This window comes from Lissotriton vulgaris, chromosome 9, assembly GCF_964263255.1.
Source record: "Lissotriton vulgaris chromosome 9, aLisVul1.2, whole genome shotgun sequence".
NCBI lineage: Eukaryota > Metazoa > Chordata > Amphibia > Caudata > Salamandridae > Lissotriton > Lissotriton vulgaris.
This window is the reverse complement of record NC_141697.1, coordinates 638,687,709-638,759,797: the sequence shown is the minus strand read 5'-3', so window position 1 is coordinate 638,759,797 and position 72,089 is coordinate 638,687,709. Positions and strand designations below refer to the sequence as shown.

The 72,089-nt window shown below is 44.9% G+C and overlaps 1 pseudogene across 1 annotated transcript; it reads right to left on the bottom strand.

The window, feature by feature from the left end:
- Positions 1 to 33,078: 33,078 nt before the first annotated feature.
- Positions 33,079 to 44,903, bottom strand: LOC147692013 (transmembrane protein 272-like; annotated as a pseudogene). Its single transcript, XR_015299803.1, has 6 exons — positions 44,864 to 44,903; positions 42,831 to 42,960; positions 42,344 to 42,389; positions 39,421 to 39,483; positions 36,648 to 36,826; positions 33,079 to 33,950 (listed from the first exon to the last, which is right to left on the bottom strand). The product of XR_015299803.1 is annotated as a transmembrane protein 272-like (transcript).
- Between the last annotated feature and the right edge of the window lie 27,186 nt (positions 44,904 to 72,089).

The following is a 72,089-nucleotide window of genomic DNA, read 5'->3' as shown; positions in this document are numbered from 1 at the left end:
ACTTTTGAACCTGGTAAGTAGTTTCAGTTTTGCTAAGATCGTATTTCTGCAATTTAGCGCTTATTCGCGGGGCGCGAGGTTGAACTGGGAAGCCGCGAACTCACGCGAACAGTGCGAGCAAGCCATAAAATCTGCTGCTCGCGGATTTGAGGATTTCGCGGGAAATTCGCGAATCTCGCGGATTGCGAATTTACCGAAAATTCGCAAAATCCACGAGCGAAACGGATTTTACGCCCATGCTCAATAAAAGGCGGAATGCTGGACAGCCATTTTGTCTGTCAGTGAGGAACAGCTAGAGTGAAGGCTGAGGTCTGGTAGGGGTAGGGTCCTGAAGGGTGGCCTACTCTACAAGGGTTGCCCTCTGTCTAGGTACTTTCCCTCCAGTCCTGTTGTCCTAGCCAAGTTAGTTTTGTCCTGCTGACCCTGGACAGTAAGGAGCCTCCAGTCATGTGAAGGGGATAAATCCAGTGGGCTGAGGAGCTGCAAGAATCCCTGCTCTGAGAAGTGATCTGGGTGCCCTCCCCTTTAATTTGTCCCTGTCCAGTACAGAGCGCTAGCAGATCTGTGAGGAATACAAAGAACTGGGAGCTTTATACTTGGTAAACCAGCTCTACTCCCCATCTGTAGTGTTGAAAGCAGGTTCTTGTCCTGCATGTAGCTGAGACCCTTGTCCCTCCCCCTTACCGGTGACTGGACCTGCTGAGCGAGGCTGAGTGGGGTGAGAGGGTTAATTGAAGTACCCTTGCTGCCCTGATCCTTTCGTGAGCCGGCTCCTCTGGGGTGTCGATCGCGCTACTGAGACAGCGCTGATCGAGGAAGTGAGAGGGGAGACTCTGGGTTCTGTGGCCAGCGCTACTGCGCATTCTCCCGCTTGATCCGCTAATCTCCTCAGGAGGGGCCTAGGACCGAGCAGGCCCGTGTGAGAAGCGTCCTTCCCTGGGTGCTCGCGCAGTAGGAGGCGGCGCCAGCGTGGGCGTACCGCGCATTCCAGCTGGAGAAGTGTCTTCGCCGGACCGGCGCTGAAGAGGAGCGCCGGGAGCCACGACCGCTTGCAAGTGTGTTCTGTCTTATCTTCCTGCTCGAGCGCCACACGGAGGAGCTGGCCCGAGCAGGGAGGGAGAGCTGAGAGGCCCGGTAGTGGCCTGGGGGCATCTTTGTATCTGCCTTTTTCCTTCCGCTCGAGCGCCACACAGAGGAGCTGGCCCGAGCGGGGGAGGGAGCGCTGAGGAGCCTTCTGAGGCGAGAGAGCCTTTCCAGCTCTCGGTTCCTTGGCCTTATCAGCTGTTAATCCCCCTTACTTCTGGCGCAGGAAGGTTCCAGCATCGACTTAAACACAAGTAAGGAGATATTCACGAGGGGGAAGTGACTTCCACAACAAGAGTAAAACTAGTGCCAGAGATTGAGATCTAACGAGTAAATGAACAGAGAATCTGTCCCCAGGAGTGCAGTGCCCTTAAGGAATCCCTGACGGGGCTTCATTGAATGCTGGTTTAATTGGTTATAACCAGTTCTTCTTTGGTCAATAGTAAAGGGGAAAGAAATGTGTAACCTTCTCTAGGGAAGTACAAGCTTTTCCACAGGTAAACTATTGTTCTTTGACGGGAAGGTGACAAGCTAAGAAGGGGAATTGTAAGGTTACTAATGTAATGGTTATTGCATACCTGACTAAATTTAAGTGCTGACATTGCCTCTTCTAAAGTAATGTTGTGATGAAAGTTTTAGAGAGCCAAACTAGCAGAGTTTAATGAGATGTACTGTGAAGACTGAGTAATGTGATAAGTTGATACTTCTGAAAGTGCTGTTACTACTTTTATATGACATCTGTATGTACTGAGTTATGATTTTCAGAGGTATAAAGCAGAGTATATTATTTTTATAAACAAGCACGTATTTTTCTAACATTGGTGTAGTGTCATTTTTATGTGTTATTGCGTGGAATTACTGCTGGGTGGTTTGCAACCTTCACACTTGTGCCTCTAGTATTGTGTCTTACCCTAGGCCAGGCTACCCTAGGTGACCTGTCATCCCAGGTTCCAACAATGTGTTTTTGAAGTTAATTTTCATAAAAACCACTGGAGCAATTTTCACCAAACATAGCAAAGGCAGATCTGCGTACCAGTCCCTACATTTTTGCAAAGTTTGGCGTTATTCCGTTCAGCGGTTCGGGCTGTAGATTTGTCAGACCGTCCTATGGAAATTGACATAGGGAAAACACGTTTTGGGACCCCCCTTTTTTCTCAGCCCCCACTTGACGAATCCCCCCGAAACTTTCAGGGAAGGAGGGGAGAGGAGCTGGCCAAAAGTTTGGAAAATTACACGCAAATTCCTCAGCCAGCGCCAAAGTTATTCCCAATAGAATGTTGCGGATTTCCTATGGTAGCTAATCCTAACTATATATACCTAGTGGCTATCGCCAGTAGGTAAAATATATATATATATATATATATATTACCTACTGGCGATAGCCAGTAGGTAGATATAGTTAGGATTTTTTTCCTATGGGACTTTTGAAAATTCTATGTCTAATAACTTTGGCGCTTGTGGACAGAATCGGCTGAAATTTTCAGGAAAATGGCACATTTTGTTTCTGAGCAGCCCTTGAAAATTTAGGGGGGTTTCGTCAAGGGGGGGCCGAGAAAAAAGGGGGGTCCCAAAACACATTTTTCCCATGTTAATTTCCATAGGGCGTTTGGCCTCACTTTTAGCTCGAACAGCTGAATGGATTTGAACGAAACTTGGCAAAATTGTAGGGACTGTTAGCCCGATGTGCCTTTGCTGGGTCTCAATATATGTGCTCCAGTGGATTTTGAGAAATTAACGTTTTAAAAAATGTATATATCTGTGACAGCGTCCTGGATAGCGCACCAGTTCGCGTACTTTTCGCGTAACGGAGCTTTACGAAGCGAAGCTGATTGGCTCTCCGGTGTCTGTCAACATTCTAAACAGTCCGTAGCGGCCGCCATTTAGTCTCTCGGTAGGATCGAGAGACAAGAGGAGGCCAAAACGAAGGGGGAAATAAAGGAAAGGGGGCAAGGTAGACCCCTTCTGACCCCCTAGGATTGATGAGGGGGATATTAAAGTGTCCCGCGGGGTCAAAAAAAAAAAAAGATTTTTCGTCGTAGAGGCATCGTAAACAGTCCGGAGCAGCCGCCATCTTGTCTCTCGGTAGGATCGAGAGACAAGAGGTAGAGAAAAACGAAGGGGGAAATGAAGGAAAGGGGGCAAGGTAGACCCCTCCTGACCCCCTAGGATTGATGAGGGGGATATTAAAGTGCCCCACGGGGCAAAAAAAAAAAAAACCAACAAAAAAAAATTGCTATTTTTCCCCGTAGAGGCGCGTCCCGGTACGCGAACTGGGCAGCTAACTGGGCAGCTAACCAGCAGCGTAACAGGAGTCTGAGGAGAAGCTGATTGGCTGTCAACTTTGTAAACAGTCCGGAGCGGCCGCCATCTTGTCTCTCAGTAGGATCGAGAGACAAGAGGTGGTGAAAAACGAAGGGGGAAATGAAGGAAAGGGGGCAAGGTAGACCCCTCCTGACCCCCTAGGATTGATGAGGGGGATATTAAAGTGCAACGCAGGGCAAAAGGAAAAAAGAAAAAAAAAATTGAGATTTTTCGAGGTAGAGGCGCTTCCCGGTACGCCAACCGGGCAGCTAAACGGTAGCGTAACGGGAGTCCGACATCTTGTGTTTTGAAGCGTTTGCGTACCGGGTAGCGTTCCGATAAGCAGAACAAGGGGAAAACCAAAAGAAACAGTAAAAAAGTAAAATAAAATTTAAAGGAATTGATTTCCACCAAACTTGGCAAAATTGTAGGGCCTTTGCAAGGCCTCAAGATATGTGCACGTGTGGATTTTGTCTAATTAAGGTTAAAAACAATATATATATATCTGTAAGCGTGCTCTGGCGCGCTTACGTTACGGGTTTTGTTTGCGCTGCAGAGACGATACGTCACGTTTATGTGACGCGTCATGAGGCGTCTCACATGGCTACGTGATACGTCACGTAATAAAGAATATATTTTACAGCTATAGATATTAGCTTTTAAAAAACCAATGAAATTCACTGAAAAAACCATAGGTTATAGACCATATATAGTTAGGAATTTGCATTTACAAAACCTTGAAAATTCACTGAAAAAAACATTGGTTATAGACCATATATAGTTAGGGATTAGCATTTACAAAACCTTATTTTACTCGCATAAAACCATTGAAATTCGCATATATAGTTAGTTGCGCTAACTATATATCGCGCACCCGCAATCCACTGCTGATGATGTCACATATTACATCATTCATGACATGGTCAGTGACATCACTGATGACATCACTGATGACATCTCAAATGACATCACTGATGACATCACCCAGTGACTTTATGGTTCTGTAAAGTTAAAATATGTCTTACATATTGAAGAATGAGTGGATGTATAAGTGTCTGGATGAAGGATTTAGTAGGTGCATGACTGACTGTATGAGTGAGTGATTTAATGTGTCTCACTGAGTGCATGGGTTAGTGACTAAACTGTCTTAATTTGTGTATCATTATGTCTGTTGTTCTGTAAACTGCTGCATGTGTTGATCAGTAGCTATATGAGTAACTATATGGGTTATTGATTGGTTGCCCAAGTATTTGTATGGGAGACTGAGTGTGTGTGGGTGGCTGGGAGGTGTGTGACTCTGTGCATAGATGTGTGAGTAGTTGATTCACTATATGTATGGGTTCAAAAGTGCATGTGGAAACAGCTGTATGGGCGGTTGACTGTGCATGAGTGTATTGGTGAGTGAATGGATATCTCAGTGCTACATGTCAAAGTAAGTACATATGTAAAACACAGTACATGTGAGAGTTGACATATATAAATAAATGTGCATAAGAGCCAGTGAATGTGTGAGTGGCTGTATGGATCATTGTGAACATGTATCAGGGATTGTATAAGAGAGTAAATATGTGTTAGTATATGTTTGAATAAGTAAGGTGTGTATAACTGTATAGTTGAGAAAATGGAGGTGTGATTGATTCTTTGCATGACTGACTAGGTGTGTGAGTAACTCCATGGATAAGTGACAGTCTGTGAGTGTCTGTTTACACTGATTGTATCTAAGGTTATATTAAAGTCTGAAGATGTTCATTGTATTATCACATAAATGATATCATCAGTGATGTGATCAGTAATGTCAAATGAGATGTCATCAGTGATGTCATCAGTGATATCATTTGAGATGTCATCAGTGATGTCATTTGAGATGTCATCAGTGATGTCATCAGTGATGTCACTGACCATGTCATGAATGATGTAATATGTGACATCATCAGCAGTGGATTGCGGGTGCGCGATATATAGTTAGCGCAACTAACTATATATGCGAATTTCAATGGTTTTATGCGAGTAAAATAAGGTTTTGTAAATGCTAATCCCTAACTATATATGGTCTATAACCAATGGTTTTTTCAGTGAATTTTCAAGGTTTTGTAAATGCAAATTCCTAACTATATATGGTCTATAACCTATGTTTTTTTCAGTGAATATATATATATATATATATATATATATATATATATATATATATATATATATATATATATATATATATATATATATATCAAACAAAGCTCCACGAGCCCATCTAGCAAAAACGGAGAAACAGACACTTTCCTCAGCTTTCAGTTGTAGGTAATATTTCTTTTCTTTTCTCAAAAGTGCATTGCATGTGCAGAAAAACACCAGACGCGTTTCGGCGAACTCGGTCGCCTTGATCACCGGATAAAAGTACTGAATACCCCATTAACATTTTTAAAACACCATTGACCAATCATGTGCATAGACTGTCATCTGACCATTAAGCAAAATGGAAAGCAGACTATCTGCATCATTCTACATATTACGGGAAAAAGACTATCAGCAATTCGCAAAAAAGATGGCTATTTAATCTCTTCTCAAATACACTGTAAATTAAAGTACAAAGCACATTACTTGAATTGCACATTTCAATTAATAACATTTCCGTTGTTTATATATATATATATATATATATATATATATATATATATATATATATATATATATATATATATATAATGGCAAAATAATGAAGAAAATGTTTACATTTTTATAAACAATTATAAAATATTTCAAAAGTGTAAAATAAAATCTAATTCGTTAAATTTTTTTGCAATATTTATTTACACTATCTAATAGTTCTTTTAAACAAAAACATTATTGCTATACTTAGAAAAACTTTACATATGTATTACTTTTTAAATTCAATTCTTTTTTGCAACTTTTTGTGTAAAAGAGTTATTTACAATAAACTAAACAAACATGAAATGAAAACATAATAATTTTCAAAACATAATTAAAGAAGATGAAAATATTAAATTGAAAATAAAATACAACTTTTTTAAGCATTGTCAAGATTTCAAATCAATAATTGATGATAAATATATTTTTTAAATATGTAGTTAACATTTACTTCACATTTTGTTAAAAAAATAACTCTAACTAATAAACCCCCCAGAATGTGCCCCTATAAATCCTTTATCCTGCCCATCACTAAAAAACATAACTTTAAAATATTACCAAAACACAGTACAATAATACTTCAACAAAGTACAATTAATATAAAAAATTAATACCACTCACCCAATCCCACCACAAACCCAATAGTACATCTCTAAAACCTTTAAATCTTATATACGCTTATCTGTCTCTAAGAAACGTGGCTAGTAAATTGTGACATCTCGCTGGAGGGGTACTGAGCCTTTTATGTTCCGGCAACTAGAGGTACCAGTGGAAGAGCTAAGGGAGGTCTTGCCATTTTTGCATTGTTGGCTCTTCGATGCAATGTAAGGAATATTCCAACTGCCAATAGAAATATTCGGGCAATTTCCTTGGGACACAAGGCCGGTTCCCTCTTGGTGCTAAACTTCTATAATTCCATCAATAGAGAAGAAGGTAGTGGGATCACAGATTTGAACAGCTTTGTTAAACAGGAAGTGGGCTCTCACAAGAAAAACCTGCTCATATTAGGAGACTTTCATATCCACCTATGTGGCGACCCCATGTTACATATAATGAGGCTCTTGGGATGCCCAGTAACATCGGGCCTCCATTTTGACCACACCATTCAGGGGGAAGAATTAAATGACATGCTTGCTGAGCAGGAGTTAGCCCTGGCAATGAATTTTGCCTCCCCCCATTGTAAATTAAGGGATCCTACATTCAAGGGGAGAGGCAGTGGAACTTTCATAGACCATATATTACTATCTAGATCTATAGTACCTCACCTAAAGAGCTTTTCAATCATCCCAAGTTCACATAGTGATCATAACCCTGTCTGTGTGACTATAGGTGGGAGTACATTGAAGATAAAAGATAGAGTGATAGGTAGTAATAACCTTCAAACCACTGACGGAGGGCGTCGGATTAAATGGAAACAGATCATCCCGTCCATTTTTCATGAGTCACTTAAAGTCGAATGTGAGCCAGATTTTTCTTGCTGCCTCAACCAGGAATCAACTCCTCCGTGTATTCTAAAATCCTTTCAAGGAATCTCGTCTAAAATAGGTGATATGTTACTCGCAAAAGGGAGAAAGAGTTTGCCTGGTGGACCTAAGTGGTTTTGTCATATCTGTTCCAAAGCAGAGAGAGACCTTAAGGCTGGGCTAAAAAAGATTCCAAGGGATAGTGCTTTGATCTGCATCCTTAGGAAAAACTATAAAAATGCCCTAGCCAAGCGTAAGGCGAAAATAAAGGAAGCATTGTGGAGGGAACTCCTAAACCCCGCAACTCTGGCTAATAGTTCCAGATTTTGGAGCACAATAAACCGATCACCTTTTTTAGCAGAAGGGGTCAGTGAGGTGGGCTCCAATATCACTGAGGATGAATGGGTGTCCCATTTTGAAGGTATCTTCAAAAATACATCCTGTAAGTCTCTCACTCTGTCAGGGCAAACGGGAAAGGAATTAGTGGTTTTCTCAGAGCATGAATTCAGGGAGGGTATCGCATATTTGACCAATAAGAAAGCACCAGGCCCAGATGGTATCCCCCCGGACCTATTCAAATCAGAACCCACCTTTTGGGCGGGGATCTTGACTGCCGTGGGTAACGCGGCTGCTAGAGGAGGATGTCCAGATTCATGGGGTGTTTCCACGATTGTCCCTGTACATAAAAAAGGGGATCGTAATTGTACATAGAATTACAGGCCAATTTCGTTGATTGGTTTCTGGTTTCAAGGTCATTGGGGGGGTAATCCTTAAGTGATTGTGTACCTGAGCGGAGGAAAATAAGATTATCGTGGACATACAGTATGGGTTTCGCCCAGGACACTCCACCATGGCCCAGTGTTTAAATCTCTGTATGATCATAGGGAAGAACACCAAGGCTCGCTCGGGCTCTGTTTTTATGGCCTTCATGGACCTCTCATCCGCCTTTGATTGTGTAAATTGGGGGGGGGTTTGTGGGGGTCCATGGAGGCCATGGAGGTGGAGCGCAGCCTGGTGGACTTCCTGAGGGATCTCCACAGGGACACCAAGGCAAATATCAGGTACTCCAATGACCTAAAGGTATCACAAACCTTGATATTGAAAGGGGGTCAGGCAGGGGTGCATATTAGAACCCTTCCTTTTTAATTTATACATCAATGACCTGGAAGGTGCTTTGTTGGAAACAGGGGCAGATTACCCGTATGTGGGAAGGAGAGGTCTGCCCGTCCTCTTGTATGCGGACAACGCAGTCCTCCTGGCACGCACACCCCAAAGAGGCTTCAAACCCTGTTAGATGCATTTCATGATTTTATGGACAGGTGAGACCTGTCCATAAATAATACAAAATCTTATGTGATGCAGGTGGAGCCATACTTAAAAAAACAGTACCCTTTTGAGGTGAACGGTATAAGGGTGCCACACTGTAAAACATTTTCCTATTTGGGTGTCCTGTTAGACCATCGGCTCAATTGAGCGGCACTTCTGAGCAAAAAAAGGGGCGAGGTCATTAGGGCAAACGCAGCACTGTTTGGATTTGCAGCTAGAATGGGTAATCGTCCAGTTGCAGCCATGCTCAAAATCTATAGGGCCAAGAGTGTGTCAATAGCAAGTTATGGCAGTGACATGTGGGGATATTGTGGGCAACAGGGCCTTTAGGTGACAGAAAATAATTTCTTGAAGCAGCACTTGAGCGTCCCAAAGGGGACAGCAAATCTGTCAGTTCACGAAGAAACAGGTATGCCATATATAAGTGATACCTTGGCCCTACGCCCCTTAACTTTTTTGCTACAGTGTTGGCTCAATAAGAATCTAAGCCTCACACACAGTATACTAAGAGAGGCTTTGTGCCTTGACAACAAGATTAAGATCCCCTGGTTAAAATATTTAAAAACATGTTTTAAAGAGTTGGGACGTCCTGATCTGTTTTTAATCCAGATTGTATCACCGGGCAGGATGTCGTGTTTATAAAACACTCCTTTATACAATCAAAAAGATGTATAATGTGTTTTTATATCAAAAAGATACAATGAAAATAAGAATTTGAAAAAGAATATAAAAAGAAAAAACTATTTGATAAAATAAAACAATAATGAAAATAAATGTTTTGACAAAATAAAAGATTGATAAGATAATTATAGTTGTATAATTATATAAGTATAATTATAGTTGTCACTGTTGTATTTTGATGATTATTTAAATGCATATAAACAATGTTTAATGAGAAAGTATAACAGGCTGTGAGGGATTTATTCAGTATTGTGTTTTTCCTAACCCCTTTTTTCCCTGGCCTAGACTATTAAACAGAGAGGGGCCCTTCATTCTTGCATCAACGTCTTCCAGTGTGCCACGTCCCTTTTCAGGCGGTCTAGTTGCAGTGATAGATTCTGAACCATGAATTCTGCCTCAGTTCTGATTACCACAATGCCCAGGAATTTAAAGTGGTCATGCACCTAAAGTTGGATCCCTGCAGGGGGAGCAGGTGCTGGACAGCCCGAGAGCATCTATAGGAGGGATTTGTCCCAATTAATTTGATAACCCGAATACCCACCATACTAGGTGAAAAATGTTTAGGAGTCTCCTGATTGTGAAGCGGGGTCTGGTCGCATAGAGGAGAATATCGTCGGCGTATAGGGAGATCTTTTCTTCCCACAAACCATCCCCCTTGCTTCCCGAAGTCACTGGATCCGCTCGGACCCATGCCCCAAGTGGATCGAGTCTTATGGTCATTTTTTAATATCACAGATATGAGTCCATCCAGACCACCAGCACTAGAGGCATTCACATTACTGATGATGTCAGAAAGCATACCGCCGTCTGAGTACTTGTAATCACTTCTACTGCAGATCTAGCCTGGAACGCAAAATATTTTTCAAGTTCCCCCCTCAATATTGCACATATGTAAAAGTGTACCAATCATTCTCACATATCAGAGCCTCAAGAGAGGACTGCAATTAAAGGGTTACTGAGTTTACTAGCCGCCAAAAGCATTTACTATGTTTATCAACAATGGCAGATATCATTGACTCCCAATTTAACCTACAAAACTCCCTTCATTTTGTGGGCACATCATTTGTGATAGGTGATTTTTGCAGCCACCACAGCAGTTTTTTTAGCTAACGTCACTAGGATTTGAAGGGACAACTACTCCTACTTACAACTCTTCTACCCACCCTGCAATCATCATCAAACCAACGGTTTTCTTTACTTCTTATACAATTGGCTGAACGAGGGACCTCCTTTACCAGTTTGATCTGGGCTAAGAATATCTTTGTTTTTGTTTAAATCTTTTTATTAGGGTTTTGCATTTCAAAGCCCCAGGTGGGAGTATTACATCAATCATATATCAGTTGTTTCACACATAGAAGGGTTACATAAAATCCACAAACATAACTCATCTTCAACATATGGATTCCACTCCGCCCGATGGGATTGTACATACTTGCTCGTGGGCTTGCATGTAAGTAAACTGATTGTACAATAGTATTTCTCGTTGTGTCTTGTCCCTTGGGCTACGTACTGGCGGAGGCAGGTGTGAATGTCATCCCCGTGTGTGCCCATGTGATCCTTTACAAGATAGGCAGTTGCTAGCATTCAATGTGTATGTTGGTATCCAAACTGCTGACTGAAACTGAACTTGTAAATGTGGGGAAAACTTTTTCCTAGACCCTTAGGAGGGGGAGAGCATGGAGGGCTGACGAGGGCGAGTGGATGTGGCGGGCGGAGGGTGTACGGGCCATTGGTCCAAGGGGCGGGGAGCGCGAGGGCCCCAGGGAGAGAGGGAGCATTCTGTTGGGGGAGGCGGGCAATTTCCCCAGGAAGGGCTGGCGCTTGGCATGTCACGTCCAGTCTGTCAAGGATCTCAGTCTCCTAGCATCTGACTAAGTGGATTGGGGTGTTGTGAAGAACCGCGGAACTGAGGTGGGGATGGCCTTGGTGTATCATCTATTGTTGTCTCTCGTTTAAATTGTATGAGCAGCTGTGCCCATTCTAGGGAGGTGGGATGTTTGCTAACAATTGCTTTGTTAACCCAGAATATCAATCCAACGCATCTTGACCCTTTTGCAGGCCAAAATGCTCAAATTTCTTCATGGAAAAAGACTGCAATATATCTTCTGAAATCAGAACTCATATTCTCATATGGTAAACTACTTCAAGAGATGAGTTGATACTTGGACAGGGCGAAAAAACTCTTCTCTGTACTCCAGACTAAAGGCAATCTGATCGATAGGTCCCATGTCTAAAACTCAGAATTGTTTTACTCAATGGAGCTGGTGCACTGGAACCTGCACATATGGAAAGGGGCGACCAATCGGTCCCCCCGAACGTATGGTGGAGTACCACGATCCCCCCGGGAAGCCATCTTGGGCGGGAGGCGAGTCTCGGCTGGTATGCCCGAAGCGGCGTAGCCGGGGCGCGCCTTTTTCCCGCCCTAGAGTGGGCTGGCCTAGACACCAACGCGGCCGGCCACGCCCTCGGAGGCAGGCGGGGGCGGGTTCACGCCCACCCTGAAGACGGATAAAAGGAGCGGAAGCCAAGAAAGCATCCTCTTGTTCCTGTGCTCTGAAGCTGCACCTCCCCGCTGCACGTGAGCTCGAGACGGAACGAAGAGCAATTTTGAGCGTTGTAATCCCTCTTTTTGTCTTACAGATATCCCGTCTAAGAATGCCCAAGAAGGTCGGAAAGCGGGTCGGTACCGAGGAGATGCTCCGCATACTCATGAAGGAGATAGCCGATCTGAAGAGAAAGGTTGAGGCTAAGGACGGGGAGGGAGGACCGAAACGGCCTTTACAGGGAACAATTCCCGGTGGAAAAAGCAAGAGGCCCAGAAGGGGAGCACTTGGGGGGGAGACCCCGGTTCCCGAAGCCCCACGAGAGGAGCCAACCCCGGCGCCAAAGGAGGGGAATCCAATCCCGGTGGTGGTCACCCCTGCGAACAGGGAGGATATGCCCCCCGAGTTAGCGGCACAATTGGCAGCGTGGTTGGGAAACGATAGCGAGGGCGCCACGGCTGACGACGCCCGGGCAGTGATGAGGCAACTGCGGGAATCTAGGGAGGCTGCGAAGACGCCATCTTCGGTTCCCCCACAGGTCCCGGCGGTTGGAAGTACAGCAGGCCCAAGTTCGGCGACAAGCGTGGGGTCTACTTCAGGTAAGCGGCCATTGCCGATTGCGGGGGGGGAGTCTGCACCTTCTCGAAAGGAGAAGATTGCCCAGCACGTCCCACTAGAAGTCAAGGAATTGATTTGGGCGGATAAATATGTAAACATGTTTTCATTGCTTACCGACCATTATGAGATCGAGCATGTAAAGAGTCAAAAGGAGCTCATGCATCCGAGTGTTTGGCGCGCAAAAATGGCCGCCTTTAAGGTCGACGAGACCATTGGTACTTGGGGCAGAGCGTGGGGAATTTTTACTTCCATCATGGGGGAGCGCAGGCCTGAGTTGTTGACCGAGTTACCCATTTATCAGTCACGTATTATGGAGTATTCTGTGGCATATGGGGGCAATCAGTGGTTCTGCTATGATAATCTGTTTAGAAAAGCTAAAGAACACAACCCGTTGTTGTCTTGGGACTGTTACGACTCTGTGTCTTGGCAAAAAATGGAGAGTACAGGGATGTTGAAGGTGCCATTAGTGGGGAGTAGCGGGGGGGAATCCTCCCGCCAAATCTCTGGGACGCCCTTTCGGACGGGTGCAGGTAACGAGTTCCACACGAAGCCGAGTGGCAACACAGGTAAAAGGGGGATCTGTTGGAATTTTAACAGGGGCAAATGTACCAGGCCCCAGGGGTCATGCAAATTCAGACATGAGTGTGGGGGGTGCGGGCAGCCATCCCATCCTGAGTCCATGTGCAGAGCCAAAACGGGTGATAACGGTGGTAAGGGAGGCGCCAAACAGGTCTAATATAGTCCGAGGGGTGCCTTTACCGACCCCGATTGATACCATGGCAATGATCCCTTGGCTCAGCGAATACCCAGATCATGCTTCCGCTGGGGTGTTACGGAACGGGTTTTCATATGGTTTCCGCATCCCAGTGGGGGATTTTCAGGGGGTACCGGACTGTAAGAATCAAATGTCGGTCTTACAGCACACGGCAGTGGTGCAGGTAAAAATTGGGAAGGAGGTGACTCGAGGTCGTGTCGCCGGTCCATTCGATTTGCCACCAGTTGCTAATTTTGTGTGTTCTCCTCTAGGGGTGGTTCCCAAGAAGGACCCGGGTGAGTTTCGGCTGATACATAATTTGTCAGCCCCACGTGGTCTTTCCGTGAATGACGCGATAGACCCGGAAGTATGTTCGGTGCGGTACGCATCTTTCGATGAGGCCGTTGCCATGTTGAATCGCCTGGGGCCCGGGACGCTGATGGCCAAATCGGACATCGAGTCAGCGTTCCGGTTGCTCCCGGTACACCCAGACGATCAGCGTCTCCTTGGCTTTCGGTTTCAGGGTCGCTATTACATGGATAAATGTATGCCAATGGGATGCTCGATTTCATGTGCCTATTTCGAGAAATTCAGTTGTTTTCTGCAGTGGGTATTCACGAGGAAGACAGGTTTTCAACATGTTATGCATTATCTCGATGACTTTCTGTTTCTGGGGGCAGCCGGGGATTCTGAGTGTGGACAGGCCTTACATGAATTTTGTGTCCTAATGAATCAATTCGGTGTGCCATTGGCGCCAGGTAAGACGGTGGGTCCCTCGACCTCGATCGAGTTTCTGGGAATAGAGCTCGACTCGGTGGAAGGTTGTTTTCGATTACCTAAAGAAAAAGTGTTAAAATTCAGGTTATCCCTTGAGGCATGTATTCGTGCAACGAAAGTGAACCTGCATCAATTGCAACAGGTGGTGGGTCAGTTGAATTTTGAATCGGGGACTGCGTAATCATCCAGCGGATCCCCGGGTCTGCCATGTGCCCTGTTGGGTGCGTAGAGGAATATTTAGCGCAGAGGGTGGCAGCATGGGGGGGGACCTTGTTAAGACACGCTGACGCCACCCCACTGACGAGGTTTCAGTTTCAGCGGGTGCTTGCGATGTCGATTTCTGCCGCGGGCTTGAACCCCGGCGACTTTGGGACCCATTCCTTTCGGATAGGGGCTGCTACGGAAGCTACAGCCAGGGGTCTGAATGTTGAACAAGTAAAACGTGTGGGGCGTTGGTCCTCGAACTGTTATAAGAGGTATGTGCGGTTGCACATGTTGTGAAGCTGTAATGATGTACTCACGCTTCTTGTTTTTGTTTGGTTTTCAGTTGCGCAAGCCTACGAGGCGGGGCGGACTGTCCAGTCGACCCGACACCGGGGGGCCAGCGGTCAGACATTACCGGCTGTGAAAAAGGAGGTGTGGGTCGTGGGCCACTCATACGTGAGGCGTGCCGCGGACGTATTCAAAGCAGGTGACATGATTCACGTGGCTGGGGAATACGGGTACAGTGTGTCCTTCTACGGAAAGGGCGGGCTCTGTATTGACCAGTTTCGATCATTTTTCGAGGGTTTGTTAGGGCGGACAAGGTCACCGCCGTCTGTAGTCATAGTACATCTTGGGGGCAATGATTTGATGACCACTGGTAGACGACTTCTTCTTGAGGCGATGCTTTCCACGGTAAGTTGGTTGGCGAGAAGAGTTCCAGGGTGCACAATTGCATGGTCCCATATGATCCCACGGAAAGTGTGGCGGGGGGCTATTTCTGTTTCTGCTGTGAATCATTCAGTAAGGAAGATTAATAATAAAGTGAGTAGACTGTTCCGTTCAAGTACACTGCATTCTATTTCGCATGGTTGTATTAAAGGGGACAGTATGTATTCGGGGGATGGTGTTCATTTGTCCCGGATGGGGAACGAGTTACTCATAGGAGACCTGATAGCCTGGCTAAAGACTTTATGAAACGGCCTTTAGGCAGGAGTGTTGTGGGGGGTCCGGATAGCCGGTCAACTATCCGGCCTGTGGCGGTAAGGTCATGATCGGTGAGCAGTAATTCGAAGATCCCTATGAGGGGGCGTCACCCATTACGGATGGGAGCGCGCGGGGGAGGTGGCCAATTGGCCCCTCAACGGGGAGGCGGTCCTGTCTAAGGAGAGGCCGCCGGAAGGAAAGGAAAGGTGGTCAAGGCCCCTTCCTGGATAGGAGGGGCTACGGCCCCTCCTGGGGAATTTCCCGGGGCCAGGACATCTGCGACGGCAGATGGGTAAGTTGTGTGGGGTGCGGGAGGGGGTTTACGCTACCTTTTTAGACACCTCACACGAGTCCTCGAACGACCGTTAAATGGCGTCGAGTTTATTGGGGCCCCCGTCAAGTACAAAGGGAAATTGGTAGATGCACTTGAGGTACGCCTCTGTGCGGTCGCTCCTCTCACAAGTGAGGGGGGTATTTCTGGTTTAGGGATCTGACACCGGTTACGACCTTGCCGTTGGCCCTTAAACGTTAGGATGTACAATTTCAAGTCAAATGTTTTGTAGGATGTTAGTTCGGCTAGGAGAACCTTTGTATTAGAGATCTGTTAAGGTTAGCCAAACATCGTAATGTGGAAATGAAATTGTACATTATATGAAACTGTTATTTTAATGTTTTCTTTTTGTTTCATATTTTAATAAATACGGCCGGGAAGGGTGACTCCCTTCCCGCCTTCCAAAAGTTCAAGAACTGTTTCCGGTTTCCCAATTCTTGGGGATTGTGTTGAGAGGGGGTGGCGGGTATCTCGGCCATATGGAAAGGGGCGACCAATCGGTCCCCCCGAACGTATGGTGGAGTACCACGATCCCCCCGGGAAGCCATCTTGGGCGGGAGGCGAGTCTCGGCTGGTATGCCCGAAGCGGCGTAGCCGGGGCGCGCCTTTTTCCCGCCCTAGAGTGGGCTGGCCTAGACACCAACGCGGCCGGCCACGCCCTCGGAGGCAGGCGGGGGCGGGTTCACGCCCACCCTGAAGACGGATAAAAGGAGCGGAAGCCAAGAAAGCATCCTCTTGTTCCTGTGCTCTGAAGCTGCACCTCCCCGCTGCACGTGAGCTCGAGACGGAACGAAGAGCAATTTTGACCCACCCACCAGCCCCTGAGGACAGCAATTCGTTGTGAATACAGTTGATATAGTATCTGTTTGTTTTCTCTGTTTTCTTACAGGTTGTGTTGATTGTCGTGAAATTTCTTAAAGATGCAATAAAAATTGGTTATTTTCAGTATGTTTTCCAAATAAAGTAATTTCGAACAAGGTTGATCAGTATTTACGCTTGATAATAAATGTTGTTTTGGTTTGTAAATCTTAGTAACTTAGGTAGAACTGTCGTATTTATTTTGGTCGGGCGGTAAGGTCATGATCGGTGAGCAGTAATTCGAAGATCCCTATGAGGGGGCGTCACCCATTACGGATGGGAGCGCGCGGGGGAGGTGGCCAATTGGCCCCTCAACGGGGAGGCGGTCCTGTCTAAGGAGAGGCCGCCGGAAGGAAAGGAAAGGTGGTCAAGGCCCCTTCCTGGATAGGAGGGGCTACGGCCCCTCCTGGGGAATTTCCCGGGGCCAGGACATCTGCGACGGCAGATGGGTAAGTTGTGTGGGGTGCGGGAGGGGGTTTACGCTACCTTTTTAGACACCTCACACGAGTCCTCGAACGACCGTTAAATGGCGTCGAGTTTATTGGGGCCCCCGTCAAGTACAAAAGGGAAATTGGTAGATGCACTTGAGGTACGCCTCTGTGCGGTCGCTCCTCTCACAAGTGAGGGGGGTATTTCTGGTTTAGGGATCTGACACCGGTTACGACCTTGCCGTTGGCCCTTAAACGTTAGGATGTACAATTTCAAGTCAAATGTTTTGTAGGATGTTAGTTCGGCTAGGAGAACCTTTGTATTAGAGATCTGTTAGCCAAACATCGTAATGTGGAAATGAAATTGTACATTATATGAAACTGTTATTTTAATGTTTTCTTTTTGTTTCATATTTTAATAAATACGGCCGGGAAGGGTGACTCCCTTCCCGCCTTCCAAAAGTTCAAGAACTGTTTCCGGTTTCCCAATTCTTGGGGATTGTGTTGAGAGGGGGTGGCGGGTATCTCGGCCATATTCAATGACCAGATTACTAGTACCATGTTTGAAAGTTCTCATAGCAGGAGTATCATCATTACACTGACAATTAACAATTATCATGTTCAATTGGACTAAACGAGACAGAACCTCTGCATCTCCTTCTCTAGGAATTTCAGGAAAAGTGCTCTCAGAAATGTGTAATGCTAATCATACCCACATCAAGCTCTTTCAAAGTTGATCTTTCATTAAAATCTCCCCCTACCACCAACAAAGCATCTCAATGTTCCCACAGCATTAACCATACTCAAAAATTCACACTCTGGCAAGGGATGAATTGTAGGAACATACGCATCCAGACAAATCATTTGTTTGAAACCCTCATCATTGGTGAACAAATACATTAAACATGTGCGGGCCCATACGCAAGTAGTTTAGAGTTTCATTACCTTCTTCCCACAGCAGACAGATACCAATGTGAGCAGTCCCTCTTTTTGACCTAAGGCAACAAACCCCTCCTCTGCTTGGCACTCCAACAACCAGGTCTCCTGGAGGAGCAACATAGGGTAATTTGTTAAGACCTCTCTGTGCTTTCCCATTTCTATAAACAATTTAAACCCATGAATGTTCCAAATCAGGACACGACCCGGCAGCGGATGCCTTGACCCCTACCAGTCAATTTCATCATCCACCCCACTGCTCCAAGAAGAAAGTAAGTGATCCTTGATGTTTTTGAGGGGGTGCATTTCTGTTCTATGACGGATACACCCCTGGCCACACTGTCCTCTTTCTCTCCTAGAGAGTGATGAGGACGATGGGACCAACTTTGACGGCAGACATCGAGAGCTATATTATTATGGAACTTTATTGTAACTTCTCTTTCTTGCAAACTGTCTCGCTCCTACCAACTCCTTCTAGCACCTATTCTCTGGCCTGCACAGGGAAGGGGGGCAAGAAAAACCTGGTTACATGTTAGCACTCTATGTTCATTTAGAACTGTGGGAAGTTCAGTGTAAGAGCCCTCCACTGATTTCCCAGTGGGTGCACATATTGCCTCACTTCCATCACAGAGACTAATGCAATTTGTCACACAAACTGAGCCTGAGGACTCCACTATGTTCTGTGTCTCCACTGAAACAAACAGTACACTGGTTAGTTCTTACCCTGGAATCTTCCTTAAACCAACCAGGGTCAAATCCTTTTGAAGAAATCTTCCTAAATCTTTTAATATTGGCAAAAGCATCTTTGGGAATAACAATGGTGGTGTAAATTGCCGACAAGTACCTACTGCCTGAAATAGGGAGAAATTGTTTGAATCAACACAGGATTTTCTTTTGTCAGCCTCATTACTCCAACATAAGGGTAAGGCAAAGATCACCCCTTCAAAATTTTAATACTTTGAGTATTTTTGTGTGTATTTTCCTACGTTTGTCCCCATAAACCTTTTTTGCCGCCCTTGAACTTTCCTTGATTTCTTACATTTTCCCACTTTCTTTCTCTGGAAGTTTCCCTGACCTCTCTGTGCCTTTCTTGCCCAGCTTCCCCTTAGCGGTTAGCTGTTTACACATCTTAGTTGTAGCCCTTGAAGCTGGCAGCTTGGGAGGATCGAGGAGCCTGGCTCATGAACTCCATTCCATGTGGCCTTAAACAGCTCCTATGCTTTCTACCTACCCTCCCTTCCTGAGCTCTCCTTCTCACCCCAGGTCTCAACAACATTGTGAGGTGACAATTAGATAAGACCCTTTGTTGCCCAAATATACTACTCTTTTTTTAAATAAGGAAGGGACATCTAGAAACATATATCTCATCATTTATGGTGGTGCGAGTCGATAAAGGGACCAGCTCAATAGGAGAGAAGGAGAACTAGGATCAGTGATAACACCATTTTAATCTCCTTCTAAAATCGCCTCCCTAGAACCATCCTTTGGTGATTTACTAATACTTTCGAGTAGTTGGATAAGCTAAACATTTGAAGTACTGTTCAAAACCAGTGCCTTTAACATTCCCTGAAAGGTTGTTTGCATTAGGGAAATGAGATTCCATATTGACAATTCTTGGGTAAAATCAGAAGCATTTCCCAGGGAATCAGTCTTGTTTGTTAGTTCATGCTTAACATGCTTATCATCCTCAACGTCGCCGGTTCTTTTCCTGGGCCCAGCGGTCGAGTCTTGAACTCCTCGTACACGCAGAAGATATACAATCCGATTGACCATCATATGGCGGCTCAGACAAGGTTACACCAGACCCAACTCCTCTCTAAATTATTCGGGAGGAAGAAGTTCCTGGGAGTCTGGCTCCTAGGACTCCGCATTCTGATATTGGAGTTCCTCAATCAGGTCGGAGAGACTTGACGATTCATACCCCTCAGAATTTCACTGACTAAGCTATGCTCCTGATTGTACGTGGAAATCCTGTAAAATATCCTGCACATCGGGAGTTGGGGGGTTTAGCACTAGATGTTCACTGTTAATAAATGGCCACGCTGCCTATTTGTACAGCAATGTTCCACTTTTCCTATTTTGCTGAGTAAACTTGTGCAGACCTCACATAAGCATACAAGTGGTCCGACTAATCTCCGACACCATACAGTTGTCGATGTCATTCTGCGTATTAATTTGTGATCATATAAGGTCTGGCACATCCATCAGTACCAGGTATGGATTGTGTCCTGCAGTATTATTAAAATCAAAGGACACAGGCCTCCTGGCCTAACTCTTTTGCTGTTATCTGCAGAACTGTGGCAACATTTATTTGAATTTGAATTTGAATTTAAAAACATTTGTAAAGCGCACTTTTACCTAGCAGTTTCATGGCGCTGAGGATTTATTGAACCCAGATAACAACTGTAGGAGGACTAGGCTGAGAATGCTTGCAGGAAGAGATAGGTTTTTAAGGCCTTACGGAAGTCAGCATAGAGTGGAATAGATTGGATATTGGGAGGGAGGGAGTTCCAAAAGATGGGACCAAGAACTGCAAACTTCACCCCCCCCCCCCCCCATCCTCGTCTTCCTATAACGAGGGATGGAAAGGAGGGATTGGGAAGATGAGCGGGGCTCTCTGGCAGGAACCTAGCTAGAAATTGCTGCATTTATGAAGGCTGGGGCAGTTCCGGCTCGGGCCTGGTAGGCAGTACAGCCCAGTTTGAAAAGAGCCCTCTCCCTAATAGGCAACCAATGCAAGTTCTCTTCTCCCTCATGCAAGATGCAGTGTGGTGTTCCCCAAGGCTCTTCTCTTTATCCTCTCGTATTCAATCTTTATATTCTTCCTCTTATCTGTGCACTACAACGCCTGGGTACGGTCACTTAGGAAGGAGGTAAGCCAGGCCAGGGGAGACCCCCTGATGCCCGCTGCCCTGACACGGGTGAGAAGGATGGAGTGGTCAACCGTGTCAAAGGCAGCGGACAAATCAAGCAGGACCAGAGCCTGAGAATGGCCCCCGTCCATTCCCTCCCTAAGGCAATCCAGGACCGAGACCACGACCTTCTCGGTAGAGTGGCGAGGTCGAAACCCAGCCTGACAGGAGGCCAAGTAGCCGCTCTCCTCAATAAATAAGCCGAGGGCGGCGGCGACGTGATGCTCTAAGATCTTTACCAGGTAAGGGAGGAGGGAAATGGGTCGGTAGTTGGTCAAGGATGCCGGGTCAGATCCGGGTTTTTTTAACAGGGGAATGATTATTGCTGCTTTGTGAGTCTTAGGAACTGTTCCAGTCTCGAGAGAATCATTCAGAAAAGTTAAAGCGGGAACGGGGCAATCCCGGAAGATTTCTCTCAAGATGGGTGCTGGACAGACATCTATCGGGGAACCTGATTTAACTTTCGTACCTAGGGATGATAGAGTCTCTGCAGTCAGTTGGGGAATGTGGTCTAGGTGAAACCTATTGGGAGGGGGTTCATGGGCCGGAGGGAGTGGAGGGGGTGGGGGTATGTTAGCTTTGATAGTAGCGATTTTCTCCACGAAATAATTATTTAGGGAGTCGCAGAGGGCTTGGGAGGGGGACGGTTTTAAGGAGGTTCTGTCTGACAGGGCTAACTCATGAACAGTGGAGAAGATTTCTCTGGACTGGTTTCCCAATGAGAGTATTTTATCGGAAAAGTAGTCGGTCTTGGCTGAGAGAATTGCCTTTTTGTAAGCATTCAGCAGGAGTGAATAGCGAGCTTTTAGAATAGGGCAATAAGAGTGCCTCCAAGCGCGCTCCGCCTGACGGGCAGCTAGCTTCTTTCCCTTGAGTTCGTCAGTGAACCATTTGTTCACATTGTGAGCGCGTTTCACAGAGACTCGTTTCAAGGGGGCTACCTGGTTACAGGACCTGGAGGGCCAGTCATTTATAGTGGTAACCTGGGATGCCGGGGAAAGTTCCTCCAAGGTCGGGTAGAAGTTCTGAAGGCTAAGGCAGAGTGTAGGGATATCGGCCTTGTTCCAGTTACGGGCCCAGATGTTCTTAGGGAGGGCAGGGCGTTTGGGGCGACGAAGGTCGAAAGTGAACGCGATCAAGAAATGATCGGACCACAGTCAGGGTGTAATGATGGGGGCAGAGACTGGAACGTTCAAGGACCAAATTTGATCTAAAACGTGGCCCTTAGAGTGGGTAGGGTCGGATACGTGAGAAATAAAATGTAGACTGAGGAGGGAATCTGTAAAATACCTAGATGCTACATCTTCGGCTGGATCAGAGGGCCAGAAGTTAAAGTCTCCAAGGACCAACACGGAGGAGTTATTAACTGTTAATGTGGCCAGAAGCTCCTCAAACTCAGTTAGGAAGTTGGGGGCGGGACCAGGAGGGCGGTAAACAAGGACACAAGTGATAGGGCTTTGAAAAGACGCCGAACGCATCACCAAGCATTCAGTTCCCTTAATAGTCGGACAGGAAAGAATTTGAAAATGAAAGTCCGACCGAACAATCAAAGCAACTCCTCCACCTGCCCTACCCGGTGGTCGGTCTGCCCGTAGGGCGTAGTAAGCGGAGGGAAGAGATGCCAGAATGTTGGGAAAGGAATCAGGACAGAACCAAGTTTCCGTCAAGAATAATAGATCCGGTCTGTGGTGGTCAAGAAAGTCGAAGAGTTCTAATTGATGTTTCACGACAGATCTCGTATTTAACAGATAGGCCGAGATAGCGACTCCAGGACATAGAGGCTGGTCAGGTAGTGATGGGGAGAGGGGCGAGGGTATGGTGAGAGGAGGGGTAGGGGCGGTGAGGGGGACGGGCTGAGGCCGGGCAAGGCCAAGGGCGAGAATATTAGCCACTGCAACAGCGCTAAGGGAGCCAAAGTTTTGATAAAAGCGAAGTTCTTCAGAAGCATAGGATAAAATTTGGCCATAATGAGGTGCCCCTTGCCCCGGCCGGCCGCGGACGGGCGCAGACGGGCTTGCCTTTGGCGCGCCTTAGGCTGCGCGTGCGCATGGGTCGTCGCTTTTGAGGCCAGGGAGCGAGGAAGACTAGAGCGCTGCCCTAGACACTGGTCAGCCCTTCCAAAATGGTGGCCGCAACCCCGTCAGCCCTCCGGATCAAGCGGCACTCAGCCGTGCCGGACCGGGGCTTGGGGAGAGAAGATGGTGGTTGAGGAAGAGGCAGCCAGGTAAGAAAGTGCCAATATTAGCAGTATTTAAAATAAGGCGAAAATAAAATTCACAGCGAGCCCACGAGCACCGCAGCGTCCGCGAACCAGCTGCCACCAGGTTCAATGCGTCCGCTGCGCGTGCGCATGGGTCGTCGCTTTTGAGGCCAGGGAGCGAGGAAGACTAGAGCGCTGCCCTAGACACTGGTCAGCCCTTCCAAAATGGCGGGAGTGAGTGGTGGAATCCCCTAATGCAGCCGACATCACATCCGGTCTCCTGCAACAGCTCCTGGGGTTTTCCCTGCTCTGTTTAACCTGTAAAAAACATCCCTGCAATACCTATGCTCATTCAAACAAATGCACACACAAGTATATTTCCTTGCCATTGCAACCATGTCTTTCTTTATTTTTGAACTGGTCAAATCACTAAAGAAGGTTCAAATGAAAAACCAGCTACACTCAGGCTCACTTGAGACCAATAGACAAACTGTAACAATTATCCAGACCTACAAGTCGAGCATGATGCAACTCTGCAAGATCAACTATTCTTCCAACTCCAAATGTAAATGTAATGAGAGGCCACCCCCGCGGCTGGGGGAGGGGGGCCTTTAGTGGGCATTCCGTGCCTGCCTCTGTAGGTAAGTTTCGTTTCAGAGGTTGGACGTCATGGGGAGGGTCTCTCGGTAATGCGAGACGCTTGGTGGTCATCTGTGGACCCTCCTCCCAAGGCGATAAGGAGAGCAGCACCCCTTTCATCTCTCGCCTTGGTAACAAGAAGGCCAGCCGAAGAATAGTTGCTGCGGACTCGGGCCTGGTGGCCTTTCTGTTTTACACACAGGTGAGAGGCCATAGCGTTGTGAGGGCTTAATGCAGCAGTGTATGGTGCCGGGAGCCTCGGGTTTGGGCCCCGGTGATACCGTATGTTCATTCAGGATGGTTTACTTTTTTCCCTTTTGTTGCGCAAAGTTCAAATGGATGCGGGCGGTAGGAGGAATCTGGCCTGCCTGGTAGTCTTGGGGCGGGGGTAGCGAGCGGCGATATCACATTGAGCGAGTGCAGGGATATTAGATAGGCGGAGGAGGGGCTTTGCCTTTCAACCCGCGTGGCGTGCTGCGGTGCGCGTCGGCCTAGGGTTCCGGGGAGAGCAGGGTTCGAGTCTCTAGGGATATGTGGCAACATAGTTAAAGTAAAAAATAAATAAGTAAACAATAGAACAAGGAGAGAAGAGCGCAGCGTTATGCTGGGGCGCGATGCTTCAGAGAATGATTGTCTGGGGTTTTAGGAAGCGCATTTGCGTATGCGGCGGGGTAATGGGTTTCACCTTTTGCTTTTATGCCGATTAAGTATGGCACAATAAACATGCTCCTTGTAGGTGAGTGGAGCGCAGATCTTTTGCTGCGGGGTATTACGGCAGAGATGTGGAGGAAATGGGAGGGGGAGCCAGAGCGCGATGTCAAGGTGATTGATGGGCTAGGGGCTCCGTGATAGTGATTCAGGTTTAGGAGACACGTCCTGGAGGCACGGAGGGGCGCAGCCTGAGGGCGCTGTATATGCAGGGCTGTAGTTCACCATACGTTGCACATAGGATAATTCGACATGTGGAATGTATTTTTAAACAATATTCAGGATAAGGAAATTGGAAATTAGATCGCAGAAGCTGCTTCTTCATTCAATACGGATGCATTGTCTTTCGGTCTTGCACGCACAGGTGGTCTGGCCATTCACGGTGATCCCTGCACCGTTACTTACTTTAACAGCATCCTCTTTCGGTGCACCAGCATGCCCATTCGCAGACAGGGTCTAATTCATAGAATTGCAACAGCACAATTATGTAAAGGGCTTTCAAGTGATTGTGGCGCGCAGGCAATTGGAGGCGAGGGGGGCTGTTGTACGTCAGAGGAGGGTATGGTGCATGGGTCCAAAGGGACAGGGGCGGCGCATAGTAGGTGGCGCGCCAGTGCAATACCAGATGAAAGGGGCAGGCATGTTTGGACCAATTAATGATTGTGCTTTCTTTCTTAGTAGGCGGAATGCCGCCCAAGCGGGCACGGGGGGGCAAGGAGGCCCCGGCATCAACAGAGGAATTTCGTTAGTTGGCGGCATTGTGGGAGGTCGCAAAGAAAGGAGGTATCGATTGGGCTCTGAGGACCCTATCGCAAGATGGGGGTGCAAGTGGGCAGCAGGAGTCCAATTTGGCAAAACGGGTATGGCGGACGCCTATTCACTTTAAGGACGCGCAGCAAGAGAAGACCAAGCGAGTCTCAGGACAGCGAACGACCGTTCCAGGTGAGGCGCTGGCAGGGGGCCTGCCCCTGGTGGTCAAGGACACGATGCAGGTGGCGAGCGTAGGCGAGCCGGCTGAAGCAGCAGAAAGTGGGATGTCCCCTAGAGGGGGGGGGGGTCGGCACAGAATGCGGTGGTGGCCAGGGGGACAGCCCAGGATGGGGGGGGGCGTGCCTGGTACTGCAGCGCGGACCCTGGTGGAAACAGTTCAGGCCCCGGTGGTGGCGACACAAAATGGTGGGGTGGCTCAGGTATGGGTCCAGTCAGGGGGTGTAGTACAAGCACCAATGGTGATGGCTACCACAGCTCAAGGCCCAGTGAACAACGCAACGTCAGTGGGGGCGGGGCCAGTTACGGTGTCTCCAGCTCCATCCACTGCGGCGGTGGCATCGTCGCATGCTCCCCTTATGCATAGCCCAGTTTTATACGGCTCAGCATCATTGGCAATGACACCGTCGGCAAGTATAACTTGGCACGTGCCGGCAGATACAAGGGAGAAGATCTTTAAGGGGGAGTATGTGGATGTGTTTGATCTGATTAATGCAGGTGTGGTCCCGGGGAAGACCAGATCAGGTAAAGATGGGGAAATGAAACAAAAGAAGGTCTGGGTGGAATGGTCATTGAAGAACTGGGTGACTGGGTTTGCTATATGTGCAGCAATTATGGTGGAACGGTTCCCTGCATTGGCGGCACAGTTGATAAGTTACATGGCATTGATTCATGGTGCGGCTTCAGAATTTCAGGGAACGGCATGGTTGCAATATGACACGAAATTCAGGCAGATGAAGGCGGTGAAACCCAAAATAGCATGGGATCAGCGCAAGATTAATATTTGGCATGGGGAATTTTATTCAGCGGTACCAACTAGCAAACCCACACATTCGTTTCGAGGAGACAGGGGGGCCGGGGAAAAGAAACAAGCATGCTGGCAATTCAACAAGAATGAATGTAATAGAGGAACGGCATGTAAGCTCAGGCACATGTGTTCCTTCTGTGGGATGTTTGGCCACCCAGAGATTAAGTGTTTCAAGAAGGGTGGAAAGCCTAAGGAGTCCCGTCCTCCCCCTGCAGCTCCCTCTCAACCAAAACCTCGCCCCCCCCCCCCAGTGAAGCTCGGAACCTGACCACGCCCATAAACCTCCCAGTATTAACCTATCTGCTCGCAAGTTATGAGAAGGGGGCAGAAGCACAATTTTTGTATGAAGGTTTTAAATATGGTTTTCACATTCCCCCTGCTGCAGTGCCAACCGCAGTTCCTCCCCGCAACCAACGGTCAGTGCTACGGAATCCAGAAGTAACGTGGGAAAAAATTAGGAAGGAGTTGGCGCTGGGGAGGGTGGCCGGTCCTTTTGAGACAATGCCTAGGCGGGACCTGGTATGTTCTCCTCTGGGACTAGTTCCAAAAAAAGAAGTTGGAAAATACCGTCTCATTCACAACTTGTCGAGTCCTGCAGGTGGGTCAGTCAATGAGGGTTTGGATCCAGATTGTGTGCAGTTCGTTACACCACCTTTGACTCTGCTATTCTGAAATTGCAGCTGCTGTGGGGAGGGGCTCTGATGGCAAAGGCTGACATTGAGTCGGCCTTTTGCCTTTTGCCGGTCCACCCGGATGACACTAGGTTGCTAGGATTCACTTTTGAGGGCAATTTCTTTGTGGATCTATGTATGCCGATGGGTTGTTCCATTGCATGTGCAATGTTCGAAACATTCAGTTGCTTCTTGGAATGGACAGTGCGGGAGGTGATGGGCGCGCGAGAGGTCGTGCATTACTTGGATGATTTCCTGTTTATGGGGCCGGCAGGCGCGTCAGATTGTCAGGAGGCATTGATGGATTTTCAACGAATGGCGGGGGTCTTGGGGGTGCCGCTGGCGGTGGAGAAATCGGAAGGACCAACAACCCAGTTGATGTTCTTAGGTATTGAGATAGACACGGTTGAAGGAGTGTGCAGATTACCTCAGGAAAAAGTTAAGGCATTTCAGGGGTCCTTGGATCAATGCTTGAGGGCACGCAAGGTTACTTTGCATCAGCTACAGGTGTTAGTGGGTCAGTTGAATTTTGCACTGCGAGTGATACCTATGGGCAGGATCTTTTCCAGGAATATCGCCAGGGCAATGTCAGGTTTGAAGGAAAAGCACCACCACACTAGGCTGACAACAGAGATGAAGGATGATTTGGTCACATGGAGGGATTTCTTGGAGGGTTTCCATGGGTCGGTAATATGGCAACAACCGGCGCAGGACAATAGAGAATTGGAACTTTATACGGATGCAGCAGGTAGTGTTGGGTTCGGGGCAGTGTTAGGAGCAAGGTGGTGTATGCAGCACTGGCCAGCAGAATGGTTCGAGAGGGGGCTGGTCCGCAACATCACATTTCTGGAGTTATTCCCCATTATTGTGGCACTTCAGATATGGGGTACTTTTCTGGAAAACAAAAAAATTGTGTTTTGGTCCGACAGTATGTCAGTGGTTTTGGCGGTGAACAACCAAAGGGCTAAATGTCCGTGGGTGCTCCGTTTACTGAAAGTGCTGGTGCGGGAGTGTCTGCGGCGTAATGTGCATTTCATTGCCAAGCATGTGCCAGGGGTGGTTAACACAGTAGCTGATTCCCTGTCTCGTTTTAAGTTGACAGAATTCAGAGCGCGATGGCCACAAGCAGACGCTCAGATGACAGCCTTCCCGGAAAGCCTGTGGAAGCTTGGTGCCCCATTGCTCCCGATCTCATAGCGGCGTCGGTTGCTCCCAAGACTAAGAGTAGGTATGAGAGGGATTGGCAGGTTTACATGGCAGTCTTGCAGAGCAAAGGGGGTGTGGGGGAATTTACACCACAAGGGGTGCTCAGTTTCATAGTTAGCCAGAAAGAAGGGGGAAGGTCCCTGGCTCTGGTATGCAGACAATTATCAGCAATAGCCTTCTTTGCAGGGATAAAAGGGGTTACGGATCCCACTAAAGACCTTAGAGTTAGAAGGGCTATGAGAGGATGGGAACGATTGGTTCCAGGGGAAAAGGATACCAGGAGACCGATCGATTCCAAAAGGTTGGTGAATATCTTGGGGGTGTTACCACAGGTATGTTGGTCGCATTATGAGGTACAACTGCTGCAGCTAGCATATTCCTTAGCGTTCTTTGGGGCATTCCTGGTATCAGAGCTAGTGCCAAGCTCCAAGAGGGACAGACAGGGTGGAATCGCCGTTGATGATGTGGTGATTGCAGCAGGCTTGCTGCAGGTCAGGGTACGGAGGTCGAAGACAGACCCACTGGGAAAAGGAGTATGGGTGCAACTGAGAGCAAGTCAGGGGGCGGGCTACTGCCCGGTGATGTTGATGGAAAGGTTCATGCAGATGAGGCCGGGATGTGAGGACAATAGGCTGTTGGTGCATGAGGATGGTACACCGCTGACGAAATTCCAGTTCACGCGAATATACAAGCGGGCTCTGGAATTGTTAGGAGAAGACATAGCTCATTTTACGTCACATTCGTTCCGTATTGGGGCAGCTACTACAGCAGCGGAATTGGGATTGTCACCGGGTGCAATCAAGAGAGTGGGCAGGTGGAATTCAGCGAGTTTTGAGCCCTATGTGCGACCACAGCTGGTATAGGTGGGGTTGTATTTTCAACAGGTTGGTATTTACACACTTCTCTCTTTCTATTTTTTCTTTGGTCTCGCTTGCAGGGGTGGCAAGTCAGAGGATGCAAGTATGCTGGTGTGGCGATTCGGTCATATGCAAAGCGGGGAATTGGTTTGGAGAGTCTAGGGTGGACAAGACGCAAAGGGCCTTGGGAATGGCCCACAATTGGTTAGGGTTAGAGGGTCTGCGGGCTGAGGACGTTTCAGCTCATTTGCGGAGTGCGCTCAATAAAGGTTTGCCTATTCCAGACGTGCTGGTTATTCATGTCGGGCCGAAAATATGGTCCCAGGGGGCAGGCGGGCAGCCAAGGAGGCATTATACTCTCTTCTTACTTGGATCAGAAGGGCATTGCCGGACACAGCAATTATTTGGTCAGAGGTTCTCACTCGGAGAGAGTGGGGGGGCGATGTGCCGTCAGCAGCAATAAATACGTCAGTGAGAAAAATGAATAGAGAGGTGGAAAAGCTGTTGAGGGGTTCACAGATACTGGTTATTAGACATACCTTGCTGCAGACATTGACTCCAGATGAGTATCGGACAGGGGGGGTGCACCTGACCAGGGTAGGGTTGGAGGTGTTTGTGCAAACAATTCTGGGGGCCATTGTGTTACACCCTGGTAGAGTGGCAGGGCGTTAGCATGGGAGGAGGGCAAGAGCGCCAGTGAGGCTCCTTGCCCTGTGGCGGGGTCCCTGATAAGAGAAAAGGTTGAGGGACTCCTTTTGGACGGAAAACGGTTGACCCTGGAGCAGGGGAGGCAGTTATGGCGGCTCTAGGCTGGAGGGAGAGGGGGCCGTCCTGCTGGTGGTCCTGGACTCTCTGGCTCTACCCTAGTAGCTGGTGGCTTGGAAAGGGGGTGGTGTTGTGTCCTGCTGGTACAACACTGCTCTAGAGATGCCAATTTGTATATATATGATAAACTGTGGCGCATATGTATGGGCGCAGCATTTATGTGTGAATTTAATAAATGGTAAATGTGGGAAGTTTTACCCACAACTGAAATGGATTTTGGTATAATAATAAAGCTACGCAGAGGACATCAATCATTTGTAAGTGTTTTACTGGGAGAGGAGTGATCCTGGGGTAAAGAGCGAATGGCACGAGATATCCCCACTATAAATAATGCCTCTACCTTATTTACATGTGATTAACCATGGTTCTTAGGAAGCTGATCACATTTTGGGTAATTCCGCCACTTGAAGGCCAGTTGAGTCATGTATGAAATTGTGATATTATAAAGGGGAGAATACATTTATATGGTCTGTTTACCTAAAAAACTATGCTTTAATGGTTTGTAGAAATGATCTACTTGAAAAAATACAATGGCATATATGATACATTAACAAGCGTTCTGCTCGAGAAGTAAAACGCCCAAGAACACAAAAGAACATTCAAAAACAAAAATGCGACAGTGTCTGTAAAACGCAATCTTTTAATTGTATTTGTTCATCCAATTCAGATCTACGTGTGAATTATTTATAGGATGCCAGTTTTCCAAACAAATTAATTTATTGAAGCACAATAACAACGACAACAAATAATAATAATACCTTCATATATGATTTTAAATGTGTTAACTGTCACATTTTCTTTATTAGTATGAGGTAGTGGTGTACTGGAAACATCTATTTGTTATGCATTTTCCTACCTCTAAAGTTGTATGTCAATCATTACCCTGTCGCAAAGATGTTAGACACCTGTAATTCCATGACCCCCAAATGTTTTAATTTTGACTTGTCACATTATGATAATATACTAAAAGGAGAAGCAAGAAATAATCACTCATATAAAATAAATACTATTGTTTTGAATAGAGAAATGTATAACGTATAACATTCAGCAATTCACCCTAGAGGTACTTTATCACTTTTTAAAAAATTTTTTTTTTAGAGTTTTACATAGAGCAAACTTGACCCGAAGGAATCAGGTATCAAAGCGCTTTACAGGAGCACCAGTTACAGTACACAAGGACACATTCATTTCTAATTAGGTCTATTTTTATACCTTTCCTATTTGAAATACACATTCAGGCCCAGATGTACAAATTTTTCACCCAGCGCAGCATAGCACCCACATTATTTTCTAATTGACCAAGCATTGGCCTTAACCCCTTAACTGCTGATGACGGAACAGCTCCGTCATCAGTTGCGGTGGCGCTGTGCTGATGAGGGAGCGGTTCTGTCATGGCCCGCCCGCCCCTCATGCGCGGCGCGAATTCTGCGCCTGCGCTGAGCGTTCTATTGAGCGGGCGGGGCCATGACGGAACAGCTCCGTCATAAGCACAGCGCAACCGAGGCTGGTGACGGAGCGGTTCCTGGTGGGTTGACTGGAGAGACGCCGCAGCAAGCACTGTAATAACGTGCCGCCGACACCCTTTTGGAAACTGAAGGAAGACTGTGAGATTTGAACCACTTCTGATATACTTTGTCTCTATTTGGGCGGACACAGTGAAGATATAAGAGCTCTCGAGATTAGAGCCGAGACAGTGGTTCCTACCCCACCCTCTTGGGTGGTTGTGGGGTTGGCGGGCGACTCCTGCCCTAGGTTTTGCCAGGGCCGTGAAGATTAGACTACCCATGTCCGGATGAAGCCTATATCATCTGGCTGAAACGAGACCGCGACTGTATTGACACCTTTTGCTTTGAACGGAGTCCCCTGTTAAAATTCAAGGAAGATTTGATTTATTCCTATGTGCACCAACACAAATGTAGGCTGGGTTGATGTGTTAACCCCCTGGTGCTTTGTTTTTGGGACTACCATTTTGTTGTATACTCCACCCCAATTTAAGAGGAGGTACATATGTAAATTGGTGTGTATATATATTTCTATATATTTTTTGTCTTGAGGGTACAGAGAAGTGTTTTTGATATTGTAAATGTTTTGTATATTTGTATATAATGTACATGTGATGTGTTGTATATAGATTGTTATTTGTTGTGCCTCTCTGGCTGTCCGCTCATATATGTGTATATGAATTAATATATACTCATCTTGTGTATAATTTGTAAATCACAAGATAATTAATTGTTTCTTGTTTGAAAATTAAAAGTGGATTGATCCCTTCAGTACCATTTGTTTCTACCTTTTCATCCTTGGATGTCTCCTGCTCAGGTACGGGAGGGTGAGGTGAGCAGAACCCCTAACCATTTTTTTCTAGCCATCACCAGCATGCGCCCGTCGCTCTTCCGCCCCGCCCCCTTAGCACTGCGGCGGAATAGCCGCCGCAGTGAAGGGGTTAAACTGTTGTTGCTCAATCTGATGAATCTCAAAGGGCTGGCTGCCTTGCATGACGCACAGTGTCACTTCATGGTACATCTGTGAGTGTTCACTGTCTAGCTTAGGGTTAATACTGGAGACATACCATTCCAGAACTGATTCCTCGAGTAAACAAACTCAGAAGGCTCCAGTGCATGGTATATGTGTTGTGCACTGCATTCCATATGGAATGGAATGATTTTTTGAAGAAAAAAAACCTAATGGTTACCTTGCTTGAGCCTTCTTCTACTAGACAAAGCCTGGTCTTCAGCTTCATAGCGCCTGCTTGGCATCAGAACCTGTGCATGCTTGTATTGATCCACCTAGTAATGCCACCTTCAAGCCACAGTTTGTGTGATCTGTAACATTCACCTTTCTATTGGAACATACTTTTTGCTCTGAATAGTAAATAGCATGCGCCACTTTGTGGATGCTTGCACAGGCATAAAGCCCTAGTAAACCTCAGCCTTCTTCTCTTTCCAACAAACACTTCCATTTTACACTATTTCAACAGTGTGGCACCATTTCTTTCAATTTCCTGAAATGTTGGCTTTCTAGGATCATCATAATGATCTGAAAAAAACCTTTGTTGTGAGACGTAGCTGGTAATCTTTTATTATTTACCATGGTAGTTTTCTGGTGCTCCAACTTATGCTCATTGTTGTGTGCTGTACCGGCAATTAACAAAACTCCTCTAGAAAAAATTATTTCCTGTACAAATCTTGGTGAAGAGTTTACTGACTTTGTAGTCAGTAAAATATCTTGAATCGCAACACCTGTTACTTTTTTTTGTGACAGGGAGCAAACTTATATAAATCAGTATTAATCCTCCTTCAATAGGAAGAATGCAGTACGAACTGCTGGAATACATACCCTCTAAATGGAACAACAGCAAACCCAGTAAATCTATTAGTTCTGGGTCTCTAGGATGTTCAAACACAGGTAAATTAAGAAGTGGAAAAACAATTCATGCAGCCGCAGCCCGTGCAGGTATGTATGGTGGGGCGGTGGGGCCGGGTTGGGTGGGATTAGACAGGTGACCACGAGGGAAAATGAAATAAATAAATAATTTTCCCTTGTCTTCATCTGTCGAAATACCCCTCCTCCCCCACCCGGCCCCAGCACTCTTACCTGCACGGGCCGCAGCTGAGTTCATGCCATGTTTTCTGTTGGAGCTATACACACTTGTCAGTGACACTCTCTCAGAGCCACGTTTTACCTTTGACCCCTACATGTATCCTGCTTTTGTGCAAAATCAGGATTCACTACACCTTTGGTTATCATGTGGTGCTTATTGTTACACAATATGCCTAATAATAATAGGGTTGGGCCATCATCCTGGTGTCTAGATGATGTGTCAGTCAGAAGGAAAGGTGGTCCGTATTGGTCAGTGCAACAAAAATCATCATTTAGCAATTGTGAATTTACAAAATAAACAATTTCATTCTTGAGCCAATGTTGTGCAAATAGTCCAAGGAAATGTAAGTTTTCTAATAAAATGTAAGGATTTTGGGGCCTTAGGTTCATCATTTAGTAACACAGGAAACACAAGCGGAGCACTGAGAACAAAGACAGCAAGAGGAACAAGAAGAACAAGCGAGGAAAGAGGAGAAAAGTTTGACAATGATTGCGGGGAGGGACAGCGCCAGGACGATCCACTGGATGATCAAGATGGAGAACGCAAATAGGTAAATGGTTCTGTTGCAGTTTGTGTAGTTGGGGTACAGCGGGAAAGTCCAGATGCTCCCTGTTGGGTGAAAAAACAGACATTTATCATATCCCCAACACTGATCTCAGATCCTTGCCGACCCATCTTTAAAATAATTCTGCATTTTGACTAACCCACATTTCCACAAAACCCATGAGTGCAATAGCCAGCATGTGTCACTTAAAACTCTACTTATGTGTATAAATCTCTTTTCCTGGCATAAGATGTACTATCCAGAAGGTACATTGATACCAATGATTAAACTATGAATCTTTCAGTTAAACAGTTATATGATATAAGCTTGAAGATACAGTATATTCGATTTACATGAAACTATTTCACCAAAGACCTCTAACGCATGAGGGGGGAATTGAGGACTATGGGTCAGATGTAGGTGGCCAAATAGTGAGCTCTTGCATTTAAGGAATCGGAAAATTGTGATTCCTTAAATGCAATGTAAGTAGTACAAAAGAAAGTGCACTTTAGCCTTAAGGAATCGCTAATTACCACCTACTTCAAGTTGGTAGTAATTAGTAGAAATTAGCGATTTCTTTTAAAAAATCACCTTTTTACTTTTTTTAAAGTGCCCTGTGGCACACATTCATGCCCTTAGGGCATGTATGTGCGCCACATGTGCACACATGCACATTTCAGGGGTGCAACAGGGTGTCCTTTTGACACCCTGGTACGCTTGAAATAGCACCCGCTATCTCGATTCACTAATAGCGAATCGCAAATGGAGAATATCTTCCCATTCATTCCTATGTTCCTCCAAGCCCATAGGAATGAATGAGTAGGTATTCCTTATTAGCGAATCTCAATTTGTGATTCGTTATTAAGGAATATTAAGGATTTCCATATATTTTAGCGATTCCTACCTATATTCAATTTTAAGAGTCCTTAATAGTGAATCGGTAAAATTCGCTATTAAGGATTTGCAAATTGGATTTTACCTACATCTGGCCCATAAACATTAAATATCACAAAATATACGTGCAACATTTCACTTTAAATATTTACCATGGAAATAACAGAAAGCATCAGGATGCATTTAGATAGCGTAACCTTTTTGGCAAAGAAATTATTCGCAATCAGGAAATCCCAGGAAGCAGTCATGGGGTGGCTACAGTAAAACTGGTTGCACTTTAGCAGTACTAAGTGAGATGTGTCACAGATTAAAGAAAATCTCTCCTAAGTCCTTCTTCAGGTGTTTTCACTCAATGGGGCAATCTCTGACCCTACTGATAAAATTCCGAAACTTTAAGGTTATTTTGTATGTTAAAATGGCTTTTTATCAGTGGTGAGTAAGGTAAGGCTCTGTTTGAAATACTTTTTGAGTAGGATAGATCGTTTTTCCCTTTATCGCAGAGCTTGGCTTACAACTCATGGTAAACTCCAGTTTACAACTTTGAATTGAATTTTCATCTCTGTGCTGGAAAAGCTGCCTGGAAGCTTCAGCCAGTATGGGAGAGACCTGGTCCAATTGTTTTGGGAAAACAATCTCACTCTAGCCCAGTAGATCACGTTGGCTTAACACGCCACAATCTGCATCTCATGATAAATAATGTACTTTTCAACTGTTAAATCTGGCTTGTCAAAATTTTATGAATGGTGTGGACTATATTGCCCCTGGTAATTAGTGAGTGCTGTAAACTCCATACAATTCGGAATTCAGCCCCTTGCGCAAATTTTGACTTGCTCACCGCCAGGGTCTGCGGAGGAACTACAAGTTTTGTGCTTATTTTCGAGTTGTGATTGATGCTGGGTTCCTCCATTCCAGTCAAGGCGTAAATAAAAATGTACCTGTCTCCCTTTATAGACCATTGAATAATAACTGAATGAGGGTGTCAAGATTCGAGAAACAGACTGGTGCCAAACTCTACTGCCCACAAAAGAACTGAAACTCTTCACCTTCTCCATTTACTTCTCTCACTACCCAAAGTCACCTCCTGGTCAATCCACAGCACCTCCTATCAATCCATGCAGATCTCAAAGATTTTTCTTCTATGGATTTTACCTGCCCACACCCAATTTATAAGTTAACCAGACCTTTTTTTAAAGCTGCATCTGTCTGTACAAAATGTCTGCCCATGTAAAGCACTGCGATAACCTCTGGGTCAACATAAACCCTATGTAAATAACGTCAATAAAATGCAAATAATAAGAGATCTGGAAGCAGGAAAATACAGGTATTTGGAATCAATTTATGGAACAATATACCACGGGAAATTTGACTTGGGACACATATATCATATTTTAAACAATGCTTCAAAAAATTACATCTCGTTAAAATTTAGCAACCACTTTAAGTGCTCTTAAATATAAAGTACACAATGAATCTGAGTTTTTTACTCAGATATAGAATGTATCACTTTTCTTACCTTGCCCAAACATTTTAACCCTGGTGGGTATTTTATGTTGTGATGGTAATAAATAGCACAACTAGCCATTCACAAACAGGAGCCTATCAGGTCACTTTATCTGTAAGTATATTCATCATGATAATCAATATACCCACCTCTTCATGATCATGCACTATCTTGTAAATGACTTGTTGTGCTGTGCGCTCTCATGTTAAAGCCATTTCATCATCCACCATCTTATGGATGGCACTTTGTGTTTATAATTTATCATGCAAATGGACTGCTAATTTCATTAGTAATTTTGTGATTGATAGCTTCCAATCGTTTAATAATAACCTTCCCTAGAACTGTACAACATAAGTAAAGGTATTACCTGCGATAAGCCAAGCAAACCAAAAGAGGCTCAACAGCGCAAGGATGGCATAGACGAGCTTATTTGGCCTCAGTCCAGCCACAATAGAGAGGAGGGACATGACGATGACAGTGACGCCATTGACGATGAGGTAGATAGGGATGAAGCTTGCGCTGGGCATTGTTGCAGATAAACAGAACCTGTGAGTATGAAAACAACAGATCAGTGAAATAACTACATAAGGTGTTGCATTACAGAGCAATTAAAAATTGCCAAAGAAATCTTCAGTAGGGTGGCTTTTATTTAGTTTGATCTTTTACCAGGAAATAACAAATTGCCAGATACTCCAGACTCACCTGATAGAAGGAACAAGTCTTATTATAGCCTTATAGCCCGCCGTAGAGGGCTATACCCTCTATTAAAGGCCATCTCCAGCTTTAAAGGCCTGAGCCGAAGGCAAAGGCCTTTAACAAGGGAGAGGGACTTTAATAGCCGGTATAGCCCAGCTACGAAGGGCTATAAGGCTATTAGAAAATTCTGCCACTAGAGGGCAGAATGTTCTAACAAAAAAAAGTCTTTTGGGAGCGTGAGGGGATTGGAATCCCCTCAGGCTTCCTGAAGCCTTTGTTCACAGCCAGAGCTGTGAACAAAGAAACATTGCAATGTTGGTGCTCCAGGCTTATACCAGCCATCATAAGCCCAGAGCACTCCATCGTTTTCAATGGAGCTCCCAACATTGCAATGTTCTAATAAAATGTATATAATGCAGACAGTATGGCCGCAGTCCTCCTAGACAATAAGCACATTCCTAGAGAAAACCATGCTGGGATTTGCAGTTGTGTGGTTTGTTGATGAAAGACTATGGATATCCTTGCAAGTTAGGTCAGTTAAGGCATTTACCACACTTGGTAATACCATTATCCACGTATAGTTATGGTAAATGCCTCCTCTTCATAGTTTTCATCTTGCAACGGAGACGTAACATCGCAAAATATTATAGTAGCAAAACAAATTCTGGTTTGCTTGTGTTTCAGTTCAGGGGAGACCTGGCTCGGCATTTCGGGCTGGACTGTTCCTATTGGAGCAGGGCCAAGGTTGATTTGCATATAGCTGGGTATGAACTGAGTCGGCATTGTGTGCAAAATAACGAAGGATTGGGATTCAGCCTGAGTGATTACCAGTGCCTGATAGTAATTCAAGCATTCCATTCAGCACTGTTTTGTATGCACACACAATTCCACATAATTTGGTATTTCTAAAGGCATTTTCCTTCATTTATTCCATTAGGGAAAACTGTGAGGGTATGTTTAAAACATACACAGGATCCCCATCCCTTAGTTTACACAGGATTAGAACTTAGAAATGAACTTGAAATGGGGGCCTAAAACAGTTTGGCTTAAAACATATGATTTAAGACACCTTCTGACTTGACTCTGGTTTTCCTTTTAGACCACCTGTGCCTTGCCACCTTCTTTTTCTCATTCTTTTCTCCTCCCTTTCTCCAATCCTCATCCCCACCTTTGCTTTTTTCTTTTGCTCTCATTCTAGCCCTCTTCCAATCAATCATTTCTATTGGACCCTCTCTTTCTCTTTCTTTCTCTCCCTGTCTCCCACTCTCTCCTCTCACCCACATTCTCACTCTCTCTTCCAACCGCTCAGTTTCATGTTCTAGCTCACTCTTCCAATCTATTATTTTGATTGTTTTTAAAGGTTTTTCTTATAACTCATCGGATCATTTTGGGATCACATGACAATCCATGACTCACATTACTGCCTCAATTATAAGTTGTGAGGCATTATATAACACATGCAGTCACACCTCAGAGCTCTCACAAAAATGTGACACGAAAGAGCTCATGCTTATCAGCAGCGTCATAGCAAGAATGTCAATAAAATCCCATCCTATGAAAATTGTGGAGTTTATGCCTAGGTTGGTTGAATCTAAATACAGAAACCAACATGATTCCCTTCCGATGAGTTACCTGCAATACTTTCAAGAGCTGAGGTGAGTCACATCCTGAATATTGGCAGAGGTTCCCTCAACCCCTTGCCTTTGGATTACAGTCGCGGAGGTGAGAACTATTTTTAAGAGACACTCAATTAATTCACTATGACAGCTCTCTTTAGGCTATGGGGAAACATTTAAGTCCTCATGCATTTGTCTCAGTGCATTTTGGTGCTTGCAGTTCTGTTCTTCCAAAAGAAAAAAAATGCTGAAGGGCGAGTCTCATTGGGGTTTTGGCTAAAAGAGGTATTTAAAAAAGAACTATCCAGAGATGTTGTTTGGGCCTGTTGCCAACAGAGACTACTTTACATGTATTAATTGAGTTTCAAAACATAGCAAATGGCCAACAGTCCAGAGATATCTCCTTTGTAGGGAGAAATTAAGAATGCCCTAGTTGGTGGAGAGTTTGGGGTGGGCCAGTCGCTAGAGATAACCCCTTGGTGGGGTGTAGCATGGACTTAATGATCTACCACAAACCAAAGTGTCACAACAGTTTGTCTCGAGTTCTAATAACATCTTTCTTAAAAGAGATGGACAAAGATCGACCATTTCCTAGTTAATGAGGCAGAGCCCAAATCACATGTCGTACACCAAATGAGGCATTACTAGCCAACAGGTTATAAGTATGTATCCATTCAGCATAAAATTATCTTTCGAGGGGTGGTATCTCCTAATCTCATGAGGTGAACTGGAAAAAGGGATGAAAAGAGGATAGAAAAAGGGATGCATATGTCAGGGTGGAGGGGAGACGAAAGAGTACAAGGAGGCAATGAGATCATTTGATCTTACCAATGACAATCTCAGCGATGCTCAGTGCTATCCAAACAAGTGACATTAGACCAAGAAGCCATTCTGAAAAAGAAGAAAACATATCAATCTTTGAAATGCCTACTTCTACTCATCTGTGATTCTAATAGTAGAAGCTATTTAGAAAAGTTAAATAAAGAAAAAAACAACTTTCAAATTAAACTTTCAGTCTCTAAGCACCTCACCTTCTCGCCAACAACAGGTTAGCATCAATAACTGAGCTGATTTAAAGGCCATCCGGGCGCCACTTATTTCTATAATTCTCATCTCTTCCTGTCTTATAATTCTCAGCCCTTTATTTCTTGTAATTCTCGACGAAACATGTTTCAAGTCACACAGCAAGTGATTTTTCTTTTTAGTTCATTTCAAAAGCATTTTCTTTATTCATATTTGTTGCTCTTTCCTATTTTCAGCAGTGAATTATAATTTACAATTGCAAAAAAAGTTCATACCATAGTGTTACTCTACTTCTTAAGTTAAGAACTCATGTAAAATCTTTTTTCTTGCACGCGTTTCACTCTAGGTTCCATTACCTTTCTGCCCTCTCAAGGGAAGTCTAGGTATCCAACTCAAAATGTGCCTTTCGTTTTTAGATTATATATATGGAAACCCCAGATCTCTCTTCAAAGTTGTTACTGAATCGCAAGATTGGTTTGCGAATCGGTATTTGGAAGGGGGGTGTATAGGGCTTCCCTTCCAAACAGCGATTCGCAGTGATATGTAATAATGTTTTGGGACCAAATTTTGTTCACAAAACATAAATATTGTACCACCAATTCAAAGTTGGTAGTAACCCATTCTAAATGGGAATGGATACTATGGGACCACTTTCCCTTTGAGAACGTAACACAAATATTTTTTTGAGAGTAGGCAGTGGTCCCGGACTGCCTACTCTTAATGAATTTTAAGCGTTTCATTTTTTTCTTTTGAAACATCCCATTTTTCATAAAGTTAAACGGCTGCATATCAAAGTAAAAAGTGTTGCTTTAATCAAAAGCAATCACAGACAAGGTGGTCTGCGGACCCTAGCAGGAAACCATCCCTGTGATGGCTATCATTCCTAATGGGTCGCAAACTACGACTAATCTCATTAATATTTATGACGTAGGACAATTTACGGCCCATTAGGTGTCGCTAATTGAAACTCAACAAGCTTCACACCTTAGGAATAGTAATTTCATAATTGCAATTTGAAAGAAATCGCAATTAGGAAATCACTATTCCCAATGTTTGTAAATCTGGCCCATAATGGACTCCACCATCACCCCAAGAAGCCAATGCTCCATACAACCACCTACCTCAGGGTGACCACATCATCCCTATCTTCAGGGCTCTTCTGTGGCTCCCAACCCCATTATGTATTAATTTCAAAACGTTTTGTATCATAAAATCTAGCTAACGAGCTGAAAACACCCTTTTTTCCAGGCCCCAGCCTCAACAAATAACTGTTGTAAATCATTGATGGAATACTAGCACCCAAAGCAGTGGTATCCATTCACACAGAAGAAGTAGTGTCTGAGGGACAGATTCCACTTGGCCAATGTGGGATATTGGGAATGCGGAGCCACCAGAGTTCCAAGGCACTGCTGCATGCACCCAGCAAGGCGTTTGCCAAATGCGTATTTGATTTTTTGATTGCAGCGCCTGTTCTATTAAAGCGCAGGAAGTAGAAGGATAAAATAAAATGTTGGTTAAGAATGCAAAGGCCGGGACAAGTTGAGGTCCGCTGTCTCTTGCAGTCCCCCCATCCCTACCATTCTGCACCATTCACAGACAGAAACCTGCCCCATTGATGTTAATAGGACAGGATTCTGCAAATCCTACCTAATGTTAATTTTGTGCTCAAGAGTGATATATCTATTACAGTGGAAAAGGAAGGTACGGTAACAAGGCGTTCGGTGTGTACAAACACCAACTGCCTTGAAATTCAGCCCATAGTACATCTGGGGCCGTATAACAAATATGTTGGCTTTCCCTCTTTGTGCAATGGTGCGCCTTTAAGTACAGGCGCCGTGCGCAAACAGGGATATTGCACAGTATTTCCATGGATCCTCCGCCCCCAGGGCAGCCGTGAACCAGTGCTAACCTGAGGGCAGTGCATTCAAGAGAAATAAAGCACAGCTGCTTCAAAGCCGCTCCGTGTTTCGCTGTGCAGGTGGCACCCGCTTGCCCTTTCGAGAGGGGTGAGAGATCCCCTTGCAGGTGGGTGCAGTGAGTGACTACAAGGAGATGTCTGTGAGGTCCATGGGACCCCCTTTCTCCCCTCTAGAAGGCTGCCTTTAGCAGGTGCCTCCTATAGTCATGTTTGCCTCTAGTCTACGTCCAAAATAGGGCGCGGAGGCAAAGTGATTCCCTCATTTGCATGGATTCACGCCTCCGTGCACTTAAGGAAACACCCTCTGATGATAGCGCTGGTGTTCGATGTGCGCCAGAGCTCTCTGTAATACTGAATGGGCCGCAGAAGCATCTGAGGCCCCTTCTGTAATACCAAAGTGTCCGGGGTGCACCAAGCTGGCACACATGCCCTTTGCACCCCTGAGGCACTCTGGGTAATACTGCTCAATGTCCCCAAAACCACAGGGACCTGGAGACTGCAATGGCCGGTCAGCTGTGAAGATGTTTGTGCCGCATGGTATGTCAAGGCATGAATGGAGATGAGGGTGGAGACTCCATCAGTGATCCTTTCATGGAAAAGCTCAGCAGTGACTAGGCGTAAAGGTGACACTAATTCATGTGCATTTGTGAGAAAAGCAGTGACAGGAAACTTATTTTTCCGAATAGAAGTATTTCCATTTCCAGAGGAACTCAACCATCAAACACCAAGAAATGTCCAACACCAAGAAAGCCCCAAAATGAAATGATAACCTTAGTTAATTGAAATGCAGTAAATTAACCAAATACTCACTGAAACACTGAGCGGCACAGCAACAGCAACTCTTGACTGATGTGTCCTGTGCAAACATAAGACAGTGACTGCATTAGAACTGAGATCAAGCTTGGCATTTAAGCTTTGGGTCTGCTTTGTGCTAGCAGGGAGCTGTGATAGGCGTGCCTTCATGCTGCCTTTAACCATGAAGAGTCACTACTGAAATGCGCTACGAAGCCTCAATAATGGTGCGCTATACAAATGATAATTAAAAAGAACAGTAAAGAGCGAGATGAATTTACCATTGAGATATGTGTGTGTGCTCATTCTGTACCATAGGTCCTCTTTGGGTTTAATATTGGCATTTGTGAGCATCATATCTGCCCTTGCTCAGCCAAGAAAGAATGTTGTGGATGTGAGAGAGAACCACACTTCCAATCTTCTCTTTCAAGTATACTAGAAGCCCTTATTGATGCCATATTGATACTTTTTGATGTTTCTACGTTTTTTTCATCTGTCCATTTACCTGGCAGTCCTGATGCACTCTGTCTTGGGCCATGACTCTGTTGTCTGTCGGCTTTCTTCGGATTCAGTCCCACGGCACACCAAGGATGTCCTTATGAGCCAATGATTGACCGTTTTTCTTGTTGACCGACCTGCAGAAAAGTTAAGATTAATTTGTTTGATAATCCCAAATGCACAGCTTTGTTTGAGGTATTTTGTTTAGCTCAGCTCCACTCTTTCTTCCTATTGGTCTCCCTTGCCATCTCGCTCCTGGCTCCCTTGAACTCCTTTTTTTTGTTGTCAGGGCTTCTTTCCCTGTTTTATGCTGCATTCTGCCTCTTTCTTTCACTCATTAGCCTGCTTTACCTTTCTTGCTCACTTTTCCTTTCACCTGTTTGTCAGAATATCGACCAAAGAAATATCAGGCTACAAGAATGTTGAAGCAAAAAATATCAACTACCAAAATATGTGGAGGTAGGTTCCAGCGAGGAACTAGAACATGAAACTACCTCCACTTTAACCATAACTCTGATCACACCCAGCATGCCAAGTGAGCAAACCTGCCCTTAGGAGAATTTTGTTTACCTTCTCATCCTCCTTCCATCAATTCATAAATTCATGCTTTCCCCGTGTATATATTAATCCAATCACCCATCCATTCATCCTTCCATCCATCCTTCCTTTCTTTTCCTATTGATCCTTACAATCTGCCCCATCTGCCCAGTCTTCATCCTTCCCGCCATTCATCCTTTTATCTGTTGATCGTTTCATTCTTCCATCTATCCTTGTCCCCTTCCATGTACCCAATCTTTCATGTTTCCATCCATCCAGTCGTTCACCCTTCCATCCTACTTTTCACCTTTTCTTCATTATATCTTTCGACATTTACTTCCATTCTTGAAACCTTCCTCCGACCACCAGCTCTTTCCTCTTTCTTTCCATCTACCCATGTTTATGTCTGTCATCTCATCCTTATTTTGTTCTTTCTTACTACAAACAGTGGAAAAGCTGGCTAGCCCCCCTATTATGCTATCAAGTAGCCCGCCAGTATAAGATAGCCTGGAGGATCTGTAGAGTAGATGCGTCCTCTGATAAAGTTCCTCTGTAGGCAATTATCTCAAGAAAATTTGGCCCAACCAGAGCAGAATCCTCTCTGTCACTACTTCAACCAACCTGGCAGACCCTTGGTAGGCAGTACCTAGGCCTCTGACTGGTCAGACACAAATGTACTTTAATGTATGGTACGGTTTTATTGTTTTACTTAACTGGTGCAATTTTTGAGTAGTAATTCATCCATCTTAAATAAATAGTTTTTACTCTATAGATATCAAAGTATAACATTGTACTGATTGGTTTTATTGTTTTTTTCAATCTAGTGCTATTACTGAGTATGTAACACATCCTGAATTGTTTTTATCCTTTTATGGTATGATGTATTTGTACTTGCACTGATGAATTGTTATTTTTATGGTCTCTGACCGAAATAAAGTAACAAAATGAAATGAAATGACTGACTCAATTAGATACAAACCACCTTAATCCGTGGGAAAGAATTGTCTTATAGACTTCTGCTTTAGGTTTGAGACACTGGGTTAGACTGAGAACCTGCCGATTTTCTTAGATTCCTCTGCAGATCTTTAGGGACACTGAGTATATAGTTCACTAGTCACTTTTCTAGACACACTACTTCTAACTCTGAACTAATCCCACCCGCGAGATTGATAGGAACTGCCTTCACCGGGTTTAAAACATCTTGGAATAAAAATTCACATGAATATCCTCAAAACACTTTTACATAGCACGTGCATCTATAAATATTACAGATCAATAAGAGAAAGGGTGTTTTACTCACACTCTCAGGAAAATTCTACTCTTTGGAAATAGAAATTAAGCACGCAATTATCGTCTCATCAGATTTTCAACAGAATAATAGTGCACATTCCAAATGTAGTTTGTTGAAAACTAAAAACAGTCGCTATCTTACAGCAGCTTCAAATCCCAACATGGCAGCAACCCTACCCTCCGCAGACCAAGAGGGTACAACCAAGCACTTACCTTCCTGAGGATTGTTGGCAGAGAAGGTGCCGGGCTCTTTCAGTGCTGGTAAATGTGTGTGCCTCGAAAGAGGTTTTATAGCACCGCTGCCACAATGCCCAATATGTAATTAGCGGCACACACCCCACACGAAAGCTCATGAATATTCATCACCTCAAAGGAAACAATGACACATGCGGGATACTGAATTAGGAATGTTAAACAGGAAAGCCACGTTCATACTATCAGCCCGACCAGGACAAATTCCTCAAATTGATTAGGTACAAACAAATCCTAGAAACAATGGATTCTTAAATACATCACCCACTGACACGTGAAACTCGAGCAGCACATTCGTACTTCTAAAGCAAGGGCTACATTCGAATTCTGTACTTTCTGGTAGACACTTTGAGAGTGACACAGTACCAGCTTTGAAATGAAGGCTTTTAGCAAAGAAGCAGGGTGATCAAGGGTTCCGTATACTTGTCGATCTTAGGGTAGGTTTTCTTCCTTCTGAGCTGCTCATGTAATGCCATTTGTTACACCATAGTGCGCTGGAGACTGTAAATCCCATTTAAAACCTACACACAATGTCCTTGGTTCAGACAAGAGGTGGTATGGCCACTAATTTGAATTCTGTAATGTAGTGCCTACTCTGGTATGGTGGTCGTCAATAACACCATAGAGAGAAGAGTGTCCCTCCCAATGCATCGCCTCCTTTGAAAGTGGGGATATGGGAGATGATCATAGAGTAGAGAGCAGAGCTGGCTTTAGGGTAAAGCGACTGGTGCAGCCGCACAGGGCGCTGACCTGCGGAGGGGGCGCTGACCTCAAGGGGCGGAGCTGCGTTTAGCAATAACATGATTGGAGAGATGAAGAGCACTTTTGCCCGGTGGTAGTGAGAGAAAACGAGGAGGAGGTCATGGGGTGTGGGTTGCCAAAAATGACGGTCGCACAGGGCGTCACCAGCCACCTGAGCACCATGTTTACCCAATTCCTTATGTTTTAGGAGCAACGTAGGGTTCCCATGAGGGAGGGTGCTGGCCTTGACTGATCCTCACCATCTGGAGGCTCTCAAGCTCCCTCAGAGACAGAGCTGTGGGTGCCTATGCATATGTACTGTGTGCACTGGCAAAAAAGTACTCACAAACTCAATGCCCCTGTGCCCAGCCATCAGATGTGACTGCACCCATGTGAGGGGGCCTTTAAGGGCACCCCACAGTCGCACTAGGATGTTGGCAATGTATGGGTGATCAATGTCTAGATTTTCTCCTCCGGTTCACATTTGAATGCTGCCTTACTAGGAGTATGAGCATGCACAAAGTGAATTCCCTCATTTTCTTGGGGTACGGCTCCGTAAATCAGAGAGCACTCTTATTTCCAAGGCATGAATGGGCGCTACCCTATAGACTTTCTCGTGGTCAGTATTACTGTGAGAATTCTTGTCTCCACTTCAGTAATATCAGATGTCAGAGGGTGTGCAACCTGGGGTTTCACTCTGCACAATTTATGCAACATGCAAGAAGAACATAACATTATTGCTTAGGTGCAATCATTGGAGTGCCTAAAGTTCAAAGGTTAGACGTGGCGCATTTAGAACAAAAAACCTTGCCACAACTGTAATAACGGCAGCCATTTTTTTATTCATTGCTAACCGACTCTTCTAAGTTCTGACTATCTCTGACTTGTAAACCTGTCTCTCATGTCTGGCACTGCAGCCATACAATTCTTTTATTTTGTTACATCTTTTTATTGTAAAAGGGAAAAGGACAAAAGGACACATGACAGCAGTGGTAATCACAGCCAGCGTCAGATCATAATTATGTGTCTTATAAATATCAGGACATTCATCTCCGAATTTTGACGTGCTGCTTGCCATTTCCCCCTTTTCAGATTTCAACAATATTGCTATTGTATGTAATCCTCAGACCCTTCCAAACTGGGAGATCTTCCATCCGGCTGACAGGGCATCCCTCTACTTTCATTCCAGCCCCTCAAATGTTTGTCCATTTTTGTGGGCAACCTCTCCTTTTGTAAACCCCCTTCTTTGTCTGCATGCCCTAATCCATGATGGTTTCCCAATCCTGGGATGTGGGCCCCACCTCCGCCCTCCAATTTCTGGCTATGTTACATTTGGCCACCATGAGGCCTAATGTGAGCCACAGTCATTGCCCGGCTGTTTGATTTGTTGTCTCCCAAATATTTAATAAACGCCATTGAGGAGAAGCCCTGCCTATTCCCCACACAAGATCATCAAACGTTTTACAATCGCCTTCCAGTACGTCTGAATCATTGGGCATTTCCCCCCCAGGTGTGAAAATTAGCCCTCCTGGCTGCAGTTCCTAGGACATTTTGTTGACTTGAGTTTGCCCTTTGATACTAGTGTTGTACATGTATAATATGTCCTGTGTAGGATCCTTAGTTGGACCAATCTGAACCGTATGGCCACCTCCCAGGTGGACGCAATTACTCAGGTCCACAGATCTTCCACCAATTTGGCCCGCACTTTCCCCAAGATGTCCGGGGAATTGTTTAGTATTTATTAATAGGTTAAAAATATATTGCTTTTTCTTTCAGATAGTCATCTAGCAACCTATCCTTAAGAGGGGAGGAGACCAGAAGATCGGTACCCTTTGGAATGGCAAGTTGTAAAGCATGATTTATCTGACTATAGCGGAAGGTATTCTACGACACCAACTCATAGTCCTTTTGGAGGTTCACTCACATGTCACCTACCCTTGAGAGGCCAATAAGGTCCCATCTATCAAAAAGTGGGTGGTTTGCTAGAAATTCCAACTACGCGTATCTGATAGGGGAGTGGCTTGGGTAATTTTCTCTCGCCACCCTAGAGCCACTGACGCTGGATGCCATATCATGATTGAGCTTGATGTTGGTGTTTGCTGCAGGTGTTCCTCGTTTGCCCCCATAGATGGCCCTACGGAATCCCCACAATCCCATGTTGTATTTATCAATCCTGTAGGCTGGTTTGTCATGTGCTAAAGTACCCACCGTTTGATCACTATAAGCTGCTCTGCCCAGTAATAATATTGAAGAGCTGGCAGAGCAATCCCTCCGTCGTTCCATCTCTTAGTCAATTTATTTAACACTATTCATGAAGTCCCTCCATCCCAGAAGATTGTCCGTACCTCCGATTCAATTGCTCGCAAGTATGTGTGAGAGCCCAAGTAGGGCGTAATTTGCAAAATGTGTAAGAAGTGGGGAAGCGCCTTCATTTTGTATAAGGAGGCCCTGCCTAACAGAGACAAGGGCAAAGACCTCCAATGTTGTACATCTTCCCGAAGTACTCTTAGTGGGGGGGACTAAGTTGAGGTTCATAAAAGACCATGGATTCCAGGATATTGGAATCCTTCTGTTACAACTCTTGCTGTGCAGGTTCTGGGAAGTTTTGGTCTTAGGCCATAGAGGACATATATCAGCAATTTATCCCAGTTTATGTTGTAACTGGAGCAATTTTGATACAGGATAAAGATATGGAGCACCCTGTGTAGGGAGGAGTAGGGCTTTGCCAAGTAGTGAATGATGTCATTTGCATAAAGGGAGATCCTATCCTCCCAATCTGCAGTCCATCTAAGTCCCCTAATAAGAGGGTGACCCCGTATCCACACCGCTAGTGGCTCCAGGACTAGCGTGAATATCAAAGGAGGAAGGGCACAGCCCTGTCTCATCCCTCTTTGTAATTTTAATACAGCTGAATGCCCCCCATTTACCATCCCTTGTGCTAAAAGTTCCGCATATAGCAGTCGGACAGAACTTTCCACCAAACACCAGTCTCCCGAGGACAGCGAACAGGAAGGGCCATTCTATCATATCAACGCCAATTTAGCACCCAAAGACACCACAATGGCCACTTCTCAAATGCTGTCAGCTCTCCCCAGAACTCCCTGAAGATGCTGCAAGTTAAGTGCGATTTTTCTACTAGGCATAAAGCCTGGTGGATTAACTTGTGTAGCATTGGACACAATTGGGTTGCCAACACTTTCGCTAAAATCTTGACCTCTGCGTTTAGCAAGGATATTGGTCTGTAAGACGCACAACTCTCCAGTGGTTTCCAAGTCTTGTGTATCACTACTATATTTGCGAGCCTATGGTTTTTGGGTAATTTCCCAATTTTCAGACTTTCCTGGCACATCTTCACTAAGTATAGGGCAGTTTTGGTTGCTGTCAGTTTGTGTAGTACAATCAGTAAGCGGTTCGGGGCCATTGCTTTCCCAGCTTTTATTGATTGGATGGCCTGTACTACTTCACAGTTTGTAAGATCTGATTCAAAATTATCCTTGTCCGCTGCCTCCAGTTAGTGCATATCCAGAGTTGCTAATAGTTCCATTGCTTCATTTTGGATGATGCAAAACAATAGCGTATATAATTACCTATAGTTAGTTGCGAAGGCATCTGCTATTCCCTGCCGATCCCTCAATGTCTCCCCCCCCATCTAGAGTGATCTCAAATACCCATATGGAAGCTTCTTCTCTTTTCCAACCAGACCAGGTGCTTGATCGCTTTGTCCCCCACCTCGTACAGGCAATGTATGGTCGCTAGGTGTTTGGCTTTTGCCGCATTCTCATCAATATCTCTACATTCTTTTTGATTCATTCGTAGCCTATGTTGTGCATCTGTTTGCTCTGCAGTAGCAGTTCAGACTCTAATTTTGGGATTTCTCCTTTTATGTCTTCCAACTGTTTCCGCATTTCTTTTTGATTTCTGGTGATCAAAGTAACCCTCTGGCCTCTAACCACCGTCTTGTAGGCCTCCCATGTTGATTCTACTGATCCCTCTTTTTCTTTAAAATAAGAGGTTGTCACCTTTTGCAGACCAGCTCAAATTAGCCACATAATCCTTGAATTGTTTGGTCAACTCTGAAAGTTTTCATTTTTCAGTTTCTGTATCTGCACAGTTTTTTGTATTAGTTGCATGATACGATGTCTATTAGATCCGTGTATGAAAACATATACATTTCCATTCTGTACTAGTGTTCTTTAGCTTTATGCTACAGTTTCCTGGGGATGCCCTTGTAACCCAGCTCTATGATGTACAGACTATTTTCTTTATTTAATACATATTTTCAGACGTCAAATTGGCTTGAGCGGAACGTTTTTTTAGCACAGTAGGTAACGGTATGACAACTATTGGATGTAAATTTGACAAAACCTTTTTGACTAAACTAAAAACACCCTGTAGGAAATTGGGTTATTGGTTGAGGGGCATGAAACTCTCCTCAAGCTGAAACCACAATCCTTGTCATGGTGAAGTCACAAGCACACCTCAACATAATCTGTGCTCAACCCTCTAGTAGCTTGGCATGGAGCAGTCTGACTTAAAGGCAATGTGCAAAGTATCTGTGCAGCACTTCAAAGAGTAATACAGTGGAACACACCACACAAAAAGGATTCCACGCAGATTACGATTAAAAAATAGATTCATTAAGAAATCAAGACCAACCGGCATAAATTCCATCAGTAGAATTAGAGATAAGCAAGTTTAAAGATTTCAATAAAAATACCTCCAAAAATCTCAAAGTGGCAATTGTGGATATCTGATCGTGCCAGACTGGGACAAAACCACATGTTCAGGCTGACAGTGATGGGAGTATGGACTGGCTACAAGGACCCAGATAAGCTTGACACAGGTAAGCCCACTGAAAAAGAGTATCTTAAATCCTGCTTTATGGAGTGTAGCGAAGTTCTGCTCAGAAAATGCATCGCTCAGGCAAGATAATGCATTAGTTCAGAGAAGCAAAACTGCGATGTGAGGTCCTGCATATTTGTCGAGGATCCTCTTGACAAGGGCTTGCGATGGAGAAGTCCGGCGTGGAAGATGCGTTATTGAAGGCAATATGTGGCTTCCGAACAGGGCCGGACTAACTGTAGCAGGCACCGGGCATTTCCCCGGTGGGCCGCCAGGGTGGGGGGCGGTTTTGGACCCCTGGAGGCTGCTTTTGTTGAAGGGCTGTTTTTGCAGTATAGCCATAATATTGCCCCCTGTTACAAAATCGGTCGAAACTAGCAAAGGCAAACAGCTCGGCCACAACCCCCAAACTCCTGGGGGACCGGCCGAGTACCTTGCCAGGGCCGGTTTTGGTTCCCAGTCCAGCCCTGCTTCCGAATAGCTATGAGGCTGTGATGCAAGAACCTGTTTAGCCATCGAGGCTGAAAATTTTCACTCACCCAGTGTCACAGATCTTGGTTGAATCCTTTATCATTCTTTAGCTCACTTCACCACCCCAGTTCAGACCCAGCCATATGCAAATCAGTCTTGACCCTGTGCCTCATGGGAACAGTTCAACCCGAACTGCCAAGCCAGGTCTTCCCTGGAACGGAAGCAAGGATACTGGGACCATTTTCAGGGTAACACCCCTCATTAGCCAGGCTAGCTTGAATCCAGTGGTAAAGTAAGCAAGGGACCCACGTGTGGGCATACCCTGCCAACTTAAGGAGAACAAAGTAGAGCATATTCATGTGGAGGCTTGTGAGAAAGTACTCCAAGCATGATATGCAATTAAGTTCTTCAAGTCCACCACAAGTCAAGACCACCAAAAACTCAGGATAAGTAAAAGACACAAAATAGTCTCCTGACCTTATAAAGGAATATAGCCTGAGACCACTTCATTGATTTGGGTGACTTCCTTTGCTTTCATTTTTTAATGATGACAGGCAGGAGACATGTCATCACATATATTAGTATATTAGTTTATTTGACTCTTATGTTGGGGTCTGATTTAACATACGGCTATAAATGAGCACTCACACTTTCTTGTATGGCTTAGGACCCACATCCACGTGGAGTCTGGTGCACCAGAGTCACATCAGAATTTTCTGGAGGATCCATTTTCTCGAAATATCTCCCACTTCCTCATACTTTGAAATTTACCTTTTAGTTTCTACTCTTACACTGTTATTTAGACTGATCAGGCTTGTAGGCTGATGTTTCTCAAAATGTAAAAGGAACACCATGCTGCAAACTGCATTTTTATTTGAAAAATTAAATACTTTTGATACTGTAAATTAGAAAAGAGATTACAATTTGATAAGAACCAGTTGTAAAATGTACTCTTCTACTTTGTCCCCCGGTCTTCTCTGAATGACATGCTACTTCTCTTAGTCTAAAATGTGTCTGGATTGGGTTAATCAGCAAGACACACACCACTCATGTTAGTAAACAAATCTATGCTTTACCTAACTTGTGCAGACCACTGACATGTCTGTATGCCAAGCATCACTCCTGTGAAACGTGAGTTCAAAAACAAGTTTAAACCATTGTTGTACATTGTTGACCTTCTGTACACCATGGGCAACCTTAGTTTGTCTATGACCATAACAGGCCACACCCTATGTATTTTATACACCTCTCATGTTGTTGAAACATTTAACGATTAGTTGAGGCAGATCAATCAGGACACTAAGAAGGCTCAGATTCTCTGGAGTGCCGAAATGGCTTTCTCTCGCAGGCCTTTGTCGGCCCGCGGATTTATTTATTTATTTATTTTATTTATAAAATTTCTAAAGCGCACAAATACCTTCCGGTGTCTCGGCGCTAGAGTTCGTTCAGATTGCAGAGAGCTCCCACATAGCTTACAGGTTGAAAAGCCATGTTTTGATGTGCTTCCGAAATATGAGTAGGGAGGAGCTTGATCTGATATTAAGAGGGAGCTCATTCCACAATTTAGAAGCAGCAATTGTGAAGCGCTTATCGCCCCATGTTGCTTTCTTAGTGCGTGGAATATGGAGTAGCTGGGATGCCTCAGAGCGTAGAGAGCGCTTAGGTTTGTATGGAGTAATGGATTTTTTTTAAAAATCCGGTCCGGTGTTGTTCAGTGTTTTATAAATGATGCACAAGGCCTTGAACTTTGTACGGCTTCTCACTGGTAGCCAATGAAGTTGGCGAATGATGGGCGATATAGATGAGAATTTAGGTGTGCCAGTTAAAATTCTCGCTGCAGCATTTTGCACTAATTGTAGTTTGTTCATGACTTGTTTCTGTGCATTCAGCCATAATGCGTTACAGTAGTCAATCTTTGAAAGGACTAGTGTAGACATTAGGGTTTTGCCTGAGTCAGGAGGAAGAAAAGGAAGAAGCTTTTTTACCATTCTCAGAGTGTAAAAGGACGCCGAGACCACTGCATTAGCATGGCTGTGGAAGGTAAGCTTATTGTCGAGCAGAACTCCGAGGTTCCTGACTTTTTTTTTCACAGGGTGAGGAGGATCTCCCAGCTCTGCTGGCCACCAAACTGGTGACCAAGACGGGGTCAGATCACCAAAGAGCATGACCTCCGTCTTGTCAGAGTTTAATTTTAGGCAGTTCTGGTCCATCCAGGTGCAAATTGCTCTCATTCCTTCCTGAAAGTTAGCGGCCACTGCAGCTCCGTTCCTATGAATAGCCAGGACCAATTGAGTGTCATCGGCGTATGATGTTATTCCTATGCCGAATGACTTGATCACCCTCGCTAAGTCCGATACATAGATATTAAAAAGCGTCGGACTTAGCGAGGAGCCTTGAGGAACTCCACAAGGTAAAGTGAAATTGGGCGAATAGTAGCTGCCCATTTTCACAGACTGTACTCTGTCTGATAGAAACGATGCCAGAAGAGTCTTTGCTTTGCCCTGGATGTGATCAACATCTTCCTGGAAGAGGCCATAATGGTGGCAATGCGGCAGTGTCTCTGAAAGTCCTGCAAGCAGAATGAGGAGAAAATGTTGAATACAGTGAAAGATTCATTTTGAGGACACTGGCCCCCCTTCAATCTACAGAGGGCGAAGATATCCAAGACATAACAGTTGCTGGACAACGAGGTGCTAGGGATCAACTCTGCATTCAGGATTGAAATACTCAGGGTCTGAAAGTTTCCTGAGCTGGGCCCAGTAGGCAGTATGGGCAGACACAAAAAGGGGGGGTTCCTTTCTGTGGTTATTAGATGGAAGTGGAGTATACTTTGTAAAGTAAGACACCTAGACTTTTCTGTCCTCAATTGTATATATACTAAACATCACATAAATTATATCAAAAAAACTTAATCTTCATTAAAACCATATTTATTAAAAGAAACAAACTTAGTCAAATGGCATAGTATAGACAAAAGTTTTGTACATAAAATTTTTCTACATATATCATAATCATTCACAAACACATTACAGTATAATCCAATACATTAACATGTAGAAAAAATATAATTAAAAGTAGCCAGTATTGTCGACGCGTTTCGGTGTTTTAGATCGATGGCACACCTTCCTCAGGACTACATTAAAATTCTTCAATCTAAAAAGTATATGGACAATTGATTAGTATACATTCTGTGAGGGATTTAAATTTCATTGCAGAAAAGTTTTTATGAATCTAAAGGTGTCTATATTACAAGTGACGAATTCCTTACATCTTTCGCAATTTTCAATTAGCGGTGCCAGTCTTAATCCTGGGGATAGAGTAACCTTATCCACTGTTATGGGTCTTTGTTATTTCCTTGAAAAACCTATATACAAAGAATAATAATATTCGGTATACGTTCTATGTATATTTTGTATATAAACATCCGACTTCTACTCAGCTGCTTACAGGACATAAAGATATCGTGCTTACTTTGTAATTATGATCATGGCATTGTAAATCGTTCTGCATATAAGTCAGGAGACTCAGATTATTGCCAGCTTGGTAGGTTTAGGGCGTCTTCCCTCTTCCCGGCTTTAGTTAGCATAGTTGAAGAGGAATGCTTCTTTTTAAAATTGAAGACAGTTCTTTTATCTAAATAGACGATAAATATAGTGTGCAAGGTTCAGAAATCACTATATTCTATTAGAGCAAAAGTCAAACTGCTTAGTATTCGAAATGAGGGAGAACCCATTATGTGGATTCTTTTTTTAGAGCAAAACATAGCTCCTGGTGGAGGCCTGGACAGAGGTTCGTAAATGAAACAAACGAATTACTTATTTTAAAAAAGCCTACGTCTCTTAACATGGACTTAAGGTGGTAAACCGACCTGTGTAGGGCATTAGCGGGTTGGTATTCTTACCACGTAATAGACAGGCGTCTAGTCTTTACCCTTGATATACACCCGCCACGTAGCCCCGTATGTCTTACCTTCGATATCGGAAGAGCGTGCCGCCTGCCTGGTCACCCGGCCTCCAGCGTCAGTTCGGGGACTAGAGCAGCGCGGTTCTTTTTATATGTTGGGAGAGTAGTGTGTGATTAAATAATTCTCTCCACCTGAGCTGAGATTGCTCTAAATTGCGTGATTTATGGCCGCCATTTTAGTAGTTTTTACAGTCCCTTCGTTGATAGTTATGCATACAAACGAAGACGGACAAAACACATATAGTGGCATTTCTTCACGATCGAAGGTGAAAAGCCACGTTTTAGTTTTGGATAGAAGGTCATTTTCATAAAATTAAAGAAAAGTAGGTTGCATCCGGACACTATGTTGTGTTATTTCATATCGAGGATTATAATCGTTTCTCGACCTATATATTATGACGCCATTTTAGTAGTTTTTTACATCTCTACATTACTTGGTCTATACGGACATTACACATGGGGCTTATTCGCGCTAATGTGCAAAACCCTGCTATTAAGTCATTTTAAGATGCCTTCCATGAATTGGTATGAGAATAAGTCATCTCTCTAATGGTTAGTTATAAATTTCAATACATAATGCTTTGCACCTCTATATATATCTGTGTATACATAAGGTCTGAAAGCTTCCTGAGCTGGGCCCAGTAGGCAGTATGGGGAGGTCAGGCTCACTGTTGGTGGAGTTGTCTAACTCCAGTCAGAGATAAATGGCGATGATAGCAGCAATCGGGAAGCGCAACCTCCACTTTAATGGTAGAAAGTTGCATGTATTAACTTTAATACATGGGATTCTGTAATCCCTGGATAAACGAAATCTAATTTCTTTATAATTGTTGCCTTGTGATGCACCATAATAAAAAAGAGAGGCCATAACTCAACTATTACTAGGTTATTACTATTACTAGGTTATTACAGTTGAGTTCTGACTTCACAATTCCTACTTCTTAAACCATCAGCCAAGGTGAAAGGCGGGTCAGGTCACAGAGCATAGTTGAAGCAGCTGTTCAAAGCAAGAAAAACCGAACGCTACCTTTCTTCCTTCTGCTCTACTCTTTAGTTTACAATGACAACCAGAGAGAGCATGTTTATTTTGTACACTCCTTAGATAATTAGAGAAAAACTAGAATCTTTTTGCATGTTTCTACGCATTCCAAACTAGTGCTGCTTTTTTTTCATACTAGATTTAATATAAATCTTTGTAATAAATAACTAACACGCTATTGATTTGTTTAATTTTGCGCCAGAGGTTAATTTTTATTCTTCATTTTTGTAAATGTGCTCACTCTTTCATATCAAAGAGTTACACACCAAGATTTTAAGTTGTTTGTGTGAAAGGTAATAGTGTGACCCTGTATTAATATAGGGATAAAGTACCCCCCTGGTGTACATGATAAGATAAGGATATTGGAGTTCCATAACCTTATAAAGGAACTCAACCTTTGGCCTCATTCCTCTATATGGTTATAGAAGTCCTTGGTGACTTGCAATATCCTTATACGGTACAGCAAGGGGAGTACTTCATCACTTATGTTAATTTTATTGAGGAGAGAAGACCTGTAGGCGCTCAAAAAAAATGATCTCTGAAGACAACAAGGCATCGCTGAGATTCCATCACATCTGCGGATAAAGGATGAAGAGAAGATCTTCTAGTTTGCTCATCAGGCAGCATCTTCAGAGTTTTTTAAATCCCACATTTTGAGTGGAATGGAGAGGTGGCATCTCAACAGCTTATTGATATATATTAATTACATTATATTGGTACAAGCTTGCTTCACTCACTTTAAGTGTCACGTCTGCCTGATAATGTTCGTCTTTTTTCCTGGATACAGACTGACATACCCTTTTAGTTTGGGATCGTAATAGATCCAGTGTAATTCATGTTCCATTCTTCTTTCCCTATCAAAGTAGGCAGTACAAGGGAATGTCTGTGGTGACATTTCTCTTGTAGCAGAAATCGATTGAGTTGTGCCTTTTTCCAGTTGTACAGGCTTACAATTTATCTGGCATGTGTATTCTTTAAAACAGATGTTTCTAAAATTTGTTTTATCTTATATTTAATGAAATTCATTTAAAAATAATTCCAATGTGCAATCGAGTAAATGAAGACAGAATATGACTCAACACCCCACCAGACGAAACATTCTAGAATGCCTGTTCTTGGTGACATTTAGAGTAGCAGGACTGGGGAAGAGAACTGTTATTTTCTCTTCACTGGATCGGTCATTTGAAATTGTTGGATGAGAGGTTTCAACTTCAAGAGCATGGGAAAAACGTAACCAATGATGCTCTACACATGCTTAGACTGCTGAAGGGCATGACAAATGTCAACCCTGAGGTTCACTGCTTCTGACTAAATTATTATATTTACTTCTCACCAGAATTCCTAATATGGGCTTTGGGTCAGATGTACTATTTACTGTACTGTACTGTACTGATGTACTATTTACTTTACTATTTACTGTACTATTTTATAGGTCGCAATTCATTAGTTAGGTTACAAATTGTGGCTCAATCCAATCAGCCACTATTACAGGGGTGGTGGCCTGCATGGGTCAGCAGGTCACAACCTCTGTGATTGATTTTAAATAAAGCAAATTTTAAAGGAAAGGGGGCTGCTTTAAAATATTTTTCCTTTTTTAAAGTTTATTTGAAGTTGGCTGAGGTCCCTTGGACCACTGTCTACTCATCAACATACGTTTTTTATATTCATCATATTTTGTTCGCACAGCATCAAAACATAAAATACTGATTCTGTATTTGGAGGGGATGCCTACAACACCCCTCATCGAGATAGCAGATCAGTACAGTGGTGGCTTGCCGAGGGAGTGTTGCGGGCGGTGAGGCAGGGAAGGGGCAGGGTGGGGGTAGTGGACTCGGACAAACGACAGACAGAACTCAGAGTAAGGCTTACTCTGAGTTCTGTCCGTCATATGTCTGAGTCGGCAACCCCCCACCCTGCCCCTCCCCTGCCCACCGCCCACAGCATTCCCTTGGCGAGCTGCCACTGGCTCTGTATCCATTTAGAACCCCTTTTTAGGAGTCTAAACAACTTTTCTAACTCCTAAAGGGAGAGGATTTGCACGTGTGAAAATGCTTAGTACATCAGGCGCTTTGTATCTTTGTCTGCCAGCAGTGAAGTTTGAGCCTCCTAATTCACAGCGCATGTGATCAACAGCCTTGGACTAGTTTCAATCATGGCTAATGCTGTGTGAAAAAACTCATAAGAAAAGGTAATGGTTTGTGCTACCCACTGTAGTTGCTCTAAAGGGTACTATGAGGACTGTATATCCTCATCCTACCGGCTACGATTCAAGCCTCTTCCTATACTTCCTTACTTAATATTGAATAAATCTATTTTTTAAAACAACAATTACATTATTTAAAATAAACTTTATGCACAACTTTTAGTACCTTAATAAATAAATATAAACATTTAAATGTATGTGGGTTTTTAAATAAATCCTTAAACTAATTAATTATTTATTCAAAATTAAGTTTAAAGTGCTGCAGGATACATTTTATTTGTACTACCTTTAATAGAAATACATAACATTTATTAACATTAATATTTAACATAAAATATTTGAACAGTATTTGTTTTAAACTCTTTTAACGTTTATCATTATCATTAGACTTTACCTTACAGAGATCACTGCTCCAGTTACACAGGTATCCACCAAGTGTGCGGAACGTAAAATACAGCTGTAAACCCATTAATAGTAGAAACCTTTGGGTCATAGATTATGTTTTTTTGACTCAGCCCACTGATTCAGGGAGTGAGGCCAATCTACACTTTTGAGTAACTTTAGACTTGGAAATGGTGGGTAGTCAAAAGTAGTAAAATTACTCCAAAAGAGTATGAGTAAACTTGCAGGTGTAGACATACTCATGTGTAAGTTTACCTTTGTGAACAGCCCCAACCGTTTTGGGTATCTGTCCTTGCTTCCAGTAAATACTGCACTTTATGGTCTGTTATATGGACCCATGTTCTCCAGAAGATATTAGGATGCCACATAGTATTTAAACAAACCATATCCTTAGGCATACATTTATGTCAAAGTAATATAACGCAGAGTCACTGCCCTCAGGTGGCTGGGGGCAAATGCATAGTACCAAGAAGGGCTCGAGCAAAACTCTGAACGTGGTGTATTTCATCCACTGCAAAATTAGTGAAAAATGTCTTGCCTTGTATGGTATCACTTGCCGTAGACCACAGTCACAAGGCGAGTGGCCTCCAGAATAGTATCTTACTCATTCCTAGACCAGTGTCTAATATCTTAATTAGCTAAGCTATCCTGTTGGCATGGAGACGCTGCTTACAGATGCTTCAAGTAAAACACATTTTTCATTTTTGGTTATCCTTTAGTAGCACTATGGCTTGTTTGATATACTCAAATGCTCTTTAGCACCCTAAGATATTCCTCACAGTAAACTAATTTACACTTCCAAAATGGTTCTTGTCATTCATTGAGAAAACATGTGAAAAAGGTACCATTGTCAACTCTCTTTCTACACACACAGAACATCAGCCATCAAAGAATTTGGCAAGGTTTTATCCCTGGCAAAGCTCTTGAATCTGTATGTGAAAGGGCTGCTCTCCTCCCACAAACAGTCTGGAATTGCATCCAGCCTTTAAGCTGATGACACTCATTTCTGGGAATGTCTGCCCCAAAAGACATTACAAGGGTTGTCCTTCTCTAATCTTTTGTGGGGCCCGGGTCTAAAGGTTTTGTGGGGCACCACGTGGCTTCCACCTGGTAAACAGAAAACAAATATTCTCTGGGAACAGAGAATAAAAAGTATGTGTCTCCTGCTCTGTCAGACCATCACAGTACGTTTTCCAATGACAGAGCCAGTGGCCCACATGACTGAACACAGAGCAGGCGGATTGAGGAGTCCATCAGTTTGTGATTGATTACCCTGCACGCCACACTCTAAATCAGGCTCCAAGACTGGTATGCAGTGACATCATTCTCAGAGTTCTGCCCTTGTGTGTTCATGCCACCCTATTTTAAATGCTTTATATGGCGTTGTTTAGTGGTTATAACTTAACTGTTTTGCATGGTGTCTGCGCCCTATTTTCACTCCTTTTTAAACTTTTGTAATGCCCATACTTGTACCTTTATTTACTCTATCAAATGATATGGTATTACTCTTGCAAACGGTAAATGTAATATGCCTTTGTACAAAGCGCTTTGTCACACCTGGGTTTTGTCAGCGTCAGCGCTATGTAAAACTGCCGATAAATAAATAAAGAAATACTAACATGCCTGAAATATTCTTCTGCTGAGTCAGAATACTACCCTTGTGAATGGACCTTGTTTCTGCAGCCTTAGATATCACTCCCATTTCTGTTTCCTTATCGAATGCTCTCGCATTCTCCTGGTAATCCTAATAACATCCCATCTGGTAATCAGCCAGAAAAACGTAACAGCATGACTCACGACTGCACAGTGGAACGTGCACGCTTCGAGCCAGTGACATCATGGGCTGCAGTTTCATTCACCGGGTGACAGCCTCATTTTAATAGAGTGACTCGGCAGAATGGCTCGGATTCAGAGTCAACGACACAGCACTAAAAAGGCTATCAAATTTCTGTCACTCCCAATTCCCATCACAATGTATTCGAGAAAATCTTTGCAATACCAACAGTAAAAACTATTAAAAAAATACATTATCACGTTTGAAACAATTACAATATGAACAATATCCAGAACATTACCAATATATGTTTTTGAACTGTAAAACAGCCAAGTTAAAACACGCCTAATTGACAAAATCATAGGGAAAGCAATAGTTTTGCAAATACCTCCACTAAATGAATTAACATTTGCATATCTCCTGCACGGCCCCCTCCAGTTGGTACAACCTTGATTCACTTAATTAAAATACATTTCCCAGATATTTGCCACGTTTCACATGTAAAAAACTCTACTATCTTTAATCACCAATGATATGGTTTGATACTATAAGGCAACTGTATTTACATCTAGGGCCGTAATACACAAAGCACACTGGTGGTTGCGTAACGGGCGTTTGCGTCCGATTTGCACGCCCGGGGCACTTCGGTATTACAGGCGGGCTGCAGATGCTTGTGCTGCCCCTTCTGTAATGCCAATAGAGCCGGCACGCATAAAGCACCAATGCTATCTTCAGGGGTGTTCTCTCATTTGCATGGTGGTGTGCAATATTTTGAGGTGCAGGTCTGGTTCAAGCAGGGCAGTCCTTCTTCTCCTTGTAGTTTCAGGCAGCAGATCTGAGTTGCAATGCAGCTCTTTTCATATTTATTCACAGTTTCTGGGTATCAAGCAGGGGGCAACCCTGATCAATGAGATGCAGGGTGCCACCCAGGTGTATGACCCCCTTCTTCCAAAGTGTGTCATATTCTTGTCCCAGAAAGAACAAGTCTCAAAATCCAACATGGAGGAATTCTCTTCTTGGAAGTTAGACCAGACTAAGCCAACCCACTGGTGTGTTTTCGATTACCTAACACTTCCCTTCCATCACACCCCTTAGACTAATTACCAGGGCTTCTGTGTGGCTGGGGTGGCAGGATGTGGGGGTGAGCATGTGCTGTCCTAAAGGGGAAACAACCGTTACATCGCAACTTTTACAACGCACTTCTATTACAACGCAACTTTTACAACGCTGGATCCATTACATCGCATGCCTTTACAACGCATGACATTACATAGCAGATGCTATTACAACGCATGCCATTACAATGTAAGTATAGGTAAGTATATATTTTTTATTTTTATTTTATTTAATATTATTTTATTAATTTAATTAATATTAATAATAAATAAATATATTAATTTATGTTTTTTATATTATAAATTAAATATATTAATTTAAGTAATTTTATAAAATAAGTATGAGTATAGGAGTATATGTTTTGGGGTACTGAGGTATATGTTTTGGGGTGTTTGGGTATTTTTAGGTTTCAGGGCTGGGTTTGGGTTTTGGGGTACAGGGGTATTTTTAGGTTTTAGGGCTGGGTTTGGGTTTTGGGGTACAGGGGTATTTTTAGGTTTCAGGGCTGGGTTTGTGTTTTGGGGTACAGGGGTATTTTTAGGTTTCAGGGCTGGGTTTGGGTTTTGGGGTACAGGGGTATTTTTAGGTTTCAGGGCTGGGTTTGGGTTTTGGGGTACAGGGGTATTTTTAGGTTTCAGGGCTGGGTTTGGGTTTTGGGGTACAGGGGTATTTTTAGGTTTTAGGGCTGGGTTTGGGTTTTGGGGTACAGGGGTATTTTTAGGTTTTAGGGCTGGGTTTGGGTTTTGGGGTTCAGGGGTATTTTTAGGTTTTAGGGCTGGGTTTGGATTTTGGGGTACAGGGGTATTTTTAGGTTTTAGGGCTGGGTTTGGGTTTTGGGGTACAGGGGTATTTTCAGGTTTCAGGGCTGGGTTTGGGTTTTGGGGTACAGGGGTATTTTTAGGTTTCAGGGCTGGGTTTGGGTTTTGGGGTACAGGGGTATTTTTAGGTTTCAGGGCTGGGTTTGGGTTTTGGGGTACAGGGGTATTTTTAGGTTTTAGGGCTGGGTTTGGGTTTTGGGGTACAGGGGTATTTTTAGGTTTTAGGGCTGGGTTTTGGTTTTGGGGTACAGGGGTATTTTTAGGTTTCAGGGCTGGGTTTGGGTTTTGGGGTACAGTGGTATTTTTAGGTTTCAGGGCTGGGTTTGGGTTTTGGGGTACAGGGGTATTTTTAGGTTTTAGGGCTGGGTTTGGGTTTTGGGGTACAGGGGTATTTTTAGGGTTTAGGGCTGGGTTTGGGTTTGGGGAACAGGGGTAGTTTTAGGTTTTAGGGCTGGGTTTGGGTTTTGGGGTACATGGGTATTTTTAGGGTTCAGGGCTAGGTTTGGGTTAAGGGGTACAGGGGTATTTTTAGGGTTCAGTTTTAAAAAAAAACGACTTTAAATAAATTAAATTAATTAAAATAATTAAATTAAATTAAATTAATTAAATTATATTGATTACAATTTTTAAAGTAATTAAATAAAATTAATTATATTAAATTATTAAAATAAATTAATTACAATTTTAAAAATAATTAAATTAAATTAATTAAATTAAATTCATTAAATTAAATTAATTACATTTTTTAAATTAATTAAATTAAATTAATAGAATTAAATTAATTAAATTTAATGAATTTCAATTTAAAAATTATTTAAATTAAATTAATTAAATTATATTAATTAAATTAACGTAATTACTTTTTTTTAAAAAAGATATACTTACCTATACTTACGTTGTAATGGCATGCGTTGTAATGGCATCTGCTATGTAATGACATGCGTTGTAAAGGCATGCATTGTAATGGATCCTGCGTTGTAAAAATCGTGTTGTAATGGTGTGCGATGTAAAATTATGCGTTGTAACGCCATACATCCGTCCTAAAGTGCCATTTTCTCTATGAAGACCAGTTTGGCCACCCCTCCTCCCTCATGCCGTCTGCTTCAACAGTTTCAGTTCTCCTCCCAAAGGAAACCCATTGGCTCTCTGGAAGGCTATGTCACACCTCATTAGGACAGATTGGTTCAGAGGTTAGTTATTGCATGAATAGGGTTTTTTGGCCCCCAACAACCTTCAGCAGCCATGAGGAGTACATCCCCCAACCAGTAGTAGGACAGGAGACCACTGTGCTGAGTGTTTGAGAAAGAGGGTGGGGCCTCCGATGCTGTCTCAGAGGTCCAGCTGTGGGGGACTTACTTATCACAACAATAAGGGTTCTTGACACCCAATGACCCTCAACAGCCAAGGGGAGTTTTTCCCCCAACCAGTAGTATGCCTGGAGGCCCCTGTGCGAAGTTGTTGAGAAAGGGGACGGGCCTCTGGTGCCGTCTCAGCAATCCAGCTGTGGGGGACTTACTTATCGCAACAATAGGGGTTCTTGGCACCCAACAACCCTCAGTAGCCAAGGGAAATTCATTGCCAAACCAGTAGTATGCCTGGAAATCCCAGCAGAGAGCAGTTGAGAAAGGGGTGGGCCTCCCATAAAATCTAAGTACTCCGGTTATTGGAGACTTAGTTATCACAACAATAAGGGTTCTTGGCCCCCAACAACCCAAACACTAGTATGCCAAGGGCCCCTAGGCAGAGTGGTTGAGAAAAGTGCGGGGCTTTACTGACTTATCAATGATCTGGCTGTGGTGTACTTCATTATCACAACAATAATGATTCTTGGCCCCCAAAAGACCCTCAGCAGCCAAGGGGAGAACATTTCCCAACCAGTAGTACACCAGGGGGCCCCTGTGCAGAGTGGCTGAGAAAGGGATGGAGCCTCAGATGAGGAGTCAGCTAGCTGGTTTCTGACGTTTAATGTGCCTTTTTTTCTGATCTTTTCTGACCTTAATTCTGTCTCTTTCTGCTCATTTCTTACCTTCATACTGCCTCTTGCTGCTCATTTCTGACTTCTATTTTGCCTCTTTCTGCTCATTGCTGTCCTTTATTTTCACTCTTTCTGCTCATTTCTGACCTTTCCTCTACCTCTTTCAGCTTCTTTCTGAACTTTATCCTGCCTCTTTCTGCTTGTTGCTGACCTTTATTATGTCTTTTCTGCTCGTTTCTAGCCTTTATCTTGTCTCTCTCTGCTTGTTGCAAACCTTTATTTTGTCTCTTTCTACTCATTGCTGTCCGCTTGCTGCTCATTTTAGACCTCTACTTTGCCTCTTCTTGCTTGCTGCTGACCATTACTCTGCTTCCTGGTGCTCGTTTCTGACCTCTATTTTGCCTCTTTCTGCTAGTTTCTGACCTTTATTCTGCTTCTTTCTGCTCATTTGTCACCTTTACTTTGCCTCTTCCTGCTCTGTGCTGATCTCTATTTTGCCCTTTCTGCTCCTTGCTGACCTCTATATTGCCTCTTTCTGCTCATTGCTGACCTTTATTTTCCCTTTTTCTGATCTTGTCTGACCTTTATTCTTCCTCCTTCTGTTAATTTCTGACCTTTATCTTGCATCTTGCTGCTCATTTCTGACCTCTATTTCCTTCTTTCTGCTCGTTGCTGACCTTTATTCTGCCTCTTGTTGCTATTTTCTGAGATCTATTTTGCCTCTTTCTGACCTTTATTCTGCCTCTTTCGGCTTGTTTCTTACCTTTATTCTGCCTTTTTCTGCTCGTTTCTCACCTTTATCTTGCATCTTTATGCTCATTGCTAACTTTTATTCTGCCTCTTTCTGCATGTTTCTGACCTTTCTCCTCTTTACCCGGGCCCCTGCAGTCCCAGCTGGCTCCCGACTCCTGTGGGAGCCGGCACTGCTACCGCAAGCAGGGAGCTGCTTGAAATAGCAACTCCAGCATATTTGCATGCAGGGAAACAGATGAAAACTCCACTTTTTGCAAGTCTGAGATATTTGACAGCTCTGGCTTGTAGAAAGTGGAGTTATGTTTGCTTTTGCTTGGTGGGAGGAAGCAAAATTAAACAGCTACATCCAGATGGTAGGACGTAGCAAGAGCTGATCCTGGGTGGTAGTGGTCCCGAGGGCCATCCTTGGATCCACAAGGGGGGGTTCGCGGCCACCCAATGTTTATTTAGACCCCGGGGAGCTGATGGTCCCCAGGGCCAGGGACCTGCAATGGACCTACTTTATTATTTTCTTTGCGCCCACATACATATTATATAGTGCCCAGGGGGGTGACTGTCCTTGGAGCTGTGGGGGCATGGGCGCCCCACATTTAATTGACATTGTTTGCCCTTGGGAGGCATTGATCCCCGGTCCCGCATGCATACATATTATACAGTCCTGAAAATATATTTCAAGGACTTAAAATGATAGTTATGATAAATCCAACAATTTGCCACTGTTAGATTTATAACTATCACAGATAAGAAGTTGTTAAACTTTCTTTTCTGTAAGCCAAAATCCAGCCTTCAAGCTGCTCTCCCCTAATTGGCTAGCCTGAGTGGAATTCACTTATAACAGAAGTAGGGAATGTATTGTGTTTCTGGATGTGGAAATTGTGATGTCTAATAACCAGGTAACTTCAAGATTACATAAGAAACCCACTGTGGTGACAGTTTACTTCATGCTTTAAGTAATCACCCGAAGCAGCTTAAATGGAGAATCCCCTATGGTGAACTCATTTGTGCCAAATGTAATTTCAGCAAAGAATTACATTTCTTAGTAAAACACAGGATCACAATAGAAAGATTTTCTTTGCAGGGTTAACCCAGATAGTTCATGGAGAAAGCACTACACAGAATCAGTACACAATCCAGAACTGAGATTTTGGACTGCTCCAAAAGTAAAACTGATGATGTAATCAATCAATCAATACATTAGTAAAGCGCAATACTCACCCGTGAGGGTCTCAAGGCGATGGGGGAGGGGAGCTGCTACTGCTCGAATAGCCAGGTCTTGAGGAGCCTCCTGAAGGTTAATAGGTCCTGGGTTTGCTGTAGGAGGATGGGGAGGGTGTTCCAGGTCTTTGCGGTGAGGTGGGAGAATGATCTGCCGTTGGTCGCTCTTCGGATGCGGGGGCGGTGGTGAGGGCAAGGTCGGCGGAGCGGAGCGGTTGATTCAGGGTGTTCCTCTTGTTGACGAGAAGCCATTGCAGGTCTCTCAAGTGTGGTGTGATGTGGCTGTGGCGCGGGATGTCGAGGATCAGGCATGCAGAGGCGTTCTGTATGCGTTGTAGTCGTTTCAGGAGTTTGGCAGAGGCTCCTGCCTGCTGCTAACGACGGCCTGGCTGGCCGTTCCTCTTGTTTTGGTGGGGATCCACCTTTAGATCTTGCGGAGCATGCAGAAGTTGTTGAAGAAGGAGGACGGGAGGACGTTGACATGCTTGGTCATGGAGAGTGTTGAGTCGAGGATAAACCCCAGGTTGCGTGCGTGGTCGGTGGGTGTCGGTGCTGTTCCCAGTGCGGATGGCCACCTGGATTCGTCCCAGGCTGAGGGGGTGGAGCCGAGGATCAGGACCTCATTCTTGTCCGACATCAGCTTCAGCCAGCTGTACTTCATCCTCTCGGCAACAGCTTTCATTCCTTTGTGGAGGTTGGTTTTGGGGGTGGGTCCTTGGTGAGGGAGAGGATCAGCTGGGTGTCATCAGCGTAGGAGATGATGTTGAGGTCGTGCCGTCAGGCGATGTGTGCAGGCGTTGCCATGTAGACGTTGAAAAGTGTCGGGCTGAGGGATGATCCTTGGGGTACACCGCAGATGATCTCGGAAGCTTCGGAGGGGAAAGGGGGAGGTGGACGCTCTGGGTTCGGCCCGAGAGGAAGGAGGCAATCCATTCCAGAGCCTTGTCTCGGATCCCTGCGTTGTGGAGCCGTAGGGTGCAGTGGCAGACAGTGTCGAAGGCGGCTGATAGGTCCAGGAGGATGAGAGCAGCGGTTTCGCCATTGTCCAGCAGGGCCCTGATGTCATCAGTGGGGGCGATGAGGGCAGTCTCGGTACTGAGGTTGCTGCGGAACCCGGACTGGGACGGGTCCAGGATGTTGTTCTCTTTGAGGTAGCGGGTCAGCTGTCTGTTGACAGTCTTCTCAAATACCTTCGCCGGGAACGGGAGCAGGGAGATGGGCCAGAAGTTCTTGAGGTCCCTCGGATCCACCTTGGGGGTCTGGGATGTCGGTGGATTTCGGGGCGGTCAGGTTGTTAAAGCTGTCGTGGATGTCTGTGATCTTACGATGGAAGAAGGTGGCAAGGGAGTTGTACAGGTCTTGCGATGGTGGGATTTTGTTGGTGTTGGAACTGGGGTTGGAGAGTTCCTTCACGATGTTGAAGAGCTCTTTGCTATTGTGCGCAATGTTGTCGAGTCGGTCCTTGAAGGAGGACCTTTCGGCGGATCTGATGAGGTGATGGTGTCTGCGGATGGCATTCTTGTAATCTGTGTAGCTGGCTGTTGTCTTTTCACTGTGCCATTTCTTCTCCAGTGTACAGCAGATTTGCTTGGAGGCCTGGAGGTCTGCAGTGAACCAGCTGGCTTTCTTTTAGGTGTGTCTGTTAGAGGATTTCTTGATCGGGGCGAGAGTGTTGGCGCAGTCGTTGATCCAGCGTCTGAGGTTGCTGGCGGCGGTGTCGGCGGCGGTGGGGTCGGCGGATGGGCTGTGGGCAAGGGTGATGTTTGGTTGGTCTTTTGTGATTTTGCTCCAGCTGGGGAGGGGATCTGTTGAGTGCAGTGGTGCGTGGTGGGTTTTCGGAAGGTGAAGTGAATGCAGCGATGGTCGGTCCAGTGGAGTTCGGTGGTGTGGCTGAAGGTAACGTGGGGGCTTGCGGAGACGATGGGATCAAGCTTGTGGCCGGCGGAGTGGCTGGGCGTTGTGATAAGCTGTTTGAGACCGAGGTTGTCGATCAGGGTGGTGGAGTTGGTGTCGTTGTTCTCTATTTCTACTTCTATTTAAAATTATTTATACAGCGCACGTACACCAGCGGTTTCATGGCGCTAAACTGACTGAGAACTGGACTGGAGGGCGGAAGCTAAGTGGGGGTGAGAAGTGGAATATTAATTAAAAAATTTAGCAAAAAGATGAGCCTTGAGCTGTTTCCGGAACAGTAGGTACGAGGTTGATGCTCTGAGCTCCAAAGGCAATGAGTTCCAGAAAATCGGAGCAAGGGTCGCAAATTTAGAGCCTCCCCATTTCTTTCTCCAGAACCGTGGGACAGTAAGAAGGGATTGGGTAGAAGACCGCAGTTCCCTAGAGGGAACATAGGGGATAATCTCAGATGAGATAAAAGCCGGTTCCGTGCCCACTCGTGCTTGAAAGGTGATAGAAGCAAGTTTGAACTGGACACGAGCACAGACAGGGAGCCAATGTAGGGACTTTAGAAGGGGAGTGGTATGGTGGGATTTAGGAAGTTTAAACACCAGGCACGCCGCCTGGTTTTGGATCTGCTGCAACCGCCGAAGACTATATGCAGGAATACCTGCATATAGGGCGTTGCCATAATCCAGGCGGGACACGACCATGGCGAGGGTAATCAGTTTTAGTGCATCAAATGAAAAAAAACGGGACACCTTGCGCATGGTACGCAATGCCAGAAAAGAAGAGGAAACCACAGAGCTGACCTGGGAGTGAAGGGTGAGTTGGGAGTTGAGCTTGATGCCTAGAGTTTTGACTGAGGTAGAGGGGGCAGGTGGGGAGCCAAGGGAAGGGGGCCAAAAGATGGGGGACCAGGGGCTAGATGAACCACCAGTCAACACCAGCTCTGTTTTGTCTGGGTTGAGTTTAAGATGATTGTGGTTCATCCAGTCACGGATGTGAATCATGATGGTTTGAAAATTAAGAGCGGAGTCAGGGGAGGAGGAAAGATTAAAGACCAGCTGGAGGTCGTCCGCATAATTAAATACGGCGACCTCCATTTGTTGCAATGAGAAAATAAGAGGGGAGATGTAAAGGTTAAATAAGAGGGGGGAAAGGGAAGAGCCTTGGGGAACCCCGCACTGAACATCGCGGAAGTCGGCAGTGAAATCACCCAGGCGGACAGCCTGGGTGCGGTCCCTCAGGAAGGAGGATAACCAGACCAACGCTGTGCCCCCGATCCCCGCCGCCCTGACACGGGAGAGCAATATGGAATGATCCACCTTGTCAAAAGCGGCTGAGAGATCGAGGAGGACCAAGGCCTGAGGTTGGCTGGTGTCCATTCCCTCCCTGAGGTTATCAAGGACCGAGAGCACTATGGACTCCATGGAGTGTGCGGGGCGAAACCCGGCCTGGCAGGGGGCGAGGACCCCATTCTTCTCCACGAAAGAACTCAAGGCGGAAGTAACGTGGCGCTCGAGAACTTTCGCCAGGAACGGCAGAAGAGAGATGGGGCGAAAATTAGCTGGGACTGAGGGATCGGCGCCGGGTTTTTTCAATATAGGGACAATGACAGCAGATTTGAGTGAGTTAGGTACCACGCCCTGAGAAAGAGAGCTATTAAGAGCTTGGAGGGGAGGGTCTGGACAACTGAGGAAAATGTGACGAAGAATATGGGCCGGGCAGGGATCTAGTGGGGCACCAGATTTGACGAGTGGGATTATAGCAGTCAGAGATTCTTTAGTTAAAGGTGGAAGGGCAGTGAGGTGAACCTTAGGGGGAGGACACTGAGGGTCCACAAAAGTGGGGGAAGGAAGGGGGATGTTACCTTTAATAATGACGATTTTTTGGATGAAAAAGTTATTGAGGGAGTGACAAAGTTCCTGGGAAGGAGTGGGTTTGAGGGAGGTTCTGTCCGAAAACGCCAAATTATGGACAATCGAAAAGATTTCCTTCGATTTGTTTTCGGCTGCGAGAATTTTGGAGGAGAAATAGATGTTTTTTGCCTCCAAGATGTTCTTTTTGTATAGAGTCAGGATGTTACTAAACTCTAGACGCAGAGAGGGGCAGTAGTTTTTCTTCCAGGCTCGCTCCGCTCGACGAACCGCCAGTTTAGTGGCTTTAAGATCTTGATTGAACCACTGATTGGCGTCCTTCTCTCGTTTGGTTGAGACTCGCTTCAGGGGAGCAATAGAGTCACAGCCTGCAGAGAGCCATTGACCAATGGCCGTGACCTGGGAGCGGGTAGGCAGGTTTTTCAGGGAGGGGAGGGAAGTGGTAAGTAGGGAGGCTAGACTATCCGGGTCCACTCGGCCCCAAGCACGAACCCAGATGTTTTTCGGGAGTGAGGGCTTGACCTGAGGGTGGATAGGGAGAGAAAAAGAAATCAAGTGATGGTCAGACCAAGTGCAGGGCGAGACCGAGGGGGACTCTACCGGGCAGTTTAGCGACCAAATCTGGTCAAGAGTATGACCCTTGATGTGAGTGGGAGAGTGAATATGAGGAATGAAATTAAGAGATTGGAGGGTGTCTGAAAATTCTTTAGAAGATGGACATTCGGCTGGGTCAGAAGGCCAGAAATTAAAATCACCCAAAAGCAAAATGGAAGAATTGTTGACTGTGACAGTGGCCAAAACTTCCAGAAAGTCCGGGAGAAACAATAAAGCGGATTGAGGGGGACGATAAATGAGTATACAAGTAAGAGGGGCCGTGATGGAGGTAGTACGGATGGCTAGATACTCCGTGGTAGCAATATCTGGTAAGGACAGGTTTTGAAAGGGAAGGTCAGTTCTGGTAATGACCGCCACCCCGCCCCCAGCTCTGCCATTTGAACGGTCTGCACGGATAGCGTAATATGGCGTTGGAAGGGTAGCCAGTAGGACAGGGAGGGAGTCATCGCAGAACCAGGTTTCGGTTAAAAAAAAGCAAATCAGGGGAATGAAGATCCAGGAGAACCGAGAGTTCATTGGCGTGGGCTACTGCAGACCTAGTGTTTAAATAAAAAGCAGTGAGGGCTCTGAAGGAAGCAGGAGTAACGCTACCTCTGGAAGGAGGAGAGGGGGCAGGTTGGGGAAGGGGAATGGTGGGAGGAGCGGGAGGAGACAGGCCAAGAGACGTAATACGTCAGCGAGGCGAGGCAGGTAACGGCCAAGGGCCCTGGAGGCAACGTAGTTGAGAAGGGGAATAGATGGTGAGGCGGGCAGAGTGGTATGCCCCTAGTCCCGGCCGGTCGCGGACGAGCGCAGACGAGCTTGCCTTAAGCGTGCCTTCGGCGCGCAATCGTCGCGCCCGCTGCGCTCGTCCGCTGCGCTTCCTGCCAAGGCACATGATTTATGATGGGTGGAAGGGGCGTTGGAGGGGGTGTGGCCAACAGAGGTGGGCGTGTCTCGTGGCGCGCCTCGTCCTCGAGAATGGCGACCAGGAAGTAGGGAATCGTTGCAGCGTAGGACCGCTGTTCACAAAGTGCGAGGAAGTGCAAATAGCTTGGTAAGTTTTAAAAAAGCAAAGTATCACAAGATTTTTAAAATAAGCTTTTGCGCTCCCGGCTTCCGCCTCAGGAGTCGCTCGTCAATGTCAGTGTCGCGCCTTAGAGATGCGCGCACTATTTATACCAATGGTGAGGGGGCGTGACCAACAGAGGTGGGCGTGTCTCGTGGCGCACCTCGCCCTCGAGAATGGCGACCAGGAAGTAGGGAATCGTTGCAGCGTAGGACCGCTGTTCACAAAGTGCGAGGAAGTGCAAATAGCTTGGTAAGTTTTAAAAAAGCAAAGTATCACAAGATTTTTAAAATAAGCTTTTGCGCTCCCGGCTTCCGCCTCAGGAGTCGCTCGTCAATGTCAGTGTCGCGCCTTAGAGCTGCGTGCACTATTTATACCAATGGTGGGGGGGCGTGGCCAACAGAGGTGGGCGTGTCTCATGGCGCACCTCGCCCTCAAG